The 72,089-nt window shown below is 31.8% G+C and overlaps 1 protein-coding gene across 2 annotated transcripts; it reads right to left on the bottom strand.

Annotated features, from left to right (window-relative positions):
- Positions 1-42,234: 42,234 nt before the first annotated feature.
- Positions 42,235-63,555, bottom strand: LOC143063556 (WD repeat-containing protein 37-like). Of its 2 annotated transcripts, XM_076235763.1 has the most exons (12): positions 63,497-63,555; positions 56,842-57,035; positions 55,777-55,847; positions 54,974-55,072; positions 53,276-53,458; positions 52,636-52,817; positions 51,617-51,677; positions 50,243-50,428; positions 48,973-49,111; positions 48,051-48,185; positions 45,579-45,693; positions 42,235-43,535 (listed from the first exon to the last, which is right to left on the bottom strand). In XM_076235763.1, exons 2-12 carry the CDS (start codon positions 56,973-56,975, stop codon positions 43,410-43,412), a joined length of 1,431 nt encoding a protein of 476 aa, XP_076091878.1. In that variant the 5' UTR covers positions 56,976-57,035; positions 63,497-63,555; the 3' UTR covers positions 42,235-43,409. The 2 variants fall into 2 exon arrangements, 1 of the variants encoding a protein (XP_076091878.1); XR_012975039.1 differs by lacking the exons at positions 42,235-43,535; positions 45,579-45,693 and having other exon boundaries at positions 48,049-48,185; positions 48,879-49,111.
- Between the last annotated feature and the right edge of the window lie 8,534 nt (positions 63,556-72,089).

Below are 72,089 nucleotides of genomic sequence, written 5' to 3'. Positions count from 1 at the left end.
GAATATGATAATTTATTAATTTTATACAAATGATTGTTTTCTAAAGTAAAATGCAAGCAGTGTAAATTTTACTCGGATACAATTTTCTAAAACAATTTATACTGTATTCGCATATTGGTATTGTGTAGGCAACGGACACGTCCATCCAGAACACCAATATCACTAAGTTATACTCAAATATTTCCTGTGTAATGCTATACTTTATTCAAGAAGGAGAGTTGATCGTCTATACAATTCTATACCCTGGTTTTTAGACTGTTAAGTGATTCACTTGCCTCTTGCAACTTTTGCTATATTATACTTTCAATTCGCATTTCGCAGACTCAAATAAAAACAACATTCTACAGTTTTACAAATCCTTTATTGTCAATTTGCACTGAGATTCCTAACTCTTTGTTTCGATTTGTTGAAACTATTGTAAATATAATGTCGATATATATTAACAATAAATAAAACAAAACAAAGGATTTAGTTGAAGCTGGGAAGAGAATAGTTTGAATAAAAATATATTATGTTTCAGCTGGAAGTCTTTGTGATCCAAAACAGATATAAAAAACATTATACATGTTTAATATACATTCGGATGTGTTATGAGTTGTTGGATTGTTATAGTAATTCAATGTACATAAAAATGTGTAAAGCCGATTTCTAACTTGGGCCTATTATTAATGATAAAATGTAATGGAATATCTACGCCAGACAATGCAACAATTTTAAAGTAAGAATTGTATTCCTGTGTAAAGCTGTTATTATCATATTTAGGTTTTCTTAGACTTGTTTCTCCTTTGATCTTCTTCATTCAGAAGGAGCTTTGCTTAATGTGCTTAATGGTTTTGATTTCCATATAGTCAGAACAATGTATCTAATCCACTGATTTGTTTCTTTTTTTACAAACACATTTCTAATTTATTCATATATGTGTTAAAGATGAAATCATATTCATTTGATATATGTTCGGTATACTGAATAAGTTGTCCTTATGAAATACAGGGCAATTGTCCATGTTTGAGTTTGAGCTGGATGATTTTTTTTCAAGCTTATATCATAAAAGGAGTCACTACACACACTTTAAAGTTCTTATTAGTCTATTCAGAAAACACAGAGGGGTCCGAAAAGGGGTGTTACATTGTTTGATTCACAATTTCCGAAAATTAAGTTTATTTATAAGTGGAAAAATAGTTTCCCTCGAAAATTATAACAATTAATACAAAATTGAGTTTTGAAATAAATCTTGGTCCTGTGTATATTTGATATAAAAAAAAGAATAGTGTTTTTTCTAAATTAATTCGCTTTGTGTAGAAATTCACTGCATTGTCCACTAAATTTACTGTAAGACTTAAGAGTTGCTATCAGTAAATATAAAAATAAGACAAATACATAAGGGGTTTTCTCCTTTGTATAGAAAATTGTAGAAATGTATACAATTGTAGAATTATATGCCCAAAATACAGGCTCGAAAATGTTTCAATTCAAGTTTTTATCCAAAACTGGAATGTTGACTTTCTATCAGAACTGTTTTGATGTTTGATTTTCATGTGGCTAGGCTGATGTCAAGTGTAATTGATCGTTTCTAAAAAAAATATATAGAAAAGTAGATTAACATTGAACAAAATGTATTTATTGTTATAGCCCTGGTGTGTTTCAAGCAATTTAAATGTGAGGTGCTTAATGCACATAAAAAGATGAAGTCCTTCATAAAATGTTCACAAAATCTCTATAATTGTTGTTTTGCCTGACTCATTTCTTTCACATCTTACTTCTGAAGGACAACGAGTGGTTAAAATATATTTATATTATGATAGCTTTTAAGCAACTATCAATCGCACAAAGTGAAAAACTTTGCCTCAGACCATACTGATTGGAATAATAGTATAAATCGAGAAATCTTTTCAGTCCGGCTTCTTGTATCAAGACATCTAAGCATAGACATTAGTAAAAATAATAACAAATTTTTACTTCTATGGCATCAGAGTGCATTATTATAAGTTAATATGGGCTATTGTTTTAATTAGTCCACAGTTATTTCCAGCGTTGTAAGTCTTAAGATTATTTTATACTTATTTAGTATGCTCTTTTTTACTTTTTCTTTCTGAAAGTACATTGAATTTACTCAGAAGGATTATTTTCAACCAGTACTTCATGAATTTTTATTTGTACAAAATATTTTCAGTTTTATTTTGTTTTTATTTGATCTATTTTGTTTGTATTTTCCATTACTTGATAAACTCTCATTTTCACGCGCAAACTCATATAGATTAATTGACTTGGGAATAACTTAAAAGAATATATACACATCAAATGATTATCTTTTCCTCTCTGTTTTCTATTGATACATTGATTATGTGGTCATGTTTAGAACATTTCAAAACTTATTTACCTAAAAAATAAATGTCTTTACTCATAGTTGAGTATATATAAATATTGTTAACGCCATTATTTAAAAAGGACAATATTCATTCTTTTGATTGCAATTTTGAACCAGTATTAAAAACCAATGAATTTTGAAATTAAGCATTTCTTAGGATAAATTGTATTTCGTATGTTATGTTTTAGATATCTATTTAATATGTCAAGCTCTAAATCTTTTCTGCATATTTAAAGAATGCCAATATCTTCCAATTCTTTTAATTGGAAATCTTTAAGATATTATATTTAACTTGGTTTCTCAACTATATTACCCAAAGATATTAGCAAAATAAAATGTTCAGTTATTGTTTATTTTCACAGACAGAAAAATAAATAACACATTTTCTTATCCTTCTGAAATTCTAAGGATCTTTTAGTCCCACTTAAGTTGTAATTGGGTCTAACCAGTGGATTTCGAAAAGATGATTTGAAACGTGTATGACCACTTAAACAAACAACAAGTTTAACAATAACGCACGTGTCTAGTATGGTCAGGCAAGGTAAAAGATCAAAGTTAACAGTAACCGTTATAAAAAGAAATGAGGTTTTGGATGATTAAAGTTAGGAAAAAAAAGAAAACTTTTAAACAAAAAATTATAAAGACCGCTATTTTTTTACAAAGAAAAACCATTGATAAACTAAAGTATAATATATATACATCGTATGACATCTTCTTAAACTCAGTAATATTAAAACGAATGAAAAAGCCTCTAAGATTCTTACATAACAATGAATATTTAAAAGTGAATAAAAATTCATCACAAAATACTTTAATCATAAATGAATTCAAAATGGAAAGTCCCTGATCAAAGTAATGGAAAGTAAAATATTACTCGAAAAATAAAATATCAATCACTTCAAATTCCTCTCATTTCTTTTATATTAACTTATGAACTACTTTTTAGGAATGTTTTTACCATAATTCTTAATTCAGCATAAACATTTATAAAAATATATACGTACATGCATCATACATTAAAGAACGTTCTTCATGTAGATTCATGGTATACCGCCATCTTGGATTGTACAATCACAGTAAAAAAAATCGGTCCAGTTATTTGCCCAAATCGCAAATTTGGAAACAGATTTACCATTTAATGGTTAGACTGTTTATTTATATATAGAAAACTTGTTAATTTATTATATTATTCAAAATATTTTAACAAATATCAAACTTTTTGGTTTTTAAAACCATTTTTTTTTCAAATGAGCCATTTAAGGGGAGATAACTCTTTAAGTACCAAATTTATACTGGGCTAATAGGGAAATTTTTAATTTTTACTTGTGGCAGGAAAACAAGTTCGGTGACACCATCTTTTCTTTTTATTTTCTTAAAACATATTATGGAACCTTTCTTCTCACAATTTATTTCAAAATTCTATCTCATAGAATTTTTTTATGCACTCTTATGTGCTTTTTCATGAACAAACTAACCAAATTTAGGCAATTTTTAACGACTCATAGCTTGAAAAATAGCACGGTGACCCACACTATTTATTATATTTTTTAAAAAAGCATAGTTCTTCACTTTAGCAAAATATAAGAAAATTCTGTCTCAAAAAAACATTTACTAATGATCTACCTTAAATACTTACAATGTTAAATGTAAAACATTTAGATGGTTTAGTAAACGAGATCTGGCTTTGTTGAACGAAAATAAATGTTTAACAGAGAAAACAAAATCATCGAAGAAAATGTTATCTATAAAATTTGAGCAAAATAAAATGTTCAGTTATTGTTATTTTCATAGACAGGATAACAAAATTCACATATTTTTCTAATCTTAAGATACTCTAAGGATCTTTTAGTCCACTTTGATTGAAATTGGATCCGACCAGGGGATTAAGAAGAGATGATTTAGAAAAAAGTTTATGACCACTTTAACAAACAATAAGTTATAGCAATATCTCACGTGTCCATATAAAAAAGAAGATGTGGTATAATTGCCAATGAGACAACTCTCCACAAGATACCAAATGACACATAAAATTTCTAGTATGGACAGGCAAGCTTAAAGATCAAAGTAAACAGAAACCATTATAAAAAGAAATGAGGTTTTGGCTGATAAAAGTTAGAAAAAATGAAAACTTTTAAACATAACATTATTGGCAAACTAATGTCTAATAACACCTTTAGTATTATAGTACGGTATTTGATTTGGCAACTGATAAGGTTATATCCAGGATATTCACACACCTTCAATCTAAAAAAAAACTAATACAAAAAAGTAAAATCACAAAAATACTAAACTCCGAAGTAAATTCAAAACGGAAAGTTCCTAATCAGATGGTTAAATCAAAAGCGCAAACATATCAAACGAATGGATCACAACTGTCATATTCCTGACATGGTACGGGCATGTTCTTGTGTAGAAAATGGTCAAATCAACCTGGTGTATAGCTAGCTAAAGCCCTCACTTGTATGACAGTCCCATAAAATTCCATTATATTGACAATGATGTACGAACAAAACAAACAGACCTTATAGGTAAAAATGTTAAAAATAGGGGTACAGCTGTCAATATTGTGTTATAATCTTAATCACTATAAAAACAAACAAATATGTAACAAAGAAGCACAAAAAAAGCATATAGACAAATCACATTAGAAAAAATGAAAGACATACGTAATGAAAAATACACGTAAACTTATGAACTATTTTGTAAGAAATCGTTTTCACCATAATTCTTTATTTCAACATAAATATTTATAAAAGAACATATATATACATGCATCGTATATTTAAGCAAAACATTTTGGTTTCTTGTAGCTGAAATCTTGCTTTGTTGAACGAAAATGTATTTTTAACAGAGAAAACAAATCAGCACGAAAAACTTTAACTATACAATTTGTGATTTAATTGTATTGCTTTCTTTTCTGATATAAACTATTTTTGTTTGTATGATTGATTTCTATCATAAACATATTCATTTATATAAAAACGTATATTCACCACAAAGCACCTACTTGAATACTTGGAATGTAAAAAAAAAACATTTGGATTTCATATCAATGTTTTTCAACTTAGTTGGTCGAGTGGTCTAGCGCGTCAAGCACAGTGCAAGGCGATTTGGTGCCACGATATCTAAGTAGCATAAGTTCGAATCACGGCCAGGGAATAACAAAAAATTTGCTAACGCAAATTTACAGATCTAACCTTATTGGGCTGTTATTTAGACGAATTATATATACAGAATATACTTTCAGCCTTATATCACCATCACTGCTGCTTATTCGAAGGATAAAATCTATTGTAGAGTCGTCACTGGTTCAGACATACTTATATATATACATATGTATATGTACATAAAGCACATTCTGCAGTACTTGCAATGTAAAACAGAAACAATCGGATCAATGAGATTATGGTTTTGTTTTGCATAAAAATGAATTTTAAACAGAGAGAAAGAAAAAAACATCATAGAAAACTTTTTTATTATTTCTTTTTTATATTTAAATTAAAAACATATTGGTAATATTACTCAAAAAGATAATAATTGCGTATACGGGAACTTTCTTATTTTCCTAGTTTCCTTTTTTGATAAACATTTCTTCCCTAAGATTAATAAATGATCTTTTAGTCTGGCGTATTAAATTATAATCCTGGTACCTTTGATAACTATTTACACCACTGGGTCGATGCCACTGCTGGTGGACGTTTCGTCCCCGAGGGTATCACCAATTGATAGACTCGTAAAATATTGTTTATTTTGATATTGTATGCTCATATTAATATTTTATTGTAAATTATTGTCATTCGGAGCGGACTTCATAAGTACATGTATGGTTTACGTGTGTCCAATCCACTTTACTTTGAGTAAATAAAATATGTTTAAACTATCACCAGCCCAGTAGTCAGCACTTCCGTGTTGACATGAATATCAAATATATGGTCATTTTTATAAATTTCCTGTTACAAAACTTTGAATTTTTCGAAAAACTAAGGATTTTCTTATCCCAGAAAGTTAAAATGATTACTTATATCTTATGTTGAAAAAGTTTGGGTAGTAAAATGATACTTTAAAATGAAAATAACAAGAAAAGAAATAAAAGAAATAAAATAAAAGAAATAATAAAAGAAGTAAAATGAAAATAAAATGGAAAAAATAAAATAAAATAAAATAAATAAAATAGAATAAATAATAAATAAAATAAAATAAGTAAAATAAATGAAGATAAAATAAAAAAAAATAGATAAATAAATAAATAAATAATACAATAAATAATAAAATAATAAAATAAAATATAAATAAATATAAATAAAATAAATCAATAAATAAACCATAAAATAAATAAAATAAATAAATAAATAAAATAAATAATAAATAAATAGAAAGAAAAAAAAGAAAGAAAAATATATATTATAGATAGATAAATAAAAATATATATAAAAAAACTAAAATAAAATAAATTAATAAATGAAATAGATAAAATAAAATTAATTAATTAATTAATTAATTAAAATAAAAATAAATAAGATAAATGAATAAATATTTAAAAAAAATTTGAACAAAAATAAATAAATAAATAAAAATCATAGTTTTAATTTTTAGTTACATCCACTATTCATTTTCATTTGTTTCAAAATGAAAATAATAAGGAAATAAATTAATTAAATAAATAAAAATCATAGTTTTAAATTTAAGTTACATCCATTATTCATTTTTAATTTTTGTTTCTTCTAATTTATTTTCAATGGATAAGAATGCAAAAATTGTATAACCCTGAGGTAAAATTAATGGGGAATAATAATTTGTTTGATTTCAGTGTCTTTAGTTTGCTCTGTTATTGGTTTTGGGATTATTTCATCCGTAGAAGTATACTAAAAAAAGTTCAACGTCAACAACCTACAAATAGTCTACATTTGGAACTGCCCACACATCATAATCCTATGAACTATATCTTCAAAGACTTGAAAATCCACCACAAGACATACAACAAAATTTAATGAGTATGGATAGTGATTCAACTCTCCAATCACAGATTCTCTTATTGCCTCTGTAAATTCCATGTAAAATATTGTTTTAAAGTGAATGGGTATATACATGAAATATTGCTCTCTATATGGTAAAAAATCATATCTTGATTTGTTTATTTAGATTTAAATGTGTAAAAAGGGCTGGTTAAAAAAAACAGCTCTAGGCTAAAAAATAAATAAGGTGTGAAAGATAATAACAGTTTTTTTTCTTCTCAAGTATAACCGTTTTTATCATAATCAATTTACATGGTTAAATTAGAAATTTTATATAATTAGAGAGAGAGAGAGAGAAAAGTATAAATTGTAGAATTTTGTATAAATGTTTAAAGATATTGTTATCATTATTATTTTTTGTTGTTGGATTTATTACAGTGAAGAACATTAAAGATTATTTTTAGTCCAAATTTAGTAGATAATGATAGTAAGAATTATTTCCATAGGTATGTCAATATGTTTGAATTTTTTAAGATGATACAAACCTGTTAATATTTAGGTCTGATTTTGATGAATTTCAAAGAAGAAAATATCTGATAGTATTTTTACACTAAAATTTATGGCTGTCATTAGAAACTCAAAACAGCTGAAAGTAAGAGAAACTTTTTAAAGATGATTCAATAATATGTATATAATGTTTATATGTTGTTGGTTTTTTTTTCTTTCTATTATCATATGTAAAGATTATATGATTTCATTCATTTTTTTTCATTATGTTTAAATTATCTTTTTAATGTTTGAATTTTATGTTAAAACTATATATCTCAGGTGATCAAATTTAATATGTGCATTTTTTTAAAATGAGGTTATAATGTTTTAAATCATTCCATTTATACTTTTATATTATAGTAATATCATATCATCTCAGACTTGCACGTACTACTTCAATATATAGTTTCGTCATTAGATGAGATGTTTTACAGTCTCAATCCAGTTTATGTTTTATTTAACATATTATATGTTATGTATGTAGTACATTCAAGTAAAGTTTTATTTACACATTATCTTTCTCAAATGTTGAAATTGTTCTTGATTTAATAATTTGTAGGAAGAACATGGTAGTGAATATTTATGTTTAAAATGATGAAAAAACAATTGGTGTTGATTTTTTTTAACTGTTTTGTAATGTGCAACAAGAAAATGTTAACTTTATTTATATTTGCATGAAGTGTTTTAAAAAGATGTAATATATGGCGCTACAATAAGTTGTTATGTATATATGATATTATGTTGTTAAAATTAAAATTTGACTTTGTTGTTTGTTATTGACAATGCATAAAGGTGTTAAATTGTTTTGTGAGCTTCCTGTTGAGTAATGTAGTTGGTTAGTGTTGGTTTATTATAATCCTCACACTTTGATCCTATTTTAAAGTGTTAGTTATTGATAAATAAAAGAGTGATTGCTTCCAGTATAAGGCAAAGGAGATTAATATTATAATAGTTGGTAAATAAATACTAATGTATAACTATTATCTCTTAGAAGAATATAATTTGAACAAAGGTCTTTGATATTGTAACAGTAGTTCCTGCAATGATAATAGATAAATGTCTGTTGGCATTCATTTAATGTTAGGTGATATTTCTTATGAAAAGTGGATGTTATTGACATTCTTTTATAACTTTTAACATATAATAATAGAAAAAAAAACAAAAAACAATGATATATTTACCTACACAAACTATGACTGCAATATGTCAATGATTTAACTATTGAGGTATTGCTTCTTCAGTGGCTCTATTGATATATTGTCTTATAGATTGTAAATATTTCCATTGGTCCATTGTTAGAGTCACTCCTTTGATTGTTGGTTTGTAATTGAGCATCTGTCTAATGTCTAGAAGAATATTGTTATCATATTTGCGGACGGTCACAACATATTCACCAGAAAGTCTAAAGATCTCTAAACAATTTCATGTACCTACATATGGTGACATTAAAACTTGTTAGATTATGCGAACATATGCTATTAGATGAATTAGGTAGAGATTTTTCAAAGTTATATAAATTAGAAACAGTAAGAGTAGATGCTGTCAATACTAATATAGATATGGCTGCAATCCATTTCAAAGATATTTTGTATATCAGTAATTTATGAGTGAAATAAAGAACTGTAGATTCCGTGTATATTTTAAACGTAGGGTGGATTTTTTATTCTGGAAAAAAATAGGGTGGATTTAGGGTGGATTCTTTTGTTCTGGAAAATATAGGGTGGATTCTTTTGTTTTGGAAAATATAGGGTGGATTCTTTTGTTCTGGAAAATAGGGTGGATTCTTTTGTTCTGGAAAATAGGGTGGATTCTTTTGTTCTGGAAAATATAGGGTGGATTTGGGTGGATTCTTTTGTTCTGGAAAAAATTCTTTTGTTCTGGAACAGGCAGTTTAAAAATAGAGTGGATTTGGTTGGATTTGGGTGGATTCTTTTGTTCTGGAAAAAATTCTTTTGTTCTGGAACAGGCAGTTTATAACTACTGGTACGGTTTTGAAAATTGTATTAATTGTGTTGATTCATTCACATTATAGATCATATTTCAAAAGCACACTATCGGTTTGCGTTCTCAAAAATTCCGGATAAAATGTCAATGTATCCGGAATCAAAACATTTAATGTAAGCCGTTTGACATTCGATTTCAACTATTAGATTAAGATATGTATTGACGCAAATGCGTATTATTTTCCTGAGTATCAGTGAGATGCTTTCTATTTACTATTTCGTGCGCTAAAATACTACTTGCATGCAAAACTATTAAATTCAGTCGTGAAAGCCTATTTTCGTTTTTGTTATCTAAATTCAGGACACGGCAGAAAGAGGTTTACATGTGACTTTCAAGCACGGTCATTATTACTAACGGTATTCTGACCTCGAGTTGTTTCTCTCTTGTTTCTTTTTTGAGACACTGTCCTATTATAAACTTTGGCCTTTTCAAAAAGCTGAGGATTGTCTACACAAGGAATAGATTCCTTAACTTTGTAATGTATTTAGCCTTTTAATTTTTTTCATTCGAGCGTTACTGATGCTTTTTTTGTAGACTTAACTCGTGTCTGGCGTTTTTTTATATCTACATACCTTTTTTACATAAATTGGCTATTTTGAAAGTGTGTACAGGTATTCATAAACTTCTGAATTAAGAAATTCTTTGGCAAAACTAAGTTTCTCTGTATAATGTTTGAATTGATTTAAGTAAAATCAGGAAATCCTTAAAATTTGATATGTTTCATGAGACCAAAATAAGTCTCTTCATAAGAGGTCCCAATCAATTTCATGCCACAGGTTCAACCGCATACAACATCGATACCATGAGTAAAGACAGCTTCAAATACGAGTTGAGAATATAAAGGCATGCATTCATTTAGGAAACAAAATATAAAGATGTGATAGATAAAATAAATGTATCCACAATTCCAGATTATAAAGCAAACTGAGCGCATAAATTTATATTGCGATAGGTTTGTGCAATTTGCATGAGTCATCCGATTAGTAGAAATTAGGATTTGCCAATGGGTTATAATAATCGGGAAAAAAAGTACATTCCCAAGTAATATATAAAATAGTCGAGCTTTAAAATAACTATTCAAATAGAAGCTGTAAATATATACTTTAAACTGGCTTCTTTTATTCACAGTCAATTATTTCAATTCAAAAGTAAACACAAATTCAGCAACAATCTTTTGGTGACCCGGCAGTCAGCGGCCTTAGGTTCATGTATTGCTTTTCTTTTTTTAAAGAAAGCAACTTGTTTAATCTCAATTCAATCATAAATAAACGAATTACTATTTTAATATTATGATAAAATTGAGAATAGATATTTGGGAATATTCCAAAGAGACAACAACTCGCCCAGAGAATAGCCGAATGCCACCAATGTGTCTTCAACGCAGCGAGAAAATCCCGCACCCGGAGATGGTCCTCGACTGGTCCTTAATACAATTGGGTACTAATTCAGTAAAACTGGACGTCACACTTAACTCCAAAACATATACATGATTCGTAAAATTAAAAATATACAAGACTAACAAAGGCCAGAGGCTCCAAAATCCCAAGCGGTTCCAGCTCCGATCAGCATACTACTATTACCTTATAAACATCAAAGGAATGCTGATCCAATTCCATCATCAGGTGGAGTCCTCCTTCCTTGGCGGTTTCGGCGCTATTCCTCAACAACCTTCAGAGGTGCGCCGGCTCAGGTGATCAATCTGAACCTGGAACTGGATGGCCTACACGGCTCCGATGTCTCAGCTGATGTCATTGTTGTTCTTCTGTAACTGAATGCTGTTCTGTTTATCTATATCTGTCCATTATTTACACAATAACTGTTCATTGTTCTATCACTTTGCACTTTTCCACACTTCGTCTCTTTTCCTCCAAATCCACTGTGATGCCACTTCTGCTTCTCTACACACTTCTGTAATCAGTTTCTTCCTCTCTGCTCCTACCACTCCCAAAGTCCTAAGTGCCCGCCACATTGACTGTCCTGCAAAGCCGCTGCATCCGACTTCTATTGCCATACACCACGTCCTCCATCCCCGCTGTTTGCAATCCTCTACTAGCTGCTGGTATTTTGCCATCTTTCTTTCATAAGCTTCCTCTATTCTGTCTTCCCATGGGACTGTTAGTTCCAGCAATACCGCCTGCCTAGTTCCCTGTGACCAAATGACTATATCTGGTCTTAGCGATGTTGCTGCTATTTCTGCTGGGAAACTCATGCGTTGATGTATGTCTGCTGTCATCTGCCAGTCTGATGCTGTTCCAAGTATCCCTAAACCTTCTGCCTGGTTGTCTTTCTTTTCTCCAGCCCTCACAAAATTTACAAATGTGATGTTCTTCTGCATCTTTCTCTTCTTTCTCCTGGTGGTATCCAACTTTGCTGCTATTTTTTTCAATACACTGTCATGCCTCCATGTATATCTTCCATCTTTCAGTGCGACTGGACATGCTGACAACACATGCTGTAGAGATGCTGTTTTGTCTTTGCGTAAGGTGCATGTTGAGTCTTCTATTAACCCCCAGGTATAGAGGTTTGATGGAGTTGGTAAAACATCATACACTGATCTTAGGAGAAAACTCAATCTGTATCCCTCCATACTCCAAATCTCGCTCCAGGTCAAAGCCCTGCTTCTAACTCCTTGCCAATTCAACCAACTACCCTGCTGTTTCATTTCTACTGCCTTAACATTCCTACTCTCTTCTTCCATCTGTCGTATTTCCTGTTGCACCAGTTCCCTCCGTCCCTTCTCATTTGCTGTATCCCACCTTGGTTTTGTTGTCATACCAAATCCCTGTCTACCAACTGCTGTTACACCAACGATGAAACTGTGCTTTAGTCTGGTCTCAGCTTCCTTAACTGCTTCCTCTGCTTTCCATTTTCTTCCTGTCCTGATCTTTACTTTGGCTCCTCTCACTTCAGCATCTTTGCTGTCTCTCACCGTCATAACCTGTCTTGTCTTTGTAACTTTATACTCTTCTATCAATGCCTTCATTGGTAATTGTAGCTTTGTTCCTGTGCTGTACAATCCAATGCTGCTGAAACTTCTTGGCACACCCAACCATTTTCTTAGGCATGCACTGATCTTTCTCTCTAAGGCCTCCACTTTGGACAATGGGAACTCGTAAACTAGTAATGGCCACAGTATCCTTGGTAAGACCCCATGTTGATATATCCAGGCCTTATATCTTCCTGGGAGCCCACTTTTGTCTATCTTCGTCAGCCATTCTACCAATTGCACTTGAACTTCACCCATGTTTACCATATCTGCTAGTGTTGCATCAAACTTTTTACCTAGGCATTTCACTGGTTCTCTCCAACTGTTGGTATCTTTTCACCTGCTAACTCAAATGTCTCATCTTGCACTTTGCCTTTCCTCACTATCAACTTCTAGATTTACTTGGTTTGAACTTCATTCTGGCCCACTTAATCATCCTTTCCAATTCCTCTAAAGTCCATCTTCCCTCTATGACTGTTTTTGCTGTCACTGTCATATCATCCATAAAAGCTCTTACTGGTGGTTGCCTGACCCCTGATGACAATAATGGTCCTCTACTTGGTTTTTCTACTGATTTTACAATTAAGTTCATTGCTGCTGCAAACAGGACTACTGTTATTGTACCCCCCGTTAGTATTCCAACTTCAAGTCTCTGCCAAGCTGTGGTGAAGTTTCCAGCTGTGAACCTCATTTCAATCTTGTCAAAATACTCTCGCAGCATAGTTCTGATAGTTGGTGGAACATGATACCTCTCCAATGTCAGGTCTACTAGTTTGTGAGGTATGGACCCATAAGCATTAGCCAGATCTAGCCAAAACACTGCTAAGTCACTTTTCTTCTCCTTTGCTTCTCTTAAAATCTGTGTAATAACGCTGGTGTGTTCGATGCAACCAGATACTTCAGGCATGCCTCCTTTCTGGACTGCGATGTTTATATATTCGTTGCCAAGCAGGTACCTTGTCGTTCTCCTTGCTAAAACTGCTAGGAATATCTTCCCCTCAATTTTCAATAGGGAGATGGTTCTAATCCTGGAGTTCTCTTCTTTTGGTATAAAACATCCTTCTGCCTTGTACCATGACTCTGTCATCTTTCTCCTTCTCCAAATTACTTTTAATAGCTTCCACAACCTTCTGATTAGTCTGGGACAGTTCTTATATACCCTATATGAAATACCATTTAGTCCTGGTGCTGACCCTGCTCTTGCCTTTCTCACTATGTCCTGCACTTCTTGGAACTTTAGGTCTGACTCATCAAACTGTTCTTTCGGCTCCTCTGGTGTTAACAATTTCTCACATTCTTCCAGGTCTTCTCCTCGTCTCTCATCACTGTGGGTCTTACTGAGATGTTCTTCCACTTCTTCCCTCGAGTTTTCCAGTTTACCAGATCCTCTCGCTCCAAATAATCGCTTCATATACTGAAATGGGTTTGCTGTAAATGTTGCTCTCTCCTTTGCCTTTTTCTTTCTATCTCTTCTATGAGTTTCTGCTCTTGTAAGTGTCTTAAGTTTCTCCCTAGTTTCCTTTCTTAACTGCTGTAATGGTAACCTTTCATTCTCATTGGCGACTTTGTACCTCTTCTTTAACCTTCTCAAGTCTCCTCTCAATCCCTTGATCTTCTTCTGTCTCCGGTTACTATGGCCTTGTTTTGTTGGTTGTTTCCCTTGTGGTACTACTCCAAATCTGTCCTTTCCTACGCTGTAAATAATGGACGTCATTGCTGTTATCTTTCTGTCTACACTGCCTGCTAATGTTGCCTCTAAGATGTTTTCCAAATCTTCGTCAAGAGCTTTCCAAGCTGCTTTGTCTGCATTCGTTGGCCATTTGATCTTCTCTTTGCGTGGCTCATTCTCTTCTCTACGGGTTGTTAGTTCTATCCTGTCTTCTCTGCGGACTGTTGTTTCTATCCCGTCTTCTCTATGGACTGTTGGTTCTATCCTCTCTATCTCTTCTGTCTCGTCAAGTTGTTCTACCTCTGTAGGCTGTTCCTCGTGCTCATCCTCACCCTGGGTCACAGGGAGGCTATCATCACTGTAATTTGCTTCCTGGATGGTCTCCTCCTCCGTCTGACCAGATCTCTCTGTGCGTTGATTTCCAGAATGGGGTTGCACACATTTCATTCTGCTTTGATGGATCTTCAAACCTCTAGAATTCTTACAGACTTTACAACAAAAACATTTACATCCGTTGTTCTGGTTCGTTGTCCTTGTCGGTTCCATAGTCGTTTCCTGATCCTGTCCTATGGGCTGTTCATCCTCCCTCGCTCTCGCACAGCCCCGAGGGTGTCTTAGTATATATCGTTCCATAGCGTGTAAAATGGGTTCCCCTTCACAGGAGATGCACTTTGACTTGCCAAGCCTAATGCCCCGGTTACCAGTCTATCCTGGCTGCCTCCTGTCTCTCCAGGTTACCACTGTTCTCTTCACAGTCGTATACACTAATGTAGACTAGTTTGTGATATCGAAAAATCCTGGTGTAATAACTTTTCTGTAATACAGAGATTTCTTTTGTTGAAATCAAATACGAGTATTAGAGTATTTCTACTCTATTACATATATATGACCATACAATAAAACCCATTTTAATGTATGGCAGTGAAATTACAGGTATGTTTAAAACTAGCTCTGCAGCATGCCAGAAAGGAACTGAATATTTATTACAGCACATTTATATGAATGATTTTTTTAGATAAATCCAATTTAAGATATATATGAAGTATATATATAAGGTGTTAACAAAAAGTCTTCTAACCTAGCTGTGCTAGGAGAGCTTGGTAGAGTCCCTTTATATTTTTCAGTTGTATTATCAATGCTAAAATATTGGTTTAAAATAAAGAATATGAAAGATGGTTCACTAAATGATACCTATATGTGTAACAAAAACATGTTTAATAATAATATTAAATGCTGATCCATACATTTCATTTTTTAAAAAGCTGAATATTCATAATTCGAAGGTGAAGCTCAACTTTTTTATCAAGTCAGTTTAGCAAAAACTTTGTAATAGTTTTGTAAAATTTTGGAACACAAAAAGAACAGATACACAGAGTAGTAAATTAGATACTTATTTCAAACTTAAATCTTGTTTTTCGAAAGAAATGTATCTACCTTTAAACAATTTTCAATTGAGAAGTGCCATATGTAAAATTAGAATCAGTGCACATGATCTCAAAATAGAAAGAGACAGGTATAAAACATTATATATAGAAAGAGAAAGAGACCAAAGGCTTTGTACTCTAAATCTGGTTGAAGATGAACAACATTTTATAAATAGTTGTCCAGCATACATTTCAGTATAAAAATTTATATGCAACAGTTTCATCAAAGGAGCGAAGTGATGTAATTTAGTATTGTGAAATTTTGAAAAACTTTACTTTCCAATGGTGAATTTAAGCCATTGAGTGTGAAAACAAAATCTACATGTTACAGCTTACAATTCATATCTTTTCTCAGTTTTGAAATGGCAAAGTAAAGCTATAAATCTGTTATAGCATGTAGATAGTAATATGTTAAAACAGTAAAGTATAAACATAAACGTTATTAATAGAGGTTTTAAGTTTTTCTGATAACCATCCAAAGAAAGAAAAAATATACATGCGGTATGGGCTTTGCACATTGTTGAAGGCCACACGGTGACCTATAGTTGTTAAAGTCATATGAAACGAGTGACCGGTGACAAATAATGTTATTCCAATCCTTGAACCAATGCATACAAAACATTATAAACTTAGTCTTCTGTGCACGCTTTTATCATTTTTTTCGCATAAATTTCGTTAAATCGTCTTTTTTTTCCATCGGTCAGTGTTGTTGTGGAAATATGGCAGGTAATTAAAGTTCGTGTTTTGAGCCGAAGTTTAACGATTGTCACCTGTTTGCCAAAAATCAACAAACAAAGCATGGATATTGAGCATGTGTTTAACATGTACAATCAGATTTTGGTTTATTTTAAGGACATCCATGCGTATTGCGATCACCGGATTTTCACGAAATGTGTTACCCTGAGGTCACTTGCATACGCGAAAATATGTCGGGGAATTGCTTGCTTCCTGGCAATTAAAATAAAGTAGAATTCTTCTAAATATGAACAAATTAAAGAATTTTCTTCAGAAAAAAGTATATGTAGATAAATTTTATAATGAAAGCTATCCATTGAGTTATAAAAAAACATATGCATTATTTTTTTTAATTTAAGGTTTATTATGACTTTAATTTCTGTGTCATTGGCAATCATACCACATCTTCTTTTTTATATGTGCTGATAGGACAACTTCAATTTATTATTTATACACATTATGCATTTAAAAGAATAAAAGACATAAAAAAGAAACTCCAATTTTGCATATTAGTTTTACAGTAACTTGATAATCTGAGCATTATCATTTTTCTAATAACCTGTATGTATCGACCTCAATCAAATGTCAATGATTGTATAATATTAAAATGGGCCAGAAATTTAGCATATCTAGTCTTAGATTTAATACACGATAATCCCATCTGTTACTTATAAATCAACATCCTTTTAATAAGAATTCAGTTATTTTACTGAACAATAGTTAACGCTACAGGTTTGGAATGATTTTTTTGTTAGATAATCACCTATCTATAAGTCGAATGTACTTCGAAAAAAACCACCCTAGAAATATGATTAGTACTAGATGTAGGACTGTATATATAGTATATATCATGACAAAAATCTTAATGGAGGAGCATAAAGCATTCTGTCTTTATGCTTGATTTACATTTTTGTCATGGTTTACAGTCCTACATCTATTCCCAAGAATTAGCATAATTTCTTTTGAAACTGGACGTTAAGGAACCAACAATCAATCAATCGCAATTAAACTTATTTTGGCGGTATATCTGAACTTGTTATCTGCAACACTAAGGAAAACGCCATTTTTAAAATTAAACTGTCGCTCCTATTATAATTGATAAATATCACATGTCGTGTTTCATTGCAAGGCACAACATTTCTGTCCCTATCCAATACAATATACCCTCATTTTCCAGTGGCGTTGGGAAGGTTATCACTAATGACGCCATTTTGCTAGCTACATAGCATATCGTTCAATATAGATATATATATAAGACATAGAGACTATGCTAGCTACTACGATATTGAACACAACCCAGGAATATTTCACTAGTGATGAGAAATATTTTTTCTCACACCGATCAAGACATGTGAAAGCCTGGGTTGAGATAAATATCGTAGCAGCTTCGTAGCGGTTACGTAGCTGCTATCAATATATATGTAGCAGCTAGTCTATAGCTACACGTTCAATAGTCAAAATCTACGTAGCAATACGAAACATCTACGATATTGAACGCGGCTCAGGTGAAACTATATTTCTATACCCCATGCAAAGTTGGGGTTATTTGTACTTTAAAGTCTATCTAATACAAACTACTGGGTTGAGTTCAATATCGTAGCAGCTAAGTAGTGCTACGTAGATTTTGACTATAATTGAACGTGTAGCTATAGACTAGTTGCTACATAGATATTTTTAGCAGCTACTGTTGAAGATATATATCAACCAAGTTAAGAAAGGCTTTACCATCGAACCTGCATGTTCATGCAAAAACGGTGTCTACTACCATTATTGTATTTTTTTATTATTATAATTAATAGTTTAATATTCTTTGGCTTAAACACGTATCTATAAAAGGCGATGTGGGACATACCACGGTAGGTATAGTGTCCGGCTAGGATCGAGGTTTTTCGAGTGATTCGGTCCATTTTTTTCGACTGTCGTTCGGGCTTTTTCAAGTGATAAAACATGCAATAAGTTTAATTACCTGCTATTTCGTAATTATAATAGTTTTCTACATTACTAGCCATCTAATATTGAATACTATACATGTTTTGATCAACAAAGAAGCACAAATTCCTTGTATTTAATCAGAGAATTCAGTGTTTGTTATTGTCCGTTGTTTTTCGAGAGCAACTGTGAAATCGTCCGGGTTTTAAAACAAATGGTCCGGGGTTTTTTGCAGAAAATTTAACTAGGTAAAAAATTGTGGTAGAATTTAAAAAAATGACTTTTTCTAGTTTATAGCCGTAATTAAGTAAAGGACAATATTATATATTCCCAATAAATCATCAAAAACATGTAACTACATTTATCAAAATGAAGACTTTTCAATTCAATGCTCTTTTCGGAGAGTGTTCTACACGTGTTTCAAGTGTTCATTTAAAAATTACTTGATTCTTAAACTAGAGGCTCTAAAGAGCCTGTGTAGCTCACCTTGGTCTATGTGCATATTAAACAAAAGACACAGATGGATTCGTGAAAAAATCGTGTTTTGGTGATGGTAATGAGTTTGTAGATCTTACTGTATTGAACATTCTTGATGCTTATAATAATCTCTATCTACAATGAACATGATCCAGTTGTTTCGGTGGAAAATATTTTGTAAATAATTGCATTTATGAAAATAGTAAAAAGTGACTATAAAGGGCAATAACTCCTTAAGGGGTCAATTGACTATTTTTGTCATGTTGACTTATTTTGTAGGTCTTACTTTGCTGTACATTATTGCTTTTTACAGTTTATCTCTATTTATAATAATATTCAAGATAATGACCAAAAGCTGCAAAATTTTCTTAAAATTTTCAATTCAGGGGCAGCAACCCAACAACGGGTTGCCTGAATGGTCTGAAAATTTCCAGGCAGATAGATCTTGACCTAATGAACAATTTTATTTCCGACAGATTTGCTCTAAATGCTTTGGTTACAGAGATATCAGCCAAAATCTACATTTTACCCCAATGTTTTATTTTTAGTCCTGGCGGCCATCTTGGTTAGTTGGCCAGCTAGGTCACCGGACACATTTTTTAAACTAGATACCTCAATGATGATTATGGCCAAGTTTAATAAAATTTGGCCAGTAGTTTCAGAGGAAAAGATTTTTGTAAAAGTTGACGACGACGGACGCCAAGTGATGATAAAAGCTCACCTGTCCCGAAGGAGGGCCAGGTGAGCTAAAAACGGTGTTTAGACCGTAGTGCAGGGAACTCATATTCATTTAAATTAGATATAGGAAGATGTGATATGAGCGTCAATGAGACAACTCTATCTAAATAACAATTATAAAAGTAAACCATTATAGGTCAAGGTACGGCCTTCAACACGGAGCATTGGCTCACACCGAACAATAAGCTATAATATGGCCCCAAGATTACTAATGTAAAACCATTTAAACGGGAAAACCAACGGTCTAATCTATATAAAACAAACGAGAAACGGGAAACACGTATAAATTACATAAACAAACGACAACTACTGTATATCAGATTCCTGACTCAGGACAGGTGCAAACATTTGCAGCAGGATTAAACGTTTTAATGGTACCAAACCTTCTCCCTTTTCTGAAACAATAGTATAAGGCAACAACCTTTTTCTTATCGGGGGGGGGGGCGGGCCTGGGATTTTTATTATTTCATAAAATTTTTTTCGGAACCTTCCTCCTATAAATTTTTTTTTCTTATGAGAAGGAAAGCAAACATTTTTTTCCTATAATATGGAACAGAAATACATTTTTTTTCTCAAAACCATAAAATTTACATAAAATTCATTTTAATTTTTTAATTGATGTAAAATGTATAGTGCATGGCTCTGTCTATATCCTGGCATTGGCTGTTATCTCTGTTGTTTTTTTTAGCCCACTTTCTACATAATGATATTCTCTGAGTCCGTCATACAGATACCACAGTCCTTGAATTTTAATACTGCAATTGAAGTGGCCACCATTGCCATATGTAAGAGTGAGTAGCTCCAAATTATAAACATCCACTGTTTCCAACTATGATAATTGATATTCCATTGAAACTAGAGGCTCTAAAGAGCCTGTGTCGCTCACCTTGGTCTATGTGCATATTAAACAAAGGACACAAATGGATTCATGACAAAATTGTATTTTGGTGATGGTGATGTGTTTGAAGTTCTTACTTTACTGAACATTCTTGCTTCTTACAATTATATCTATAATGAACTTTGCCCATTAGTAACAGAGAAAAATATTTGGTAAAAATTTACATAAATTTACCAAATTAATGAAAATTGTTAAAAATTGACTATAAAGGGCAATAACTCCTTAAGGGGTCAACTGACAATTTTGGTCATGTTTGACTTATTTGTAGGTCTTACTTTGCTGAACATTATTGCTGTTTACAGTTTATCTCTATCTATAATAGTATTCAAGATAATAACCAAAAACTGCAAAATTTCCTTAAAATAACCATTTCACAGGCAGCAACCCAACAACAGGTTGTCCTATTCGTCTGAAAATTTCAAGGCAGATAGATCTTGACCTGATCAACCATTTTACCCTATGTCAGATTTGCTCTAAATGCTTTGGTTTTTGAGTTATTAGCCAAAAACTGCATTTTACCCCTATGTTCTATTTTTAGCCATGGTGGCCATCTTGGTTGGTTTGACGGGTCACGCCACACATTTTTTAAACTAGATACCCCAAGGATGATTGTGGCCAAGTTTGGTAGAATTTGGCCCAGTAGTTTCAGAGGAGAAGATTTTTGTAAAAGTTTACGGACGACGGACGACGGACGACAGACGACGGACGCAGGACGACGGACGACGGACGCCAAGTGATGAGAAAAGCTCACTTGACCTTTCAGGTCAGGTGAGCTAAAAATGGTTAAAAATTTACTATAAAGGGCAATAACTCCTTAAGGGGTCAACTGACCATTTCGGTCATGTTGACTTATTTGTAAATCTAACTTTGCTGAACATTATTCCTGTTTACAGTTTATCTCTATCTATAATAATATTCAAGATAATAACCAAAAACGGCAAAAATTTCCTCAAAATTACCAATCCAGGGGCAGCAACCCAACAACAGGTTGAACGATTCATCTGAAAATTTCAGGGCAGATAGATCTTGACCTGATAAACATTTTTACCCCACATCAGATTTCCTCTAAATGCTTTGGTTTTTGAGTTATAAGCCAAAAACTGCATTTTACCCCTATGTTCTATTTTTAGCTGTGGCGGCCATCTTGGTTGGTTGACCGGGTCACGCCACACATTTTTTAAACTAGATACCCCAAAGATGATTGTGGCCAAGTTTGGATTAATTTGGCCCAGTAGTTTCAGAGGAGAAGATTTTTGTAAAAGATTACTTATATTTATGAAAAATGGTTAAAAATTGACTATAAAGGGCAATAACTCCTAAAGGGGTCAACTGACCATTTCGGTCATGTTGACTTATTTGTAAATCTAACTTTGCCGAACATTATTGCTGTTTACAGTTTATCTCTATCTATAATAATATTCAAGATAATAACCAAAAACAGCAAAATTTCCTCAAAATGACCAATTCAGGGGCAGCAACCCAACAACGGGTTGACCGATTCATTTGAAAATTTCAGGGCAGATAGATCTTGACCTGATAAACATATTTACCCCATGTCAGATTTCCTCTAAATGCTTTGGTTTTTGAGTTATAAGCCAAAAACTGCATTTTACCCCTATGTTCTATTTTTAGCTGTGGCGGCCATCTTGGTTGGTTGACCGGGTCACGCCACACATTTTTTAAACTAGATACCCCAAAGATGATTGTGGCCAAGTTTGGATTAATTTGGCCCAGTAGTTTCAGAGGAGAAGATTTTTGTAAAAGATTACTTATATTTATGAAAAATGGTTAAAAATTGACTATAAAGGGCAATAACTCCTAAAGGGGTCAACTGACCATTTCGGTCATGTTGACTTATTTGTAAATCTAACTTTGCCGAACATTATTGCTGTTTACAGTTTATCTCTATCTATAATAATATTCAAGATAATAACCAAAAACAGCAAAATTTCCTCAAAATGACCAATTCAGGGGCAGCAACCCAACAACGGGTTGACCGATTCATTTGAAAATTTCAGGGCAGATAGATCTTGACCTGATAAACATATTTACCCCATGTCAGATTTCCTCTAAATGCTTTGGTTTTTGAGTTATAAGCCAAAAACTGCATTTTACCCCTATGTTCTATTTTTAGCCGTGGCGGCCATCTTGGTTGGTTGACCGGGTCACGCCACACATTTTTTAAACTAGATACCCCAATGATGATTGTGGCCAAGTTTGGTTCAATTTGGCCCAGTAGTTTCAGAGGAGAAGATTTTTGTAAAAGTTAACGACGACGGACGACGGACGACGGACGACAGACGACGGACGACGACGACGACGGACGCCGGACGCAAAGTGATGGGAAAAGCTCACTTGGCCCTTCGGGCCAGGTGAGCTAAAAAGAGGTATAAAAAATGATACAGATGAATGATACAAAGGAAAATACTACCAGTATACAAGTCTGTGTCATACACAATCAGGGCTACTTTAAAAGACTGCTTTAATATGATACCATATCTATCCCTGTTATAAAATGACCATATCATGTTTATAATAGTTGCAGTTTTAAGTATGTCTTAATCTAGTAGCATACATGTGGGAGATTTGGAATGCTTTTAAATATTTCTGGATCAAACACTATTACAGGAAAATACAAAAAGTAATAAGGTATAAATATAAATCTTAGCTTAAACTGTAGACTGGACAGATGTTTATAATCTGCTGTTTCACTGTCTCAACTGTTGTTATTTTCACTATTCTCAAATTCAGCAGTGCACAATTTTTTTTAAAGCAGGTGACAGCATAATTTTTTTTTTCAGCTACAGTGCAAAACATAATTTTTTTTTCGTTCAGCTAGACCATCAAAATATTTTTTTCTTCTTATGTTTGCGTTATGCGTTATAACGCAAACCTTTGCGATATAACGCAAACCTTTGCGTTATAACGCAAACCTTTGCGTTTAACGCAAACCTTTGCGATATAACGCAAACCTTTGCGTTGTAACGCAAACATTTGCGTTATAACGCAAACCTTTTGCGTTATAACGCAAACCTTTGCGATATAACGCAAACCTTTTGCGATATAACGCAAACATCTTTATTTCAATTATTCATTAAGTTTTGTATATATGTCCGTCTGTCATTCATTTCGGATGTGATTTACTAGTAGATAAAAAAAGAAACATACATACAAGGCCAAATCATTATAATAAATATGCATAGGAATAATGGAATAATTGAAGTGCAATTATACATAAATTAAGACTGATTTGTGCATCAGAAAAGTATATAATTTAACAAGAAAATAGATATAGTATATAGTCATATTAAAATTGAAAGATCAAAAATAATGTCATACAATTGTGAAACCTCCAAGTCAAATAGACAAAATGATCTTTCTGCTTTAAAATGAATTATTAATAAGGAAACATTTTTTTTTAAATCTCAGAATATGATCAAGATTCTTTGATAGAAAGTCATTGAATTTTCATTTCAATATAATGAAGTATTTTTAAGATGCTTGGGTAGCAATTTGAATAGAGAGAACATAATTTTATTAATAAAACATCTTCATTCTATACATTTATTGCCAAAGGGTAGCATGTTTGAATGTAACCTACTTTACACAGTTCTCAAACGAGAGATTACTTTGGAAGTATATTTATATTCGGTTATAGCTATATTAGCAGGGTTGATTTTTTTCTTAGGTATAACCTCAATTTACTCAATTTTCTTTGTAATATATATACTAGTAGTAACTTGGATATCATTTTTGGGGACCTTTATAGTTTGTTGTTTAGTGTGAGCCAATGCTCCGTGTTGAAGACCGTAATTCGGCCTATGATGGTTTACTTTTACGAATAGTGACTTAGATGGAGAGTTTTCTTATTGGCACTCATACCACATCTTCTTATATTATTCTGCTCATTATTAGTCATTGATATGATCTAATTATTCAAGCAGTTTACTTTGCAATTACTACAAAGGTGATAAATTTTATTATATCCAGCCTCCTCCATTAATAACTACTGTTTCCTTTGAATCTTAAATAAGAAATAAGATAAAACAAATGTTTGCGATATAACGCAAAGGTTTGCGTTATATCGCAAAGGTTTGCGTTATAACGCAAAGGTTTGCATTATAACGCAAAGGTTTGCGTTATAACGCAAAGGTTTGTGTTATATCGCAAAGGTTTGCGTTACAACGCAAAGGTTTGCGTTACAACGCAAAGGTTTGCGTTATAACGCAAAGGTTTGCGTTATATCGCAAAGGTTTGCGTTATAACGCAAAGGTTTGCGTTATAACGCAAACATAGGAAGAAAAATAAAAAAAAAATGTGTGGCGCTAATACGCTTCCGTACATGGGAACCCTTGTGAATCATAAATATTTACGGTAGTATACCGAACAGGGGCGGATCAAACCATAAGCCATTTAAAAAAAAGGGGGGTCCCAACCCAGGACAAAAAGGGAGGGGGTTCCAACTATATGTCCCCATTCAAATGCATTGATCGGCCAAACAAAAAGGGGGATTCCAAACCCCCCTTTTTGATCCGCCACTGTTTATTACCATTCCGACGTTCGATTTTGTTTAACAGGGAATATGAGTTCAACAAGTTATTATCAAGTTCAATCTCTGCTATCAATATTATGGAGATCTGAAATGAGTTTAGTTTATTACTAAAACTTTCTTATTATACAATTTTTAAACTAACTATTGATGGTATTGTAGTATATTCCTTATGACCATGCCATACCACGATACCATCGTTACTACGTCATGGTAGCATTTGTACCATACCGCATACCCTATCATCTTATACTATATCAGGTTTTACGGTATGCCGTTGTTTCTTTTTGGTTAGTTTTTTGTGTGTGGTTTTTATGGGAGGGGATTAACTTTACAAGTTTTGTTAACAAAAATCAAAACAAATCATATATCATTCTCGACACACAATATGTAAAAACATTCATTGATAGAAACACTTATATAAGCTAATTGAAGTCGTCAAATCAATATTTTTGTTCCGTATTTTGTAATAGAAAACAATTATTCTAAATACAAATACGACAGTTTTTAATCAAAATGACAGCTGGGTCTGTTTTGTTTTGTTTTTTCTTTATGATGGGGTCTTGTGACGATCATATGCAGGCACAAAACTTATCTAAATTAATTAGGATCAGAACGGGTTTACCGAAAAGAGGAAAATGGACCAAATTTAAAGAAAATCTAATAGGATAAAAACTTTTTTTTTCTTTCAAAAATCGAGTGTTGAATTAAAAGAATAAAATTTAAGTCGCTGTCTATCAGTGGGAAAATGCAGGCATCAGCAGATGTCCCGGCAACCATCGGGCGAGAATAATAATTTCTAGAATACAGATATGAAAATCCTAATCAAGACCCTCATCAAAGTTTTTTTTTTTAAATATAAAGCAAATTATTTTTTTTCTTATTTCCGTTCTGAAACAAATTATTATATTTTAGAGATTTTGACTTTAACAATTCTTTAAAAATAAAATACCCACCCTAATAACAAAAACAAAGGTCAGTGCCTAACATTATGTATTGCGGAAAATTAAAAAATTTTCCAGATTATATTATTACATAGGACATGATTCCCTTCGTCGTGTGTGCAAGATGTCATGCACCTATTTTCATTTTCTGTGATATGTTATATTATTTTAATATTCAAAAAATGACTTGAAATCAATTTGGTTTATCAGTTTTGTCCTATTTTCTTCCAGCTACTAACAAACATTGGCATTTCAAGTGCATTAGATCAATTTTAAGGGAGACAACGATTTATACTTTTCAGCCACTTCTAAGCGACCAAGAGTTATCTCCATTGAAATGTGGTTTGGAATCGATACACATGCTTCTTTAAAGATTTTTCGACGTAATACTAGCATTCAAAGCACAACACATAAAACGTTTCTGTTAAGAGAAAATGTAATTCTTTCACAGGAAATTAGTTTCAAGATTGTGGGAATGAGCAGTTTGTCCAAACTTCAGTTGTAAGTTAGAAATTTCGTAGGAAAATCATTAATTTTGTAAAAAAACAAAATTTGACTTTAAAACTAAATTTTCTGCATATGTAAAAATGATTACCGTATGTATTTCTTTTAGAAAGACTACTTGGTGTCATGGTAAGACACGTCGAAATTTACGAAACAGCCGTTTAATCGTATATTACAAATATTCGTAATATAGAAAATCTATATTACAGATATTCGTAATATTGATTATTACGCTTTTTTGTAATATAGGCCTTATATTACACAAAGCTGTAATGTTACTATTTGCCGTAATATTACAAGTTTGAGGAATATTACGAATAACAATAATCGCCTGGACTGTTATATATATCTGAAAGTTTATCAAGATTGATTTTTTCATACTTTTATTTTACAATATGTTTAACGTGTGTCTGACGTATCAAATTATAATCCTGGTACGTTTAATAACTATTTACATCACTGAGTTAATGCCAACTCTGATGGACGTTTCGTCCCAGTGGGTATCACCAGCCCAGTAGTCAGCACTTTGGTGAATATCAATTATATGGTCTTTATCATATAAGTTTCCTGTTTACAAAACTATGAATTTTTCGAAAAATTAAGGATGTTTTCATCTCAGACATAGATTACCTGGAATTTTGGGTCCTCAATGCCCTTCAACTTAGTATTTGTTTGGCTTTATAACTATTTTCATCTGAGAGTCACTGATGAGTCTCATGTAGACTAAACGTGCGTCTGGTGTATCAAATTATAATCCTGGTACCCTTGATAACCTATTTAATAGTTTTTCTTAGTATTCTTACCACTTAATATTAAGTATATCAATAACTTCTTACTTTTTAATATTAAATTCTCATAAAATATCCTTTGCAATAGTATACCAAATACATATTCACACTCCAGACATACATTGAAAGCTAAACAAGAGATTTATTTCCTGATAGTAAATCATGTATAAATATGATAAAACTTTAGTTAGTGTTTATAAATGAACCAAATGAAAACCGTCATAAGGGACGACATCAAATGATAAAAACTTAATTCAAATAGTTTGGGGTGGGGGTTGAACTGCTGCAAGATGTGATTATCCGACATTGATTTTTACATATATCTATATGGGTCAATCAATTTTTCCCAAATTAAGTTAAAAGGGGGTTGGGGGGGGGGGGTCAGTGAAAAAACTATGTGAATTAAGTTTTTTTATCCTTCATTGAACTTTTGATTTCGTCCCTAACACCTACTTTAATTGATGTTTCGTCTGAGGAGACATGATCACACGTTCCATCGAAAAAGAATGGCCGTCATTGATGAACAATGTGGAACTAAAACTGTCTCCTTGTTTGACCCCATTATTGATTTTTCAAAAGTCAGGTATTTACGTATAAAAAGTCAGATAATTTATAAATACACTATTGTACATTACAAGTATTATATTCACCTGTGCCTCAAACCAGTCAAGTTTATTTAAGCCGAAGAAGTAGCAGTGATTTCTATATCTAGTCCACCCATTCTGACAAACATTTGTTTCTTTGACTGGACTGACTGTGTGGTAAAAAAAACTAAAACAGACTTTTCTACTTGGTTAACACGAGGACGTGTATTGTTAGTTATTCGTCCTTGGTAAACATAAATAATTTTTGGTTAACATAAATATCATAAACTAATTCTACATTACCTTATCTCAAAATGGGAAAACAACAAGTCATTTACAATCGCGTGAAGAGTCGCGACCGCACTTTCATAGATGATACATTTTATTAATATCGTTACATTTGAATTGGTTATTGATTTTTTTTAGAATATGCAGGTGCGGTTCGCTTCTCTCTGCTTAATTTTGTGTAAACGAAGAATTTTTTTAAATGATTTGATGATAAGATCAAGCGTTGAACGCGTTGAGTGGTTTTAACAGCCAATTGTTGACAGTTGCATTAGAGCAGTGCCTGTTTAGCACTGAAATTTAACCGCCTTTAGTGTTTACAAGAGCTTAATGATTTTTTTCAGAGACGATCACAGACATGCGTCTATTTCAACATTATCCATTTCATAAACTCGACTATACTACATATATCAACATACGTTTTAAGCTGTCTTCTAATCCAGTGATCTGAGAATTGAGTTGTTGCATAATGTTTTTTATGGTTTTAATAATTGTTTTCTCTTTGGGGGCCAAACATGTCTGTTTACCATTTACAATTAACAAAATGGCGGAAAGCGCCAGTGTGTATAAAATGGTTCGAATCATTATCATATAAATACTGCTGGAAAAAAATATGTTGAATGATATATAATAGAAAGTCTTCGTTTTAGATTTTAGCGAGAGAAATGTATGTATTACTGAAAAATTATTACACAAGGGTTTTCGATATCACAAACTAGTCAAAACATTTACTAAATTTTATCATCGGTATAAGGAAATAATTCGTAAATATAATAACTAAACATGCAGACATCTTATACATTCAGGTATTTCACATCCAATCTTTTATGGTAATATTCTTTACAAAGCACAAAAACCTCAGTATTCACCTCAAAAGCTTACAAAACCTTTAAACAGACTTATTAAGAATGGATATAGTTACGACACTGTTGTCAGGTCATTAAAGATTGCATATTTTGGCTTTAATATTGATTCACTTATAGGGTCTTTGCATCGGAACTACACACATTTATTTAAAAAAAAACAGTTGTTGGCATGACATGGGTTATGTTCTTCTCATATATTTTATGATAGTATGATACTAAACCCCTAACGGGAGGATTCTGCCTGATATTCATATGATGAAGACATAATCTTTCAATCAGTTTAATTGAGGTCTGGAGCTGGCATGTCAGTTAACTGCTAGTAGTTTAGTTATTTATGTATTATTGTTATTTTATTTATTTTCTTTTGTCACATCTTCTGACATCGGACTCGGACTTCTTTTGAACTGAATTTTAATGTGCGTATTGTTATGCATTTACTTTTCTACATTGGCTAGAGGTATAGGGGTAGGGTTGAAATCTCATAAACATGTTTAACCCCGCTGCAATTTTGCACCTGTCCCAAGTCAGAAGCCTCTGGCCTTTGTTAGTCTTGTATGATTTTAATTTTAGTTTCTTATGTATAATTCGGAGTTAAGTATGACGTCCATTATCACTGTACTAGTATACATATTTTTAAGGGGCCAGCTGAAGGACGACTTCGGGTGCGGGAGTTTCTCGCTACATTGAAGACACATAGGTGGCCTTCGGCTGTTGTCTGCTCTATGATCGGGTTGTTGTCGCTTTGACACATTCCTCATTTCCTTTCTCAATTTTATTTCAGTCAGACGAAAAGTAGAGTACTGATGTTATAATGAAAATAAACGATTAAATATTGTGTTTTATAGTGTTATAGTTTTATCTCTTTTGTTGTGTAAAGTTGTTTTACATTTGATTTAAAACATAACATGTGATTCTGTCTTTTTATGGATTTTTTGTGTGGTCGTGTTACTTAATCAATAGGTTTTGACTGACGATATTGTGTTCTGTATCCTGTTGAAGTCTTTTTATATTTGTTCTTATGTTGGCCATCGGGTTGTCACATTTTTTCTATTGAAATCTAAATGACACTTTGGTATATTTCCTCTTTACACATAGCTGCGATTATGATAAAGCAGATAAAATAACCACAGAAAACAGCTAGTGTCACTATCTCAGCTTTGTTTTAATTAATCAATTACGCTGATTTTTTTTTAGTTATTTCTGTCTATTAACTTTCAAATTTAAAATAATATAAATGATGTCTCGTATAAAGGCAACAGTAGTATACCCCAGTTCCAAATTCATAAATCGATAGAGAAAAAACAAATCCGGGTTACAAACTAAAACTGAAGGAAACGTATCAATATTTGATAAATAGCACAATCAATTATTTGTCTGCCTATATTATAAACTATTAGTAGATTATCCCTATCGTAGTGTTCAATCACAATCTCTAGCATTCAAACATAAAGTATAATAACCACGTCCACTTGTATTTTTGTCCATCTGATGAGTTAAGCCTTTTTCAACTGATTTTATAGTTCGTTCTTATATTGTACTGTTATACCACTATCCCAGGTTAGGGGGAAGGTTGGGATCCCGCTAACATGTTTAACCCCGACACATTATTTATGTATGTGCCTGTCCCAAGTCAGGAGCCTGTAATTCAGTGGTTGTCGTTTGTTTATGTGTTACATATTTGTTTTTCGTTCATTTTTTTTACATAAATAAGGCCGTTAGTTTTCTCGTTTGAATTATTTTACATTGTCTTATCGGGGCCTTTTATAGCTACTATGCGGTATGGGCTTTGCTAAATGTTGAAGGCCGTACGGTGACCTATAGTTGTTAATTTCTGTGTCATTTTGGTCTTTTGTGGATAGTTGTCTCATTGGCAATCATACCACATCTTCTTTTTTTATATGAGCATGGGCATTGCCTTTTTTAAAAGTTCCTGCAAAATCACAAGTAAAGGGAAAAAGAATGACTTAAAACCACACATACATCTTCAATTGAGAACGAGATCATGTTAAATACACACCTTTTTTGCTCCAAATCAAGGTCTTAATTAAGTGTAAAACAGTTAAACAACAACTGAACAGTCGAACAAGTTACAAATTTTAAAACAGTTGATAAAAGAATGACATACGTGTACTTTTTTTAATTAGTGAGAAGTTTCAATATGATTTTCAAGCTTTGAATATATAAGATAGAAATAAAAATACACACATTTCAATCGATACCAGACACTATATGACCGATTGTCCAAATTGACAAAAGAACAAATACACAAAAAAAAACTGTTTTCACAATAGACCTAGATGATTTAAAGAGCCTATGTCGCTCAACATCATCTTTGTGCAGGAAATGTTTCCTACTAATTCATAATGAAGCTATGTTTGCAACCTTGTGTATTTATAAATGAAAATCTGATTGAAACTTTTTCTTTCTTTCTATTTTTGCTGTTTTTATGTACTTACAATAGCAGTAGTTTCTCGTACAGACAGAGTCGACAGTTTTCTATTGATCGTTCCGTGTATAATGTATATCGGTTCCAAAAATCTATATATATTTAATTTTGTCACAGCTTTAACATGTAATGTTGAATTTAACACGAATATGTGAGATGCCAGTTACCATGATTATATATCAAAAAAATCATCATAGATACCTTGATTGAAATTTGAATTTACGCCAGACCCGCGGTTCGTCTCCAAAAGACACATCGGTGGTCAATTTTTCAACACACCACATGAAACAAAACCAAAACCAAAAAAGAAGGTTACACTTTCACATCCACCAAAAGGTATGCAAATTTAAAAAGCTTAAGTATCCGAAAGGGTAGGGTACCAGAACCCCAGTGGTACCCCCTATCAATTGAGTATTGAAGTATACACCCACTCACACCCACGTCCTGACCCGAATGCATCTATGTAAAACGCTAGATAAATTCGTTTAATTTAATAGAATATCAAAGATTTATCAACTTTGAGCATTGATTTGTTAACTACATTTACAGATCATTATGATTTTAACAATTATGTCATTTCTAAATTGTAATGGGCACGGGGAAAGTTCAACATTTTGCACCGTACCTGTCAACATGATTTGCAAACATGTGCTTTATGTAAACTATCTAAAAAACAAGCTGCTATCATGATAATAAAATTTGTCATAAAGAATATAGGCCCTCTTTTTGTTTTAGGCTTGTATTTTATTTGTTTTTGTTTGTTAATTTTTTTAGTGAGTACCAACCTGTTTTTGTCGCCTATCGTTTCCGCAACAAGTCTTTTCAACTCCGCATGGCTGAGGGTAAATGCTACATTACAGTCGATAAATTCATTCTTCTTAAAAGCGATTCCCTAAGGTCTGCAAAACGATTTCCTCCATGGCCTTTCTTTCACAATCGATGTTGCTGATGAATTTCGCTGGCATTTTTCGCCGCTATTTGTAAACTTGTCTTATGGTATGGTGATGTAGTCTTATGGTATGCTGAAATGGTCTTATGGAATGATGAAATGGTCTTATAGTATGATGATATGGTCATATAGCATAATGAAATGGTCTTATGGTAGGATAAAATGGTCTAATGGTATGATGAAATGGTCTTATAGTATACAGATGACACCTCGTGGTATAAGAATTGTTAGCTTGATATTGAAATATGTTTTTATAAGACGTTTATATGACATAATAGTATGACTAAATTGTTCAATGTTTTATCGAGTTGATTGTATTGTAAAAATATCTATCGTAATACTATACTGGGGTGACAAAATAGTATGACAAAGTTGCTTTATGTTATAGAACAATGCCTGCTCATGAAGGATTTTTCACTGGTGCTATACCTGGTCGATTCAATAGCTGGAATCGCTCTGGTGATAGTGCATTCAATAGCCGTTGGGATGATGAGTCTGTAGATTCAGAAGGAGGAGCATATGATAACGAGATGTTTCAGGGAAAAGATCCCTATGGTAAGTCAATGCAAGAGTGAGGGCATTAGATGTTATTTCAAATAAAGTAAATAATGATATCAAAAATAATTCATATAATTATGTACAAGTGTTATAAGAAAAAAATATATTTAAAGTTTAAGATCAGCATTCAGCAATTGTGGAAAAATAATTTTGTTAAATTACATTCAAAGTTTTTTATAAATAGTATCACTAATTAAAACATGAATTTTGGCAGTTATGTTATAGGTAACATTAGCAAAACAAAACAATTACCCAGTAAAAACTTAAAAAAATAAAAGTAGCCAACAATCTAAACAAATCTCTTGATCCCTCAAAAATATGAATGATTTCTGACCAAATGTTTTCTTTTGTAATAGTTGTTTTAATGAAGATTAATCCCAACTGAAGTACATATTTGTGCACATACATGTACTTCGTATATGTTGTCCTGTTAACATACACATTCGAAACTTTTAAAACCAAACAATGTAACACACAGGAGTGTATCAAATCAAAAAGGTTGAACAAAAGAGCAAACATAGGCCAACAGCAAGCCTGTATGATGGAGTCGCAACCTTTTTGAATAATTGCATCAGCATCAACTACAAATATACTAAATCATGTGCTTTATGCAAATAACATTTGTTTCTGGAAAAACCTTTAATGGCTTTATCGGGTGCACACAAGACCAAATGTTTCAAACCAAATGAAAAATTGAAGATAATGTGTTTATAGTTTTACCTTCAATAACTAAAAAACGAAACGTCCACCAGCAGTGGCATTGACCCAGTGTTGCAGACAAGATCAAATACAGCATGTCAGACTGACATGTACATCGTACAATGTTTTCAATCAACTAGTATAGTTGACGTTTTGGAAATTGTATCACAAAATCAGACCAAAACAAAAAGAAACTTAACAGTTATCACTGAACCATGAAAATAAGGTTAAGGTCAGATGACATGGGCCAGTTGGACATGTACACCTTCCATATATCAAAAATACTAGACCTATTGCTTATAGATCTGAGATATTGACTTGTCCACGAAAACAGAACCTTCTTCATTTATCCATGAAATAAGCTCAAGATCATTTGATACTTCTATCGGATATGAGTACATTGAAAGCTACACACATACCACATAAAGTTATCATATTACTCATAATAAAAGAAAAATTAAGATTACTAGAATTATAAACTTTTTTTTCAAGCAGTAATGAACTATGAAAATGAGGTTAAGGACAATGGATATATGACAAACGGAAACTTCAATACATAAGAATACCTATACAAAGAATGAGGTTCTAGGTCTTATAACTTCTGAAATATTCAGTTTTTAAGAGTTTTGTTAACACCGCTGTCGACGCCACCAGATAACTGTCCCTGTGTCGAGCTTTTTGTGACAGATGTCTTAGGCTCGACAAAAACTGATTGAAATGTGTCTCCGGCTATTCTTCCACCGACCGCCATGACATTCCAAATTCAGTCTAGACGTGAAACAATGAATATAACAGAATCAACACGATCATCTTTTATACAAGCCGACTTATAAGTCATGAACGTATTTACTATAAAATGGAGGTGCAGTGTGATATCTTCTTTTTGGAACTCAGAATAAGTGCAATCATCTGATAATATATTATTTTCTTTTTCCAATCAAATTGTATAAACATTAAACGCATTTTATTTTTCTATTTTGCATGATATGTAAACATTAAGGTTTACATCTAAGCGATTTAGATTTGTTCTTTTTTTAACGTAACAATATCTTTATTGCATATACATGTTTTAATAACTTACTTAGATTTAGATTTGTGTAATCATTTAGAATATTGTTAAGAATAAATCAAAAGTACTATCAAAGCATGTTTTGGTTAATCTATATACCGATAAAAATAATTTGTCAAAATTGTACTTTTTATAGATGTTGAACACTTTTAAGTTTATGAGAAAATAAATATGGTGGAAATATAAAACAAGATAGGATCTTATGGGTAGAGTGGTGACTTGTCACATGTTTTTCACCTTTTATAATTCTCATAACCTTTGGCTTACTTTCAATCATTGAATCAACTTTTATTAGTACAATATTTTTTAATCATATTTTGAATAATTCTTTTAAACACATTTCCTATAACTTTAACTTCAAAGATATGTTAATGCCAAACAATAGTCCCCTTTGTCATTTCTATTATGAGATACATATAAGTGTTTATGCTGAATCTCATATAACAATATTGTATGACGCATATATTGTTCTTCTATAAAATCTCTTTTGCACCATTCATTAAAATCTTAACTGTATATTAAGTCTTATTTGATATTATTGATGTTTATTTGTTATTATTTAAAATAAGTTATGTCATTATGGAAATACATTTGATTATAGGAATGTGTTATATTCAGAGTTATAAGATGTGACTATCATTTACTAACAATGAATTTTAATTTTGGAATGTTTTTTTTTCTTCTTCAAATAGGGTATACAAAGAATGACAAACCAATTAATTTGTTAATCAAGCAATAATAGCTAATATTATGCATTAAATTTCATATATATCTGATAAACAGCTGTAAATACAATGGTACACAGATGAACATATTATTATAAGATATAAAGACGAAATTAAAAAGTTATAAATGATTGTCACATATTATTTGAAATTAAACAAGTATTGATTTTATTGTCAGGTGTTGCCAATGTCAATACTTTACGTAAATATTTAATTTATTTTATTTGCATTATTATCTTGCATAATTACATTATAAGTAGAACATGTGAAACGAGACTCAATAGTCTTTGAATAAAAGAAAGCAAAGCGCTGAACATTACCGAAATTTCTGCACGCATAATATATGTACACTAACTCATAGCTTACATATATTAATCCTCAAGGATTATAAAAGTCATAGTTTCTTTTTAAATATAATATTCATGTTCTGGTGATAGTGATCTCGTCAGGTGAAATTTATCATTGTAATGTGCAAGCACTGTCCGTCTGAGTGTTTAGTCTCAAAATCAAAAGTAAGACTTTTCAGATTACATTTGTCATGAATAAACTTTTTTGTTACAGTATCATGTAAAGAGACCAGAAGCAAAAACAATACCTAAGTTATATCATTATGGAAATACATTTGATTATAGGAATATGTTATATTCAGAGTTATAGGATGTGACTATCATTTCTAACAATGAATTTTAATTTTGGAATGTTTTTTTTTCTTCAAATAGGGTATACAAAGAATGACAAACCAATTTGTTAATCAAGCAATAATTGCTAATATTATGCATTAAATTTTATATATATCTGATAAACCGCTGTAAATACAATGGTACACAGATGAACATATTATTATAAGATATAAAGCCGAAAATAAAAAGGTATAAATGATGAGCCAATATAAAATAAATGCGTTTAATACATTAATCTGTGTACATTTTTTTTTAATTGTGTAATGTGCCTTAAATGGAAGGCCTTAAAATATGAGAAAGGATTACGAAGGTTAATTGAGAAGGTTAATATTTGGTGCCTGTTACACTCAGTCTAATTTTTATGTTGGGTTTTGTGTGCTTTTTTGTCTGGCTAAAATATAAGAGAGAATGGAGAAGGTTAATTGAGAGAATGCACTTCATAACTTTAACGGTAACGAACTTACATTTTGAAGCTTAATTTGCTTTGAAATTCCTGAAACTGAAGAATATTATCATTTGTTTTTTATTCGTCTTTTTCTTGGTTTTTTTTGTACTAAAATTTGCACTTGAGGAGATAATGGTAATCATCACTATTATTGTTATCACATTAAGGACAATTCCGATTTTTCTCTTGAGGTATATGACCACCTCCCACATTCTATCGGGAGTATATAATCTAGGGATGTCAAAAGATCTGAAATTTAATACTCGGATACTCGGTCATGATACTCGAGTACTCGCGAGTACTCGGGTGCATCTTAAACGCCATTGAAAAGTTTAGATTTTAGGTCGGATGCAGTGTTTTTGTTATTAATGTTCATAAACATATTTAACGAAAGACAAATTTTCTACAAAAATAGCTTGATCCCCTGTTTTTGGTTTCAATTTAACAATGCATTACCGACCGGCTTTTCTACAAATAACCTATCATAATAGCAATTAATGTTTGTGCTCGTGTTCATGAACCAAATTCCAATGACGTCATAAATATTTGCATATTAAATTTGAAAAAGTAGACAATATATGTGTCATATATGTTCATGAGGAGTTGGTATTTTTTTTATAATACGACTTGTCCATTAATTTGTCAACAACAATATTGGACTTCAAATAACTTTTGGTGTTGCTCATCTACTTTTACTGCGTTTTTTTTTTGCACTACCGTTTGCCTTATTTTCATTTTTCTTTTTTTTTTTGAGCTAGGCATTGTCAGTTTATTTTTGACTTTAAGGTTTGAATGTCGCTCTCGCCCTTTCGTCTGTCTTTAAATTGTGAATTAAACAAGTATAGAAATTAAGTTTCAAAAACATAGTAATTTGATTAATTTAAATGTACATCTCATACCAATCACGTTTACATAGAATTCTTGATTAACAAACATTTTTGGAAGCTTTTACGGCTTGTGATGAGTAAATTATTAATCCATGAAAGTGTTGATCCGTGTACAAACACCGTTAAAAATGTCTCTAACTAGTTGTGTAGGGTTCACCACAGGTCACTTGGTTTTTGTTCTTATTTAGAAATATGATGTGTTCAACAATTTTCTATTCTTTGTTACAAGTGAACATGAAAACTTTTCCTCGAAAGAAAAGGATCTTGCTGGTACTACTATAACAAATAGTAGACTCAGGATAAACATATTTATCTTGTAAATTTATTTTATTTAGTATTACAAAGGGGATATTTCAACGGAACTAAAGTGAGTGGAAATGTGAAGAGAATTATCCCAAGATGTATAACAGGCAAATGCGTATCCGATTACTAAAACTGTACTCGAGTACTCGGCCTTCCGATCGAGTACCCGAGAACTCCAATACTTGTTGCCATCCCTAATATAATCATTTGTACTTTTTATTAGGTCGAAGTTTTCAGAAAACGTTCCCTGTTTCTCCATCTTCTATAATTTTCACCAAAGCCAAAAATAAATTTATCGAAGGGAAAGAATCATATTAAAAGTAAAAGAGATTTCAATTTCTAGAGTATCATTTTATTATTCCAAGTTTCTTTCTTCGATTAATATTTTCACGACTATAGCCAAAAAAAAAAGGATTTATCTAGGGACAATTACTCCTCACAGTCGATTTAGATACTTAGTCCTTTCACTTATGTAGAACGTAAGTAGGGAGTTGTCTGGTTATTTCAGCATATTGGATCATTTAAAGATCCTGGTTTCCTGTTAATTTTTGCTATTTAAAAATGTCTTTCAAAAAGTAAATATCTTCATTTAAGGGCAATTGCTCCTACATTGAGTCGCCTTGCAATTTCTTCTACGTCAATCTTTAAAGACCCAAATTTTTCAAAACACTTGTTCTACCTGCATGACAAATATGTTGTTGTCCCCGCAGGTATAGCCCCAAACAACATCGTTTTTTTGTGTGTAAATCTCATTAAATAAACTGCTTGATAAATGAATTAGGTTTTGACAATTCACTTGTAAACTCAACATTTATCCTCACTACTCTTACCTTAGATGAATCCTGGATTATCATAGGTCTGTTATATGTTGTTTTGGAATTTCAACCAAAGATGAGGAACTGGATCTTCCATCAGTGTATTGGATACCTAAACTACATAAGTGTCCTTACAAACAACGGTATATTGCTGTGTCGTCCAAGTGCTCCAAGCAACCTTTTTCTAAATTATTCACATCAATTTTATCAGCAATCAAAGCCGGGCTTCAAAGTTATTGTAAAACTGCCTATTCTAGAGGTGGCGTAAATCAGATGTGGATACTAAAAAATTCCAGAGATCTTTTAGGGTACATACAATCTAAGACTCTCTCATCTTGTAATGGTATTAAAACATTTGACTTTCTACACTTTACACAATTATTCCCCATTCCAAACTAAAAGACAAATTGAAAGAGTTGGTATTGCTTTGTTTCATAAAAAAGAATCCCCATGGACATGCAATGTACCGATGAAATTACAACTGCATACCACATATCATTGATCTACCACTAGTAGTTCACCATAAATTGGCCTAACTAATACATATAAACTTTAAACAAATTTTCAAAGTCAATATACATTTAGAAAGGAGGCAGAGAAAAGTAATTTCATGGAAATTAGATGCGTAAATGCTAATACGACTGTGTACCAAATGTCATTGACCTACCACCAGTGGTTCTCTAAAATATTGTTATAGCTGCTGGAAACCCTTTCCTGTCTTGCTTTTTTAAGACTGTCATGGCGAGACAAAAATCTAGCAAGATTTGTACATGCGAGAACACTAACAATACAGGATACAGACAAACGTTCCCACTGTATTTCTATGTCTCCACAAACAGGTCGCTCAAGTGACAAAACAATATTCTATTAGTATATCAAAGGAAGGCAAAAGATACCAGAGGGACATTCAAAGTCCAAAAAAAAATGACAACGAACGACATGGCTTTAAAAAAAGAAAAACAGACAAACAAGAGTACACAAAACTCATCCTAGAAAACTAAAGACTAAGCAACACGAAACCCACCAAAACTGGGGTTGATATCTGGTGATCCAGAAGGGTAAGCAGATCCTGCTCCATATGTGGTAGTTGTCGTGCTGCATATATTAGTACAAACCCGGTAACAAGTCCAACTTAGTAGGTCAAATTCGTGAAAAGGGGACAGGATTGTAGTTACAACATTAGTGACATCTCCGCTATCATCTGTGAAACGGATATTCAATAATGGTCAACCAACTCGTGATGGTGTCCGTAAAATTTATGAAAGGATGATTTCAACCTCACCATTTGGAACTCTTGGTTTAAAAGCTTCCTTGTTAGCAGCATCCGTCTATCAAAAAAATCATGACAGGAAATACAATCCCAGGAATATCATATCAATTGGGAGATATATACTCCGTATGTAGTCGCTGCTGAAATATATTGCTACATAGAAATGGAAAATTCACAATCGGGAAAACTCATAGTAACTTGACGAATATTCAAAGAATTCAACATGCTGCTTTGCAACAATTCCTTCTTTTTCTTTTCAATGGTAGCTGAGGAAGACTTGATCTTGTGCACTGCCCAGAACAATCATGATTTTTTAATATAGAAAAAACAAACAAAACATATCGGGGCCTTTTATAGCTGACTTTGCGGTATGGGCTTTGCTCATTGTTGAAGGCCGTACGGTGACCTATAGTTGTTAATGTCTGTGTCAGTTTGGTCTTTTGTGGATAGTTGTCTCATTGGCAATCATACCACATCTTCTTTTTTTATATATAAATCTTGATTAGAACTGAATGTCTTTCCAAGTTTTTCATTCAGTTGGATTGCTTTCTAATTGATGTACACTACTATACCTACATCTTATTCATATAATATCTTAAACTTAATATCCCCTGTAAGTGAAAATCTTGTATTTGTCACAGAGTACTAATTGTGGAACATTTTACTGTTTAAACAGAACTTTAGTAAGCACGTTCACATACCCCACGTCCCACATGGTCATTGGGCATATAAAATAACTGTAAGAAAAAAATGAATCATAATTTCCTGCTGATATGCAAATCTACGTAACATGTCCTTATAATTTAAAAGGTTTCATGAAATTCTGTTGTGGGGTTTCAGAGGAGTTGTGATGACAAACTGTTGCAGTAGTATATTGAGGTATAAGTTCAAAGGGGCATAACTCCTAGAAAAAACCTTAATCATAATTTCTTATCGATATGCACATCGTATGTCCTTATTATCTACAAAGTTTCATGAAATTTTGTTGTGTGGTCTCAGAGAAGTTGCGATGACAAACTGTTGCAGAATTATATTGAAGCAAATAAATTCAAATGGGTATAGCTCATAGAAAAATAAATAGCTTCACTGAGCGCAAAACATTTGGGGCAAACATGGATACAATATTCAAGCTTGATACTGTCTCAATTTGGATTCAAATCAAATTTTTGACATAATATAGGTTTCTGACACAAAATAAATGCGGTCAAACATCTTTCAAATCTATTGTGCAATTCTGTGCAATTGAAGATTTCTTTTTGAAACTTTTCAAAAATTCGAAATTTGAAAAAAGGAATTCCAACATAGTGGTATCAAATATTGTGGTACAATTTCAAAATTTACAAAATCAATCCCAACTTCCCTTCTATGGTATTGAACCTTCTCTGAAAATTTCATAGAAATCCATTCACTTAAACTAAAGTTAATCAGGTAACCAATGTGTTTTCGAACAATGATGCAGACACAGACAACATGATACCATTACACAATCCCCAAAAACTTGTTTGCGTATAAAAATTGAATCATAATTTCCTGTCGATATGCACATCTATATAGTATGTCCTTATTAACTACAAAGTTTCATGAAATTCTGTTGTGTGGTTTCAGAAGAGTTGCGATGACAAACTGTTGCAGTAGTATATTGAAGCAAATAAGTTCAAACGGGCGTAATTCCTAGAACCAAAATTGAATCATAATTTCCTGTCTATATGCACATCTACATAGTATGTCTTTATTATCTGCAAATTCTGTTGTGTGGTTTCAGAGGAGTTGCTATGACAAACTGCTGCAGTAGTATATTGGGGCAAATAAGTTCAAAGAGGCATAACTCCTAGAAATAAATTGAATCATAATTTCCTGTCTATATGCACATCTACATAGTATGTCTTTATTATCTAAAAAGGTTTCAGAGGAGTTAGGATGACAAAAACAGGACTGTCAGATGGACTGACAGACAGACGGACTGACAGACAGACGGACTGACGGACAGCTGGATGGACAGGTCAAAAACATTATACCCTCTGCAACTCTGTTATAATGAAACTTAGCTGAAATAAAAACAGCCAATATCCTTTGTATCATACATGTAAATTAAATTCTATAAAAAATCATGTTATAAAACCATACTACCAAACTGATAAAATGTGAATTTCAAGTTTTTGATTTTTTATTGATTATATTACTGATTATGGTCAAAATAATTTTATCAATGAACTTTTTTCATTATTCCAACCTTTTGACAATAAGTAATAATAAAAATGCCGATTCATTTGAACAACAACTCACAATATGTAAAAATAAAAACATAATGAAAATAAGGAATAATAAACTGCAAGATATATCAAAATTTATCAAACTCAATTAAAATTGACAAAATGTAAATTTCTTTAAAAGATCATCATTGATAAATGGCGAAAAAGAGCACATTCCTTCACAAAAAATGTTCAATTGGCAAAAGAAATTAACAATAAAGCATGATAAAGTTAATCTGTCTATTCCCTTATTCCCTCTTTTTGTTATTGAATATGCTTTTTTCCAACAATAATTTATTACTTCCCCTTTATATTTTTTCAAGAATAACCAAACCTGCCTTGAATGTCACTTATTAAAGATTTCAACAAATACATCAAACTTTTCTGTCTAAAATTATATACTGTCAGCCATAAATATGATTCACTGAGGCGTCACTGAGGGATAATGCCCTTACATACTGAACACACAAGTGAAAAGTCAATGTTGTATATATGTATTGTATTTATACTATTATTTCATAATTTTCTACAATGTTTATTTTATTGGACAAACTGAGACTAGATAGGTTTCCCAAAACCAAAATCTTACATTTTAAACCCTCTCAGGACTGCTGCAATATTTTTTTGATGTGCATACAGCAGAGAACTATCCAACATGAACATCAGATTATAACATCTGGCATAGTGAATTTGACAATCCCTCTACGCCGGTTTAACTAACTGACTGGCAAAAACACATTATTATCCATATTTTTATACTCCTGGTGGTTGTAAACAACAACAAATATATAAAGGAGAAAACAAGCAACTATAATCTCAATCAATGTAAGCATAAAGTCAGATATCTGTTGACAGATAACAAATTATATCCACTGTTAACTGTTAACAGATAAATTATATCCACTGTTAACAGATAACAAATTATATCCACTGTTAACTGTTAACAGATAACAAATTGTATCCACTGTTAACAGATAACAAATTATATCCACTGTTAACAGATAACAAATTATATCCACTTAAAGTATTGCACTAATCACTAATGTATTTTCTCTATTACAAAGTTGTTCATTCTTTACTTTGAAAATTAATAGTCCATCCTAGTACTTGTCTATCAAAACCACATGAGAAGAGATTGCACACTGTGTTTTCTGTCTCAGACCAGCAAACTGATGTCACCATCTTACTATGACCCTGAAATAAATAAAGCGAGCTTTAGTTTTATTAAAATTTAAAAAAAAATTGGTTTTCACTTCTATCTTAACCATCACTTTACTGAACTTCCGAGTAAAGTTCCAGCTATAAAAGACAATCACACTACAAACCACTATCAACACATTGAGTATTTTTCGGTTGTTATCTACTATTCCGAATTCGAAATTCCAAAATGAATGAACCAACAACTTATTAGTTTAAACATTGATTTTTTTTTTAAATATTCAAGTATGAATGTGTCCAGGAATATTGCTTATTTCTGTAATATGAATGATTCTAATTAATGAAATAACATTTGAAATAAAATGTATGCCTTCAGCTTTTGATATACTTTATTAAAAAGCCAATGCTTCTCACATCACATTTTGGTTCAGTGATTTTCATAATTTAGAATCCTAAAATTTCCAAATAAAATTATGTTGGACTTTACTATATATTTTCATCGATAGTATTGTCAACCAGTGGTTTTAATGTAGCAAATGTAAATTGTCATATACATATTTATTTATTTAACTTTTTTATTACAGAAGTGAGATAAAACCTTTTTTCCCGTGGAATACAAGAATTGGTGTACTAGAAGGGTCCCATAAGCATACTTCCTTTGATTGCCTTTGGTTATTATATATAAGGTGTTATACTATAAAATGTGTTAAAATTAGAAAAAAGAAAGTGCTTTTAATATAGAACAAGAGGCTCTCAAGAGCCTGAATCGCTCACCTTAAATTTTTTGCTTAAATCTTCCATCAATGATTATTTTGGGTTTTCAATTTATATAAATGGTTCTTCGATTCTGTCATATCTTCTTCAAAAGCAAAAACAAGAGTGGACACACTGAAATGTCTCGTTTGTCTTGTGTTCATAATATAATTTATGATGAAAGTATAAAAAAACATTGTATACCCCAAGAATTACATTATTGCTGTTTACAGTTTATCTACATCTATAATAAAATTCAAGATAATAACCAAAACTGTCAGATTTGCTCTAAATGCTTTGGTTTTTGAGTTAAAAGCCAAAACCGATTTTACCCCTATGTTCTATTTTTAGCCATGGTGGCCATCTTGGTTGGTTGGCCGGGTCACCGGACACAATTTTTAAACTAGTTACCCCAATGATGATTGTTGCCAAGTTTGGTTCAATTTGGCCCAGTAGTTTCAGAGGAGAAGATTTTTGTAAAAGATAACTAAGATTTACGGAAAATGGTTAAAAATTGACTATAAAGGGCCATAACTCCTAAAGGGGTCAACTGACCATTTCGGTCATGTTGACTTATTTGTAAATCTTACTTTGCTGAACATTTTTGCTGTTTACAGATTATCTGTATTTATAATAATACTCATGATAATAACCAAAAACAGCAAAATTTCCTTAAAATTACCAATTCAGGGGCAGCAACCTAACAACGGGTTGTCTGATTCATCTGAAAATTTCAGGGCAGATAGATCTTGACCTGATATACAATTTTACCCCGTGTCAGATTTGCTCTAAATGCTTTGGTTTTTGAGTTATAAGCTAAAAACTGCATTTTACCCCTATGTTCTATTTTTAGCCATGGTGGCCATGTTTTTTGATGAAATGGGAATTAAAACACAAACTTTATTCTAGATACCCTAGGAATCAATCAGATGAAGTTTGGTTTGAATTGGTTCAGTAGTTTCAGAGGAGAAGATCTATGATAGTTTACGACGGACGACGGACTGACGGACGACGACGGACACCAAGTGATGGCAAAAGCTCACATTTCCTTTTGGAAGGGTGAGCTAAAAATGGAGTTTTTCTTATTGTTTTATCATAACTAGCTATAGACATATTTGATTGCTCGATCTGACCAGCTATCCATTTAGGTGTACTGTAGATTTTTTTTTTAAATAAATTAACTTGCATTTTATTTCCTCACTAACTTGTTGATTTTTCACTTAATGAAATCAAGATTACCAAGATTCTTTTTTGTAAGACATAAGTCAAACTAAATTCCTCATGTATTGATCTAAATATAGTAACACAATAGTAATCACAACAAACCTGTCTATTACTTCTTGGCAACCTTCCAATTCTGTTACCATGGATATCATACAACCTTATATGTCTGTTATCATGAGGTATAGCTATACAGTTATGGCTACCTGATACTGCTAACCTATAAAATATTTAAAAAAGGTCATAATAATTTTCACAATCAAAACAATTATCTAATGTCTAAATAAAACACTAAGATGTGTGATGATTGCTAAGGAGACACATATCCTAGAAATACTAAAGGACTAGTACTCAATCATCAACAGCACATTATACTCTCTTCATCAATAATAGCATATTGTGCCAATGAATAACTATGAACAAAATTCAAATGAAAACTTAAGGGGAGGTAATGACGTTGCTAATGTAAAATGTTATTTTCACGACGTCAAACTGTGACATATCGGGAAAAGATGCATTTTTCGACTAATTTTTATCATTCAGACTGATTTAATTTGAAAACGAGTGCATGGACCCCCATTTTTTAAAACGACATCTTGTTTCATTTTGCAGGGAGATTATGTGGACCAAATTTTATAAAACTGTAAATAGGGAAATTTTTTTTAATTTTGAAAAGTATACAGCAAAAAATGACGTTTTTTTCTCAATTCATGACCATTTGATTAATATGAGTTATTTCTGAACAAAAAATGCATAAATTTTCAAATACTTATAAAATACAGAAATAACAAATTATTTAACAAAAAACAATTTGTGTTTATCTTTTAAAACAAAAAAGTTATGACTTTCTTTTGAAAGAGAAAATACGGCCACAAATCAGAACTTTAAGCAAATATACAAAATTTCGACCTCATTTAACTCAAAAAGTAGCACATGGAGGTATATTTTTTATTACATATTTGATTTAATGGGGTAAAAAATAGCCTATATGCAAATTTTCATCAACTTGTAAATACGGGATCAAAACTGTATCGTATGCCCTTAAGGTCAGATAGAAGCCTTAAAATTATGACAATTATGACAGACAGCAACCAATCACTATCACTGGACTAAAGGATCCTAACTTTGAAATGTTTCTTCAGGTGCATGCATCTTATACAATTTCCATGGTGCAGATTTATTTGTGGATCTTGTATTGCTGATCATTTTTGCCATTCAAAGTTTTTGTCTTATCTACTAGAATTTTTAAGATATGAGGCAAATATACAAAAAAAATGGTAAAATTCACTATAAATGACATACAATAGATTTTTTTTCCAAAGTTTCCTTAAAAAAGTATAAATTGTTTTATTTGACCTCTCTTGACAGAAATAAAAATGAAATAAGACAGGAATTTGATGTTCATGTTCAGTAGGTGTTGTATGTTGATGTGGTTAATAAGTGTTTATTATATCTGGATTTTTTAAATAGATTAAACCATTGGTTTTCCCGTTTGAATGGTTTTACACTTGTAATGTTTGGGTACCTTTATAGAAGAGGGGCGAAAGATACCAGAGGGATAGTCAAACTCATAGATTGAAAATAAACTGACAACACTATGGCTAAAAATGAAAAGACAGACAGACAAATAATAGAACAGAAGACACAACATAGAAAACTAAAGACTAAGCAACAGAAACCCCATCAACAACTAGGGGTGGTCTCAGGTGCTCTGGAAGGGTAAGCAGATCCTGCTCCAAATGTGGCACCCGTTATGTTGCTTATGTTTTTTCAAATCCAATAAATAGTCTTATTCGGTAGGTCACATTCATGAAAGCGGAGGGTACTGTAATTAGGACATAAGGAACATATTTGATATCATCTGTGAAACGGTTATTCCATAACGGTCAACCAACTCGTGATGGCGTCCGTAAAATTTACAAAGGATGATTTCAACTTCACCATTTGAAACTCTTGGTTTAATAGCTTCCTTGTGAGCAGCAATCCTCTATCAAGGAAATCATGATAGGAAATACAAGGCCAGCTATCAATTGTGAGCCAAGGCTCTGTGTTGAGGACCGTTACATACTTTGACCTATAATGGTTTACTTTTATAAATTGTGTCTTGGATGGAGAGTTGTCTCATTGGCAATCATACCACATGTACATCTTCTCATATATATAAACTTTTTTACTTTTGTAAAAACATGAATAATTATATTTCAAGATAACATAAATTTGTTCATAGAAATAAAAATACTTATTATTAGATTGCATTTCTGGATCGAAATTTGCTCACTTAATTAAAAATCTAGACCAACTGTATTCTGCTATCAAACAATCCAAGATGGTGGAAGACACACATAAATATTACCTTCAAGTGTTATTCTACTTCCAATGACTGTAGTTGTACTTTCCAAAAGAATTATTTTATATTATGCAAAATTCTTAAACTTCAATCTTAAATTTCCTCTGATGCACATAAGTTTTTATATTTCTTTTATTTTTTCTGACATTCATTGTTCATGAGGGTTACCCAAAAAAACACCAAGTCTGAAATCCAGTTACCATGGTTACAAAATCTAAATTTGTAATTACCTATTTACTGATGAGTCTGTTCTAATGGTTGCTATGGGTGATCTCATATTTTTTAGATCCCATACTTTTACAGTTCTATCGTCACTACCAGAAACAACATTTTCACTTCCAGCAAAAACAGCACTTGTTACAGGTCTGAAATATATAATCATTACTGTATTAAAAAAGATGTGGGATGATTGTCAATGAGTCGACTCTTCACAAGAGACCAAATAACACAGATAAAATAAACTGAAGGGCCTTCAACAATAGTCAGCTATAAAAGGCCCCGAAATGACAAGTGTAAACAATTCAAACGAGATACTATACGTCAAGTTATTGCCTGAAAGGTATAAAACTTTACAGTTAAACATTAATATTTGTTTAATTATTGCTTGCAATTGCTCAAGTCACATAGGACTTTTGAATATCTTACTAAAAAGAAACTGCATAGATATATCATGCAGATTCCATAACTTTATATCATGATGGTTTGTTACTAAGTCTAAAGGAATAAAATGTATCAGGATGAGTAAAAAATGTCCAGCTGGCTCAAATATTGAGGCAGTATCATAGCAATGGGTTTCCAATCATATATTCAGAATTCATGTCATATCTGTTCACCGAACTAATCCATGAAATATTGCAACAAAATAAAATAACAACCACAATCCTGAAATGTATTGCTGACCAACTAATGCTTCACCCCCCACCCCCAAATACAAACAATTTCAAATTGAAGGAGAAAAACAAGGCCCTGACCACATTATTTCAGAAAATATGACATATGATCAAAAGTCAAGTTAAAATCAAACTTCCTTCAAAATTTCAGAGTTAACAATTGCTTACAGCAAACAAATTCCTCCCAGAATCCAAATTCAATAAAATTTTCCACCTCTGGGGTTGAATGTTTTTTCAGTAACACAATCTAAGGCTAACATACTGTGAGTGTCCCTGGAAGACATTTACAAGAAGATTTGGATCCCTCATATCAAACAATCTGAAGGTTGTGTCCTTTGATGATGTCACAGCCAATCTCTGTGTAGGATGAGCTCTCACATCAGTTAATTCTTGGTCATGACCTAAAAAAAAGGTTGAAAAAACTATTATTCAATATAATTGTAATTTTATGATGAAAATAGCATCTATGACACAAAATCAATACAAACACAACAGATAACGCAAAAAACAAGGAACACCCCTTTAATTGATGTTCTTCATCTCAAATCACAGAGGGCTTTAGCACAAAGCAAAAACTTTCACCTCACAGCAAGTTTAAGGAGGCTCGAGGGTACAAAAAATTCAGCAAAAATTAAAAAAATTGTTTTTTTCATTAAAAAATTCGATTATTACACTATTAATTGTTACTTTATAAAATGGTACAAAAATCAACCAAAAAAATAATTTGTTTTGGCCCCGGATGACTTTCAAAATGTGTATATCATTGAAAAAGCTCCACATTATCTCCCTTTGGTGAAAAAATGCAATTTTATTGCATTTAAATTGAAATATCCTTTTTAACTCTTTGGTGACCTATATTTTTTATTATTTTCTTCAAATAAGCTGTACTTAAACTATTGTAAAATTTAAGCGATTTCTGTAATTTAGTTCTTTTTTTTATTTCTATATTACTTTTTTTCTCCTATTTTTAGTTCAACAGAAAAAAAGTACCTTAACATAAATGCATGCTTCTTTTGAAGGAAGATTGTGAGCTTAAATGAACGGTGACCCAATATCTTTATTTTATTTTTCTATTAAGTATACATGGTATAGGATTAAGTTTATTTACAGAGAAAAATAGCAAAAATCCTATATTTAAAAAAAATTACTTATACGTGGGAGACCCCTTAAGACACCCCTTAACACTAGTTTGAGCAGAATTCTTTGCAAAAAAGTGATCACCCTCATTTGCGAATTCAAGAACAAAACCATTGAGTGATTTAATGAAATAAATGAAATATTTAGTTATAATTTAGCCCGACAACCACACTGAAGTGTGCAAAAACAATATAAACAGTAGGATAACCATGGAACACTTCAAAATGTTTGTTAGATAACTTGGCAGGAGGTTTTTTTAAACAAACCATATGCTGGTATGGTTTCATCTAAAAAAAAAACATTTTTAGCCTATAGCTATATGTACTATGTTACACTTTTGTCACAAAACCCTTTTAAAATTTAACCTTACTATAAGTTACATGAAAGCAATTTACCAGTTAATGTTATGATTTGTTCCCCAGTTTCTGCATCAAACAGAATGGCTGATCTATCCCATGATGCAGTTATCACCTGACTTCCTTCTGCCATCCAATCAGCAGCTACTACGACTCCCATGTGACCAGACAATTCCATAGTTGGTGTTCTTAATGTGCTAACCTCCTGAATCTGATCACACATATCTGTAATTCAAATTAATGAATTAAACCAGATTTTTTTTAAATGAATAAAGCATATTCTATATGTACTCACAAGATACCTAAAACCTTATATCCCAAGTTCCAGCCATTAAAATTTTGAATTTTGTTTGTCACATGCTTTCTTAAGAACTTTTTCATTTTGAGAAAGTTCTTGAATCAAACATTATACATTCGTTTCTCTACAATTATTATATGAATAAATAAATGAATAAATGAAAAGGAAAGGAAAGAATCTTACAAACAATTTATGTGAATTGTTCAAAAGTTAACAAAAATGATAAAACCCTCAATTATTTCCTGTCTTTATTTGTCCTCAATTGCAAATATTTTATTGCTTAAAATTTGATAAGGACATTATCAATCTTTCTAACAGTAAGCAAAAAGGTTACATTCATTTATTTAATAAGAATTTACAAATTCTATTTTTAATTAAATACATTGAAATGTCTTGCCTTTTTTAGTATTCATGACTGAATGTTATCTTGAAAGTTGTTCAGATTAAGGTTTTACTACAGGTCTTACAAAAAATACAATATCAACAATTTTCTAAAGATGATGTTAATGTCAATTGAACCCTTCTAGATGGTCACTGAACCATGAAATTTAGCTTAAAGTTTACAGGCACATGTCAGAGGGAAGATTTAGAACATACTTCACCTGTGTACAATATATCTCAAAATGTGTGCTGTGACCACCACCAGATAAGCAGAATGTGACCAATGCTGGCAATTGTAATAACCTAACATTACATTATATAAAATTGTTTATTAAAGTTTTTTTTTTTTTTTAAAGAATTTTAGGGTTTATGATAGATAAATCTTCAACTTGACATACCAGTATGGTATAGATAATTGTATATGATAATCTATTGACAATTAAATGTCTAGACTTTTTTTTCTCTGTTGCTGGGAACATATTTTGTTGTTGCTGTTGTTGGATATCAAAGGTTTTGGTGAATTCAAATTTTAGTAAAAGATTGGAAATGGAACGAAAAAGTTAAGAAACAATCTACAACTTATTTACATACAAACAGGTTTAGTAAGATGAAGACAATCAATTTTTTTAAAAAGGTTTCTAACATTCAAGTTAACCCAACTAATCAATCACTAATCTTATCTTTAGTTTTCTCGAGGTTCAGTTTATAGAGATTTCACAGTAAAATCTATTTACCATCAACTACATCTTCTTTTTCTGATCCATCAATATCATCTTCTCCTGAAGAGTGAGATTTCTGAAAAAAGGAAATGATTACATCATTTGGTCTAGTAAGTACTGTGGATTTATTGTTGGATATAAGCTTTAAGTGAATCACTAATTTAAATGCTCAACTAATTACAAATTTTCGATAGAAATGAATGTCAAATCTGGCTAAACCAAGAAATCAAATATCCGCGAAAATGCCAGTGTTTATCAATCTACGAAAATTGATACCCACAAAACTAAATCAATCCACAGTATAAATAATATTGGCTAGCGTTATTCTCTATATATAGGGGGTCTTATTGGGAGGTTTCGATCCCGGATCCCGCTTACTGTTTTGTCAGATTCCCGTATCCCGCTCACACTATGTACGTAAGCAATTCTTATTTTCTTGTCATTTCCCAGGTCCCGCTAGACCTCATTTCCCGTTTTCCCGAGACAATAATTTGATTTTCACGTGTCACGCTTACAAAAAATCTACAATGTGTAGAAGAGTAAGTGAAAATAATTGACTGGTAATATACATAACACATATCATTACAGCTTCTCACTACAACAATACACAACAATGCCTTTGGTAATAAATATCAATTTTGTTTTGGATATTTTTTGCATTGGTGAAAATTGGATTCTTGTATCATTTCTTATTTTTATTGGCTACTGATTATTTTCTTATACATTTTACAACACATCTTTTTATAAAAAAATAAATTGTAGGGTGTTTTGCAGAACCCTGAGTTTTCTCTGAGATTGCTGCTGTCAGTGTAAAAGCGTAATGTTGAATTAAAAAGTCAGTCTATTTATCAGTAAAATACAGAATTTAAAAATAAGCTTCTGTCCAAGTTTCACAAGCAAATATTTACTCATATATCTATATATATAAACTGATCACTTCTTTTAATTTTGTTTGATCAAGTGTGGATATATTTCTAAAAATAATGTTTTCTCATTTCTTAATTGATTAAATTGAATCATGCAATAAATCTTACAACAACATTCTGAGACAATGGACTGACATGTGCTCCCCAAATATGTGCTGTCTGATCTCCTGAACCAGTTAAAGCCAGTTCCTGGTTTGGATGGAATCTCATTGAGTTGACTGACCCCTGGTGACCAATGTATTGCAATAAACATTGATTGGTACCAATGCACCATATTCTTGCAGTGTTGTCTAAAATATAGATGTATATTTGTCATTATTATTGGCAGATGTATATATGTAGAGGTTTATTTATGGTTTAGAGCATTTTTCCTAACTAAGATTCAAACCTGTATCTAATGGGAAATATGTACCCTTTTTATAAAAATTCTTTTAATGCATTGTTAAACGGATATCTTATTTTGCCCTAAATATGCAGCTTGCCCTTAATAGGCAGCTGTCATTTGTTATATAGATCCAACAGAATTAATTGTGTATTTGAACATCACATATAGTAAAATCATTTTATTCTATTATGCAAAACATTTATCTTAGTTTTCATGTATTTTGTTTTTCAAAATAATCAATGTTTTGATAGAAACTAATTTTGAATCATGCTCGTTAGCTAGTAACCAAATTAACAATAACAAAAGCATTATTTTAGAAACAACAACATTAACATTTAATATTGTATAAGTGTAGAAAAAAACCTGCTGAAGCTGTTCCCAGGACTGGTTGACTTGACCTTGACACACTGACCTCCCATACACCATCTCTGTGACCCCTGTAACTTCTTACAACAGAATAATTAGGTGAAGGATTTCTAAAACTGGAAACAATTTTGCTGGTAGAAGCTTTGTAGGTTGTCTTTATCTTCTGTGATATTTGTGTAGCTGAAATTAGAATTCAAATAAATAGTAATAACTCAACTGTGTTAAAATGGTATATTTACAAATCAAAGTGCTTGTAAGCACTGGAGGGTAAAGATTGTTTTAATTTATCAGTGAGAAGTAACATAACATTTTGAATTGCAAAGGAAGCTTTGGTTGTAGATGATTCGACTACAATTCTGGACAAAGGAAGATGACTCCAATTTTTAAATATTTTTATAGCGAACCCTATGATAGTTTTCCATAGATTCACCTGCAAGTTACCTGTCGATTTAAACTTTTGGCAGTTCTATTGTCCCATCTAACAAATACAACAGGTATTGCTCTCTGTGTAGTTTATTCACTGGGACCTTTAAATTTCTTCTAGGAGAAATATATCACTCATTGATTAATTTACCTGAACAAAAAATTGAACTGTCAATGATGAAAAAATACTTATACCAATACTAAGAAAGGACTCACAAAACTGCATGTGGTGTTGTATATATTCAAAACCAAAAAGTTGATTTCTGATCAAATATTCAATAAATATTTTTGTGTGTTTGATAAATAAAAATTTGAATATAATTATTTTTAAATTAAGGTCTTCATAAACATAGTCTATAAATTAACAACAACAAAAACATGCAAATTCATTGGAAAATACTAAAAAATGTGTCTAAAATAAACTTTTTATTATTAAATCAGATTTTATATTGAACAGATTGAAAATATATTAATGATATATAGAATAAATACAATATTGCATACAGTTTATGTGAGTTTATAGAAGTATTTCAACAAAAAAATAGATAATTTTTTGGTCAGGTAAATTAATCAATGAGTGATATATTTCTCCTAGAAGAAATTTAAAGGTCTTGGTGAATGAACTATACAGAGAACAATACCTGTTGTATTTGTTAGATGGGACAATAGAACTTACAAAAGTTTAAATCGACAGGTAACTTGCAGGTGAATCTATGGAAAACTATCATAGGGTTCGCAATAATATATATATTTGTCACTTTTTGTACATAAATTTTTCAGTTTTCTCATTTGAATTGTTCTACATTTGTCATTTCAGGGTCTTTTATAACTGACAGTGCAGTATGGGCTTTGGTCATTGTTGAAGGCCGTATGGTGATCTAGGCCTATAGTTGTTAATTTGGTCTTTTGTGGAGAGTTGTCTAATTGGCAATCATACAACATCTTCTTTTTTATATATACATGTACAATGCTTAAGTTAGTTAAGTACATACTATTCAAAACTCATATCTTTTCTTTTTTCATAATTCATAGTGAAATTTATGAATCTGATTTGTATCAATAATTCAATACTTACAAGTTAAACCAGTTTGTCATATTTTTAATACAATTCTACAGAACTTTTCTGTGTAGGGACAGTAGAGTGCCTCCTCATGCCTCAAGTTTATGCTTTTATGATATACAAGATAATGGAGTGTGTGTCCTTTTTTTAATATTGAGAAATGTGAACTTTTCAAAGAAAATAACAGAAACATCAACAATAGACTACAATACCTCTTTTAGGTTTGCTGGCACCAAGATCTGGTGCATCAAGACTATCTGTTAATGTCTTTTCACTTTCAAGTCTTTCTAGAACTTCTATTCTTTCACTTACTGTAAAATAATGGATCAAAATAGTAATAACTCAACTTTGTTTAAAGAATATATTTACAAACAAAAACCAATGATATTAAACCCAAACAGAGCTGTTCAAACAAATGGCAAGTGTCAGAAGTCAATACTTTTTCTGGTATTTAAGTAGCTTGGTTAATGTGACTCTACTTTAATATCTACTTGAGTTCCTTTTAGACAATTTTAATTTCAATATTTTAATTCCTAATATTAACCCTTTCCTCCATGATTTTTTTTTTACATACTAGATTCGCATAGGATTTTTTCAATAAAAAAAATTCATCAGGTTTAAAGTATTGATGCATTGTGAAAACAAATATTTCATCAATGAAATTAAATTCAGATATTTTCATGGATATCCTTTTCATATTGGATACAATTTTTTCTAAGTCTGATCCAGACATTTTGTAGTCAGAGCATTTCAACTGAGGTACTACACAGGCGTCAAAAGGCGTCATTATGGAGTAAAGGGGGTGGCGTCAAAGGCGTCAGTCATAATGGAGGAAAAAAAATGATTTTTACATTCTCATCATTTTTGGTCATGGATGGATAGTTTTCTCATTTGGCAATCATACCATATATCATATATCATGTATATTCGTTAGTTATATGCTTGAATTTATTTCTGTCGTAAACTAAAATACTTTAACAAATCACAATTAAATATACCATTACAATAAACTTACATGCCTGGTTTTCTGCATACAAACTTTCAAATTCTTTTTCAATCTGACCAAACAAATTGTGAAGTTTTTCTCTAAAAAAAGAGATTTTAAATGCATTCATATATATCTGAAGAAAACTGGCTCCTTAATATAATAAACCTATTTCTGTACACTAAATAGCAAGTCATTAAAGTATGCACTTATGGCCTGGTAGAATTAACTTTCTGTAGTATTTTTATAATATGTATATTATTGAAGAATTTCATATTTTTATTTACACTAGTAACTTATAACAGTTAGTGATCATTGTTGTAGGGTGATTGTACTGCGGTAAAATTGTTTACATATATTCCAGGTAAACTTCTTAATTCTGAATCTTTAAATAAACCACTGTAATTAAATCTTTGAATATTGTTTTTATTGGTATAAATGTTGATTTTGTAAAATTAAAAACATAATAAATATTATTACCATATGGTTATACACATTTGTTATTTCAAGTAACTACAATCTGTCGATATTTTTATTTTGGCATTGCACAAGATTATGTTTTTTCTGAAATCATCATGTAAGGGAAATAACTCATGTTAGGGTTTAAATAATTCATAGTTTCAGTCATGTAAGTATTTTGTAGATCTTATATTGCTGATCATGATATCTGTATCATTACAGCATATATTAAATCAATACAAATGCACCTAGTATTACACTGTGACCTTTCACCATACACAACGGAGATACAAAGAAGCAAGTAATTACCTTTCAATGTCATACAAAAGTGGAAATTCAAAAATCCCATGTGTCAATCTGCATTCTTTACATGTAGTTTATAAATCCTTTACTACATGTAGGTAGATAGAGGTATTTGTATTGATTTAATATATGTTGTAATTGTATAATGATCAGCAAAATACTTTTAAATGATCCCAATTATCAATTAACCCCTACAGGAGTTATTTCCCTTACATAATTGCCATTTATCTTAAAAACTCTATAGTAAATAGCAAGAAACTGTAGCATGATAATTAAGGATCAATAGAATTCCAACATTTATCAAGTTAGTGATAATGAAATAATTCAACATACCTTTGTTCTGTAGGTAAGAACCCTTCGCATTCAGACTCATATCTACTCATTCCTGTCACATCAGTTCTCATTTGATGTCGTCTATTTCCTCGTTCCAGCTTCTGTTTTGCTTTGTTTGCATTATCTCCAGGCATGCTCAGTTCCAGATCATATATCTTTTACAAAGACGCAATCTTTTGTCTTCAATCTATATACTGTAATGAAATTAGTGAATAATGAATTAGTTTTGGTGTCCGATTATTGTCCTAATCATATCCCCTGGAGTGAAATGTGTTGAAAAGTTCTCAATTATATCACGGAAGAAACTCATTCATTTCAAAGGTGAAATTTATAACACAAAAGAGTATGTAAATGACAGATATATGTCCTGTTCCAAGGATGAAATTGATCTTTAAAAGCTTAATTCTTCTAAGGGATAATTAAATCATCCTTGCAAAATAAATCTGATACTTAATTCTCAAAGAAACCAATAATTGATATATATCTACTCTGAAAACTTTTCTTCTTCAAACTCAGCAATAAGTATTGATTTCTTGATTCGTAAGCTACTAAGAGAAAAATCAAGTATCCAAATATAAGACTATTAAAAATACCGTGCACCTAGCTTATCTATCATAGAACCAAAAGTTTGCAATATGTAATTAACCTAACAAATATCAAATCGTTACCATGATTACATTTTCATCTTTCACCTGCATGTATACTTGTGTTCTACGACAGAAATATATAAACCTTTTTAATATGATTATGCCAAATTGAAAAGAAAAAATAGCTCTATTTCATGCAGTCATCTTTTAATTGCTTAAAGAACAATTGAAGAAACATATTACATTTTGTAGTTTACAAAATAAAAATCTTAGTTCACTATCAGCAGGTGTTTGTTATCAGTAATTATTTTATATAAAAAAGAAGATGAGGTATAATAGCCAATGAGACAACTCTCCACAAAGAGACCAAAATGACACAGAAACTAACAAATATAGGTCACTGTATGTCCTACAACAATGAGCAAAGCCCATACTGCATAGTCAACTATAAAAGGCCCTGAAAAAAATAATTCAAACAATTCAAACAAGAAACTAAAGGCCTAATTTATGTAAAAAAAAAATAAACAAAAAACAAATATGTAACACATTTAATAACAAACAACCACTGAATTACAGGCTCCTGACTTTGGACAGGCACATACATAGAGTTTATATACCTCGGACTGATAATTATATAAGCTGCTATTAGCATGATTTGTGCAACATGTAAAGGAATTTAGCAAATATTATTGTTAAGCCCTGTATTAATGCTTCATAACCTACATTTTTGCACATGTATAGCAAATGTAAAGGGCACACATACAGCATGGATTTAATCTTAAGATGAACTTTTAATTTCCCAGCATTAAGATATTCAGTCAGAATTACATGTACTTAAGGTGGTACCTAACACTATAGGGAGATAACTCTGTAAAGTCAGCTAAACGTTTAAATTACGTTGTGTTGTAAAGGGAATATTAAGCTTCTCAATGATCAAAATTGGTGTTTATCAAACTGCTATATAACCATTGTAATTTTTCTGACAAAACAGTTGGTTCAAAATTTTTGAAATTTTTATATTTTTGTTAAAGGGTCAAAGTACATTTAAATACATTGTCAAAATTTTATGAAAATTAAAGTAGTTTAATTAATTTTAGAGAAAGTGTTGGGTACCACCTTAAACATCATATTTTAGACAGTGACCTTATTTGTTGTATCTTTTTTTCCTACATTTGTCATTTTTGAATGATTTTGTTATGCTTCGAAAAATAAATCTTCAGGCAAGTGTAGTTTACTTTTCATTGAATTTTGACAATGTTTACATACAAAAATTCAAACATTAAACATGTTATGGGCTATTCCAGAAAAAAATGTATGGGGGTGTTGGAAGGCAGTTTTTGTCAGCACCCGCCACCCAGACAATTGTATTTGAGAATTATAGTGCATTATAGTGTGAAAAGTTTCTCTGATACCCATCAGCCATGTATTATTAATATAATGTGCCGTCCAACCCCCCAACCCCCATACATTTTTTTTCTGAAATAGCCCTATGAATAAACTTTTTAGCATACATGGCATAAGCAACAAATTCAGTATAACCAAATTTTCAGAATTAATTCCTTCTCCATAAGAAAACGTACATTTCCAGTATTCAAATATACATGTACAAATACCTGATACTGTACATACATGTAACATGTTAATCAGCAGTATAATCAGTGATAATAGCTTGAGAATCAACAAATAAATTTATTACAGAAAATGATCAGGTTATGCAATTAGTATATTGTAATTTGTATCATGTGTATTACATTTTATTATTGTATTTATTATAAAGCTTCTGTAATTTGCTGCTAATTGTAACTTATAAATAAACTCTAGTTTTTTAATACTTATCAAGAGAATATACCCCTGATTTTACAAGTAAAAAAGTCCCAGCTTACCTGTTCATCTTTTCATACCTTTCATATTATTTATTTATTTTTTTCTATTTTCAAACAAATCATGTAAATGTGGAATGTTTCCATGGGACACAGATGATGTCCCTGCTTGCATATCATATGAAGTTATAAAGGGAAATAACTGAAAATGGTAAAAGGGATGCTACCCAAATTTGTTATTGATCTGATTTTTGAAGTAATAAGCATGATAAGAATGGTGTATAGATCTCCATTTGGTTGTGGCAAACTTAAGTTAGAGAGCGGAAATGAAAAATTCATCAATTTTATCTTTTGAAAAGGGAAATAACTCTAGAACAATCAAAGCGACACCTACAAAATTGATCCTGTGTTTTGTGGTAATAAGCATTGTGTATAAGTTTTATATTAAATATCTAATTGAGGCAAACTAAAGTTAGAGAACAGAAACCAACTTTGGGACGTACAGAAGCACTGACGGACAACATGGACAAGGGTAAAACTTACAAGTAATACCCCCTCCATTAAAGAGGGGGCATAAAAAATGCATATATAAATAAGCGAATTTAATGAGGATTTTTCAAAATCATACACCATATCAAGCTGAGACACTAATATAATCCCAATAGCTCTGCTTGAGACTCATAGCTTATATGGGCATGATGGGTGTCTTGGGTTGATACAGTTGTGATATTGAGAAAAGCCATATCTATTTACATTTAATAAAATACAATCTACATGTACACCTATGAATCTGTTTAAAATGGTGTATGGTGTACATGTAACACAGGTGAAAACAAAACATATACAGTAACAATAATCAAATAGGAAATAACTCTGACATGAATAAGTGAAAAGAATTAAAGTATTCAATATAAACAGAAATAGAAAAAAATATCACAAATATCTTTTTTTCAAAGACCCCTCTAACATGTCTAAACATCTAATAGCTGAATAGAAATGCCATGGCGTATAGGCTAAAACAAAAAAATGTCTCTAGGTGGTCCAAGGACACAGTTAACCTCCTTTGGTGATCATTGTCTATAGTCCCTACTGTGAACTGTGAATAACTTGGATTTTTTTAATTTGATACACTTTCCCAATTTATTTCTTGATATTTAATGCATGAAATATTAAGTAGGGGGATGAAATTACATGTTAAAAAAATTTAGGTGAAAAATCCTTATGTTAAGTAGTGATTTGGTCCAATTCAAAAAGATCAAATTTTATTACGTCTGAAGCTGTCAAACTGGACGTCTGAAGCTGTCAAACTGAATTTTAGACCCCCTTAACACAGAATTGTCAATATTTTGAGTAAGAGCTGGTAGAAGTTTCTATAATTTTAATATTCGTCCCACTAGTAGTACACTACACTGTAAAATTCTTTTAGAGATAGAGCAGGTGCGATTTTTTTAATTTGAATTTATTGTCTAAAATAAATGCACTACGAAATAACTGTGATCTCAGGCCAGGTGCTGGAATTTAAACTTTTCAAGTTGCAGTTTTGTTAGTAACCACAAAATAATTTATGGAGTAACCATGCACTGCCATTTTTGTCAAATAATGAAGTAGTAATGATGAACATTAATCAGCTAAAACAGAGATTTTGAGAACTATATTATAAACATGATAATGCCGTATTAACACCACAAATTTCACTCAGAGTACAGACAAACCAGTGCACCTCACAAGTTTTGGAGCATGACTGGACCTAGATATGGGTCAGAATTTACTGTCATGGAATTTGTGTTACATCTGACAATTTCTTAAAATGTATAGCCAATCAGCATGATCAGATTCAGAATGAATAAAACATAAAAAGGAAGAAAACTTGCATGATGATGATATAAATTACCCCAATAGGTTTCCACTTTTTCTGATGCAAGCTTAAGTGTTGCTTATGATAAATTTCAATGTGATTTTTGGTGGACATTTTGCTGAATTTATCGTGTCCATAAAAATCATGTTGTTAAAAATACGTCTCAGTTGAATGTATCTTTCAAATACTCTTTGCTATGTGAATATTAATATCAATAAGAGATGTTAGATAACTATTAAATGGTGCTTAATAAGGTATTTATGTCATATTAAAACGAGAAAAAAGGTTATATTTGCAGTAATTGAAGATGTAACATTTTGTGTCATAAATGTTGCATCCAAAAAATATTACCTGAAACAGATTTGAGATGTCCCCTGTCAAATACATGCAGAGTCAACTGGAAATAATCTGTTCCAAAATTAGAGTAAAATGCCATGCAAGGATGATTTTTCGTAGGAGAACTTCAATTACGCTATTGTTGGACGTTCATGAAAATAGTGTCAATTTGTTACATTGCACATCTTTTATTCAATAGTAAAACATTAAATAAAAGAGAACCAAGAAAAATAATATCAATGTTCAATTGACGTTTTTAAAAATTTAAGAAATAACGTCATACTAATGTAGGACCATACATGTATTTGTCACAAGGTGTCTTTTCAACTTTTAATGGAAGAAAACAAGGTTTCAAAATTGAGGGAAGTGCAAACCAGAGATTGGTTACATCATGTACATGTACATGAAATATTTCAGTTATATTTACCACATAAATATACATATAAATGAAGGATTACTGTGATTAATATTGTTATTTCTATATTTGATATTATCAAGATAGTTATTCCAACAAATTTGGTACAACTAAATTCAATGTAAACGAACTTATGATAGATAAACAGTCAGAGCTCACTCAGCTCAGACATAAACAAGTCGATTTTTGTTTTCGACTTATAGAAGTCAAAACATGTATTTAGCATAAAAATGTGTTTTCAATTTTAGACCTATCTAAGTCAGAAAATGACAGACTTGTTTAGGTCTATTTATGTTGATGAAAAAAATTAATTTCACTTGGTGGCCAAACTACATCACCTATGACAGCAAAAACCTGTCTGAGAGTTCACAAGGACTTGAGCTATCTTTATTTGATTGTCTAATTGAACATCCTCACTAAACACAGATGTTTTACCTCATTAAGTGTGGTTCCAGGTGGTTGCATTGTAAGGTTAATTAACATTATCTCTGATTTTTTAGACTCTTTCATATTTTTCTTTAGAAGACAAAGCATTGTCTTTCAATGTTGTCATTATTTGATTTAGATGCATGACCTCCTTATAAATATGCGTGGGTCTTGAAGTTTACTAATTTTGATCACTTATCAACTCTCAGAAGTCGTTATTTGCAACTTTTTGATTCTGGTCAATTATTTCTTGCTTAACAATATTTGACTTATTAAAGTCTTATTTTGTCTTGCATTAAAGGGAGACAAATCCTAAAACTTACAAATTTAAACCTTTATGAGTCAAAAGCAGATTCAGACTTATTTATGTCTGAGCTCTGACTGATAAAGAATGGCACAACCATTTCGTTGCAATAGGTCCAGTTTCATAATGTTACACCCTTGACTTGTTTGTCTAAATATAGGCTAATGAAATATTCATGAATAATTGTAACCTGATTTACACACGGAGATTAGTTCACATTGCACCACAATATTAATACACAGAAAGGTCCCTGAAGGGATCAGCTAATATAAGATACTGCAGTAGATGATGTAACACTGAAATTGAATCAACCTTTGATATAACAACGACAACAAATTTGAAAAATAGTTTATAATAAAACAAGTGTGAGGACCCAATTGGATTTTGATAACATGCACTTCTTACATACATGTATGTATATTCTGTAACCTTTCACCAAAAATTGTGATATATTCAGAAACATGAAAAGAAAACCGAATTGTGTCCTGTTGCATCCATGAATTTAAAAGTGAAATTTTTTAAGTATGGTTCAAAATTAGACAAAATACTGCCAGTTTGTAAATTCTGTCAAGAGATAATGAACAAACTTAACCATGTTAACCCTTAACAGATGTCAAATTTTTTATAGAATTTCTGAAAACCTGTATGAAAAAGAACTTTTGGAGTCTGTGTTACATCATTCAAGGAAATGAAAAAAATGCCACTAGTATAGTGTTTCATGAACAAGTTATCTTCACTGGATGTTGCTACTGTACATGTATGATTTCTGACTTCTGTATTCATTTTTTTGGGCTCTGTGTCCAATCAAACGCGCTGGTGCCAAAAAAAGAAGAAAAAAAACACCCTCTACCTGAATTAACGGTTATAACCATCATTAGACTTTCATAAATCTTCCTGAGAAAAAAAACTTACGCATAAACAGATAAATAAGTAGATCGAAAATTTTGACATTTTAACTTCCGGTGAAAAATAATATAAATTTGGAAACAAGTTCGTATAACTACGGTTATAATACGCATATTGTTATAGTTTTAGTTCAGCTGCCAGGCCGTTGCAACTGAGCATGTGAAACCTGAGACTACTAGAATAACAAGTGTTAAAGTAATCTCAGGTGAAACATATAAATATTAGACAATGGAAACATCATTCTAGTGTTTTGTGTTTTTAAAAAAATTCAAGTTGAGTCATATAACAAAAATTATACCTCTCATATTTAACATATTTAAAACGCCACTGATTGGGATACATCACAGACTTAATTTGAAAATAAATGTTTGTACTTGTTTTATTTCAGTTTATCAGTATCCTGATTTCTATACTTATTTCAAACGTCAAAGTGTCAACAGAGGGGAAATTGAGATAGTATAAAATATGTTGTTTTATAAATTAATATCAAAAACAGATCACAGACGAATAAAAATTTACAAATGATATAAGTATAATGCGAAGTTTATAATATATTTTTGAGTACACATAAGATTGCTAGAAATCTTAAATTTTGGTTGAGCTAGGTTATAGGTTAGTTTTTACATGTGCAAGTTGTTTCAGTTGCCAGTTATATTTGTTTTGTATGCGTTTCAACGGTTTATATTCAGTCAGTCATGAAACATGTGAAAGTTCAAGGCTTATGGTTGTATGTTTTATACATGCCGAATTGACATCGTGCAATGTCTATACCGAGATTACCAAAGCAGAGGCGGATTTAGGGGACAGAACAAAGTGGTCGATTATAGCCTGGGAATTGCTGAAGCATGACTGTAGCGGGCCTCCTCTTAGGCAGTAAGCCCTTCCCCTAATGAACATTTCTGGATCCGCCACTGTATCATGCATTGCCACGATCAGATTCGTCTTATTGGTAACTATAACAACAAATAAACATTACAGGACGTTGTCGGCGTTGGCGTCTTCAATGATCCACGTTACTTAAGGTCCAAAAGGCCCAAAATTATAATTTGTTTGATTCTGCGGTCCTACTAAAAAGCGCCCTGGAGCGCCCGAGAAAAGAAAAAGCGCCCGGAGAAGGAAAATTAGCGCCCGGAGAAGAAAAATTAGCGCCCGGGAGAAGAAAATAATAATATTTTATAACGATATATTTTTTCCTTAAAAATAACGTTTGTAAAATTAATGGGGATATGTACGATGCTACATCTAAAGTGTTCAAGTGTTGTACTTTTACATTTTAGATTTCGAAATTGTATATATTTAACGTAAGTAAATAAATATAAATAAGAGTATATAGAAGAATCATGAAAGGCATTGTCCTCGTTTAAAATGTATGTTATGTTACTAAAAATAATCGGTGCCTGAGGTCATATATTTTCGCAACGGCATGAATGGTGAACACTTTTTTATACAGATGCTGAGATAGATTTATTATATCTTTTTATAAAACTAAAACTGTTTCAATGGCTATGGTTATCCGGGTTTTAATGCTTAGACTTAAATTTAAACCAAACTTCTGCTTTTTACTCCCTTGTTTTAACTACGGTACATATCGTTTTTGAAAAACATGTCTTTTGATGTCTTACATGTTATAAATCTTCCGCATAAACTGTGATCCATTATTATCAGTCTTTCGAAATAGTATTCATATATTATTGTTAAAATTGAAATATTCATACTTGTGTTTGTGCTTTATTACAAACGTATATATTATCTTCTTGTCTAAAATAAAAAAAAAATCAATTTTTATAACTTAACAAAGGTGTCTCATGCCAATAAAATATAAATTTATATTTTTCCCGGGCGTTTTTTCTGTTCCCCGGGCGCTATATTTTCTTCTCCGGGCGCTTTTTCTTTTCCCCGGGCGCTTTTTCTTCACCCGGGCGCATTTTAGTAGGACCCTGATTCTGAGACTACTATAACACACTATGTGTTATAGTAGTCTCAGTTTGATTCCATCAGGGACTTTCTATACTAGTTAGTATAGAAAGTCCCTGATTTCATAAAAAAATAATTTTGAGATTCGATGATATGCCAAATCATACCGCACGTGTAGTATTTTTGATTTTCAAATTGATACACGTGGATTAAGGTCCAAAGAGTACAAAATATTTAGTTTGATATCAACACAAATTGAATATAGGACCATATATGGAATTATTTGATATGCTAAATCTAACTGTGTATTAAGATTACGATGATTACGGATTTTGTGCCTCGTTATTAAAGGAATTCAAATATAGGTCTTATGAGTCCAAAATTGAACAAATTAAGAGCTCAGTGCAGAATACTAGTAAAAAATAGGAATTGTAAATAAAATCGTGGTAAAATCACATTTAAAAGTAGATACACTGAGCATCAAATCTTATTTCAGAAGAAAATTATGTAGTTTGACTATTCATTATTAAATATTTTGAAAAATAATCAAGATAAGTTTTTTAGAAGTTTTTTTTAAGAAAAATGTGTTACTGAGGAATGATATTTTGGAAATTGGGTTTTTTTTTCATTTTTTTTTTTGTAAATGTTTTTAAGAACTTCGTGGAAAGTTTGTTGGTATTCTTATGCCCCGCCTGTTTGCAGAAAATTACGAGAAAATAAATCAATTTGATGGACAACAATATTGCAACAATTTAAAGTCGCTGTTCCATGACCCAAGGGTCAGGGCCTTGAAATAGTAATCAAACGTTTGTACTGAAATTAATGCTATTTTACAGAAATTATCAGTTATCTTTCGCAAGTTGTTCCTATCAAAACTGGGTTAATCAGAAAACTTAATAATTGCTGACGCATCCTCCTCCCTCTTATCCCACTACCGTCGCCCACCGAAAAACAATACCTATGTCATGTAACACAAACAACGTTTGGGTAAGGTCGTGTAATAAAAATTAGGAGCAGACCGTAAATCTTTGACAAAAAAAATCTTGAATATATATACAATTTTTTCAGAGACAAGTTCCAGTGGACCGTGCACCATTATTGCTGTTCGGTTTTTCAATCAAAGTAGAGGATCTGAGACAAATTCCAGTGGACCGTGCAACATTATTGCTGGTTTTTTTTTCCCAATCAAAGTAGAGGATCTGAGACAAGTTCCAGTGGACCGTGCACCATTATTGCTGGTATTTTTTCAATCAAAGTAGAGGATCTGAGACAAGTTCCAGTGGACCGTGCACCATTATTGCTGGTTTTTTTTTCAATCAAAGTAGAGGATCTGAGACAAGTTCCAGTGGACCGTGCACCATTATTGCTGTTTTTTTTCAATCAAAGTAGAGGATCTATAAAATGCGTGTATTGCTCACTTAGGTCTAGGTGCATTTACAACAGTGGACAGTATGCACCATTGTGGATTAGCCAATGATTAGAATTCATGACAAACATCTCTTTTTTGTAGATCTTTATTGTATCGTGAACATGTTTTTTAGTAGTTTCTCATCTTTTTAAATAGTTTTTTTTAACAATGTAAAATGAAAATGAGAGCACGATCAGAGGCGGATTTAGGGGGGGGGGGGGGGCAGGGGCTAGATCCGCCAGTGACGGTCAAATAAAACATATCAGACAGACATGTACACCCTCCGAACATTCCATACATCAAACATAGTGGCCCTATTGCGTCCAGTATCTTAATTGAAAAAGATCAAACCACAAGAACTAAACATTGACAAACGAACAATGAATGATCAACAAAGTCAGATGAAAGTTTAATATGTCAGACATGTACACCTTACGCACGGCCAACACTCGGCTAACCGAGAGATTGGTCGGTTAATCTATATTGAGTATGCGGCTATATCGGCGGTTGGTCTGTTAATCGGGTTGGCTAACGTCTGTTAATCAGGTGTTATCGAGAAAATCATTGAAAGTTTAGCATGCGGGTGCGGGAATTTCTCGCTACATTGAAAACCTGTTGGTGACCCTCTGCTGTTGTTTTTTATTTGGGCGGGTTGTTGTCTCTTTGACACATTCCCCATTTCCATTCTCAATTTTATTCATTGTATAACTTTTTAAATATATTTTTATTATAAACATTATTCATGTCTAACAAAACAGTTCAATATACTGAATCCAGTGGTGTAATTATTATTTTTCTAGCTTCGATGTACGAGCCATAAAATGAAAAGGCGGGTTACTCATCAATAAATTTATACACATTTTACACACACACAATGTACACAAAATGACAAGTGGTTGATTTTACTTGCATGCAATATTTTGAAAAAAGACAGGCATTATGTTTGTTAACCATATTGATATCTTTGTGTGAAAAATCTACACGAAAATCTGTATTTTGGTGACATAAATCGATCTTTATTTAAAACCTGGTCTGTTAATGGGTCGGATGTATAAAACCCGGTCTGTTAATTGGTCTGTTAAGAGTTTTGAATGGCAATAAAACTATAATTTTATTGTTATATGGGGTGTTATCGGATCAAATGGATAGGCTCAAGATGAGCAGCTAAAATATACAGAAACAACACATGAGCAATAAAACGTAAAATATACAATAGCAACACATGAACAATTAAAGTTCAATTCTTCTTGAATAATTGATAGGTCTTTCCTTCCATTTTCTTTTAATTATACTGTCATAAATAAATATATCATATATATCGATTGATTAATTTATTGATTAGTTGGTTGGTTGGTTGGTTGGATGATTGGTTTATTAATTAAACACTTGATATAGGGTCTCTTGAAACAAGCGAAAAAAAAAGAGACCTTGGATTCCGTATTAAACACATGAAACGGAAACATGCATTGATTGATTGGTTGGCTGGTTAAACACGTTGGTTGGTTAGTTAAATACGTTTGTTAAACATGTTGGTTAAACACGTTGGTTAAACATGTTGGTAAACACGTTGGTTGGATAGGCTCAATTAAAACAAGCGAAAAAAAACCTTGGATCCCGTATGAAACACATGAAACGTGACATGCATTGATTGTTTGGTTGGTTGGTTGTGTTAAACACGTTGGTTGGTTAGTTAAACACGTTGGTTAAACATGCTGGTTAAACACGTTGGTTGAATACGTTGGTTAAACACGTTGGTTGGATAGGCTCAATTAAAACAAGCGAAAAAAAAACCTTGGATCCCGTATGAAACAAATGAAACGTGACATGCATTGATTGATTGGTGGGTTGGTTAAACACGTTGGTTGGTTAGTTAAACACGTTGGTTAAACATGTTGGTTAAACACGTTGGTTGGATAGGCTCAATTAAAACAAGCGAAAAAAAACCTTGGATCCCGTATGAAACACATGAAACGTGACATGCATTGATTGATTGGTTGGTTGGTTAAACACGTTGGTTGGTTAGTTAAACAAGTTGATTGGTTAGTTAAACACGTTGGTTAAACACGTCGGTTAAACACGTTGGTTAAACACGTTGGTTGGATAGGCTCAATGAAAACAAGCGGGAAAAAATCCTTGGATCCCGTATGAAACACATGAAACGTGACATGCATTGATTGATTGGTTGGTTGGTTAAACACGTTGGTTGGTTAGTTAAACACGTTGGTTAAACATGTTGGTTAAACACGTTGGTTAAACACGTTGGTTGGATAGGCTCAATTAAAACAAGCGAAAAAAAAACCTTGGATCCCGTATGAAACACATGAAACGTGACATGCATTGATTGATTGGTTGGTTGGTTAAACACGTTGGTTGGTTAGTTAAACACGTTGGTTTAACACGTTGGTTTAACACGTTGGTTAAACACGTTGGTTGGATAGGCTGAATTAAAACAAGCGGAAAAAAAACCTTGGATCCCGTATGAAACACATAAAACGGAAACATGCATTGATTGATTGGTTAGTTAAACACGTTGGTTGGTTAGTTAAACACGTTGGTTAAACATGTTGGTTTAACACGTTGGTGAAACACGTTGGTTAAACACGTTGGTTGGATAGGCTGAATTAAAACAAGCGAAAAAAAACAACATTGGATCCCGTATGAAACACATGAAACGGAAACATGCATTGATTGATTGGTTGGTTGGTTGGTTGGTTGGTTAAACACGTTGGTTAACATGTTGGTTAAACACGTTGGTTAAACACGTTGAAAAGTGTCAATTAAAACAAGCGAAAAAAAGAGACCTTGGATCCCGTATTAAACACATGAAACGGAAACTTGCTTTGATTGATTGATTGATTGATTGATTGATTGATTGTTTAATTGATTGATCGATTGATTGATTGATTGATTGATTGATTGATTTATTGATTGATTGATTGATTGATTGGAATTCAAAAACTCATAAAACTGGTTAAATAGTGCCAAAAAACACATAATTTGATGACCTTGACCTTTGACCTTGTGACCTTCGTCAAGGTCATTGCTCCACAAGGTCATTGCAAAAGACCGTATGGGTCAAGGACCTTTTGTTAAAGAGTTTTGCCTAAAAATGGCTTTTTAAAAACCATCAATGGGAGTTATGTCCCTTACATGATGGTAAAATCAGTATAGTCATAATGTAAAAAAGTTGCCCCTTGAAGTACCAATCATTTTTCACTGCTTAATTTTTCTGTATCTATAACCGTTCAATAGTTATAGGGAAATGAAAAACTTTTGAAAATCTAAATTATGACCTTGACCTTTGACCTTGACCTATATTTTCTAGTTTTGGTCCAATGAACTCAAATCTGAAGACCCGCAGTCTTTATGACTTACGGTTCATGAGATTTATATGCATATCGAAAATTTAAATATTCAAGGGGAAATAACTCCTATAATAGGTCACTGGATCGCTTCGGTTAAAGCTATTTGAAGTTGTAACTTTTGACAAGGAACATTTAAAAAAAAACCATTTGCCGCTAAGTCTTATAGTTTAGGAGGAGTAGTGATAACAGTGTTTTTTGTAATTGGGGAGATAACTCCTAAGGTAAATAGTAAATCTTGGTTCTTCTAATACAAGAAAGATATTATACCCCTGATACATGATACCAAAGATCATTTGTATATGTTGCGTACTTTTCTTGTTTTTCGACTTTGAAAACGGCGGAAGAAAAAGAATAATAATAATAATTAAAAACCAATTGTTCAAAGAACAATTGAAGGTCTTTCAACTAATAAAGATCTATTTTGATAAGAAAATATTAAAAATCAGTTGAAAATGTCAGTTTCTATGGCTTTAGGATGTATAAATATGAATTTAAAGCAAAGGTCAAAATCTAGAACGTCCAATTAACCTTTGACCTTGACCTCAATTTCAAGGTCATAGACTAAACATCTCAAATCAAAAGACACTAGTTCCCTAATATGTATGGTTCAGGAGTAATATCAATTTACGCATAATTCTAAATATAAGAGGGGCGAAAACTCCCATTTATTGTCTACGCACCCTTGCAACCAAAATTTATAAGTTACGACATGTCGTAACTAACAATTTAGTAAAAATAATTTGTCGATATCTTATAAGGTCAATGAAAATCAGTGAAAATAAGCCAAAATCAAAATTTAGAATTTGACCTTGACCTTTGACCTTGACCTAATTTTCATTTTTTTGGACCAAGGATCTTAAATCAAAAGACCCTAGGTCTCTATCACTTATGATTTACCAGTTAGAAATGCATTTCACTTATATCATATACAAAAGGGGGGATAACTCTCATATGGAGTCTCCGGATAGCTTCGGTCAAAATAAAACAGAACATTTTGAGGATTTAACGAACAATTTGGAAAAATAAATTTGTCGTTTTCTTATACGGTTGCGAAGCCTTAGAGATAACAAGAAAAATACTGTTCGGGGAGATAACTCTTACAAGGTAAAGTTTTTTGTTACGCGGTGTCAGTTTCAGAAGCGTATTAACTGTTCGATATCATATACCATATATCTAAGCGACATCTTGGGAAACAAAAAAACAGTGAAGGAAAAAAAAGTTGGCGGAAGAAAAAAAAAAATAATAATAATAATAATAATAATAATAATTAAAAACCAATTGTTCAAAGAACAATTGAAGGTCTTTCAACCAATAAGGATCTATTTTGATATGAAAATATTAAGATTCAGTTGAAAATGTCAGTTGCTATGTCTTTATGATATAAAAATATGAATTTTGAGCAAAGGTCAAAATCTAGAACGTCCAATTTACCTATGACCTTGACCTCAATTGCAAGGTCATAAACTAAGGATCCCAAATCAAAAGACCCTAGGTCAGTATTATGTATTGTTCATGAGTAATATCACTTTACGCATAATTCTAAATATAAGAGGGGCAAAAACTCCCATTTATTGTCTACGCACCCTTCCAATCAAAATTTATGAGTTACGACATGTCGCAACTAACAATTTAGTAAAAATAATTTGTCGAAATCTTATAAAGTTTATGAAGTCAGTGAAAATAAGCCAAAATCAAAATTTAAAATTTGACCTTGACCTTTGACCTTGACCTAATTTTCATTTTTTTGGACCAAGGATCTTAAATCAAAAGCCCCTAGGTCTCTATCACTTATGGTTTACCAGTTAGAAATGCAAATCACTTATATCATATATAAAAGGGGGGATAACTGTCATATGGAGTCTCCGGATAGCTTCGGTCCAAATGAAACAGAACATCCTGAGTATATAACGAG

This window comes from Mytilus galloprovincialis, chromosome 2, assembly GCF_965363235.1.
Source record: "Mytilus galloprovincialis chromosome 2, xbMytGall1.hap1.1, whole genome shotgun sequence".
Lineage (NCBI taxonomy): Eukaryota > Metazoa > Mollusca > Bivalvia > Mytilida > Mytilidae > Mytilus > Mytilus galloprovincialis.
This window is presented reverse-complemented; position numbering and strand designations above follow the sequence as displayed.

What these genes read in the sequence shown, in the direction of transcription:
- LOC143063556 (XM_076235763.1), bottom strand. Translation starts at nt 56,975, where the DNA reads ATGCCTGGAGATAATGCAAACAAAGCAAAACAGAAGCTGGAACGAGGA. An exon ending in CCTGGGAACAGCTTCAGCAG is followed by an intron (nt 52,818 to 53,275) that starts GTTTTTTTCTAC and finishes TCTATATTTTAG; the next exon opens with ACAACACTGCAAGAATATGG. An exon ending in TGCCAAGAAGTAATAGACAG is followed by an intron (nt 43,536 to 45,578) that starts GTTTGTTGTGAT and finishes TATTTATTTCAG; the next exon opens with GGTCATAGTAAGATGGTGAC.